General features: G+C 37.1%; 4 protein-coding genes across 5 annotated transcripts in view; 1 reads left to right on the forward strand and 3 right to left on the reverse strand.

Moving 5' to 3' along the window:
• Positions 1 to 19,998: 19,998 nt before the first annotated feature.
• LOC130939675 (uncharacterized) lies at positions 19,999 to 20,925 on the forward strand. The gene has a single exon (XM_057867765.1). The coding sequence runs from the start codon at positions 19,999 to 20,001 to the stop codon at positions 20,923 to 20,925; it is 927 nt and encodes a 308-aa protein (XP_057723748.1).
• Positions 20,926 to 21,400: 475 nt separating this feature from the next.
• LOC130940462 (calmodulin-binding receptor-like cytoplasmic kinase 2) lies at positions 21,401 to 25,073 on the reverse strand. Of its 2 annotated transcripts, none has more exons than XM_057868593.1 (6): positions 24,770 to 25,073; positions 24,442 to 24,674; positions 24,012 to 24,174; positions 23,846 to 23,935; positions 23,380 to 23,624; positions 21,401 to 21,787 (listed from the first exon to the last, which is right to left on the reverse strand). In XM_057868593.1, exons 1-6 carry the CDS (start codon positions 24,969 to 24,971, stop codon positions 21,449 to 21,451), a joined length of 1,272 nt encoding a protein of 423 aa, XP_057724576.1. In that variant the 5' UTR covers positions 24,972 to 25,073; the 3' UTR covers positions 21,401 to 21,448. The 2 variants fall into 2 exon arrangements, with proteins under 2 accessions (XP_057724576.1, XP_057724575.1); XM_057868592.1 differs by having other exon boundaries at positions 23,380 to 23,675; positions 24,770 to 25,070.
• An 11,611-nt stretch (positions 25,074 to 36,684) lies between these two features.
• Positions 36,685 to 37,309, reverse strand: LOC130940374 (histone H4). Its single transcript, XM_057868487.1, has one exon. It carries the CDS (start codon positions 37,196 to 37,198, stop codon positions 36,887 to 36,889), a length of 312 nt encoding a protein of 103 aa, XP_057724470.1. The 5' UTR covers positions 37,199 to 37,309; the 3' UTR covers positions 36,685 to 36,886.
• A 33,061-nt stretch (positions 37,310 to 70,370) lies between these two features.
• The window catches only part of LOC130941290 (probable anion transporter 4, chloroplastic), a 4,547-nt gene continuing 2,828 nt past the window's right edge, over positions 70,371 to 72,089 (reverse strand). Inside the window, exons 6-9 of the mRNA XM_057869735.1 lie at positions 71,956 to 72,089; positions 71,833 to 71,866; positions 70,833 to 71,012; positions 70,371 to 70,685 (exon numbers count right to left, since the gene is read on the reverse strand). The exon at positions 71,956 to 72,089 is cut by the window's right edge and continues 4 nt beyond it. Of these exons, the coding sequence (XP_057725718.1) occupies positions 70,678 to 70,685; positions 70,833 to 71,012; positions 71,833 to 71,866; positions 71,956 to 72,089 (356 nt within the window). The 3' untranslated portion in view covers positions 70,371 to 70,677. The remainder of the gene's footprint in view (positions 70,686 to 70,832; positions 71,013 to 71,832; positions 71,867 to 71,955) is intronic.

A 72,089-nucleotide genomic window follows, 5' to 3' on the forward strand; every position in this document is an offset into this window, starting at 1 on the left:
ATTGTTGTTATTAGAGAATGTGAAAATGAGCAGAGACGAAATAGTGGATTTGCACCTTATGGGTTGAATTTGTGTCCTTGGATCTGTTTCTCCTGTAGTGATGTGGTTGCACCGGATCAATTGGTTTCTAGTTCTTCTCCATTTGATATATTCTGCTATTGTTGTTAGTGCCTCTGTTGTAACAACACGCATGTTTCAGAGAGAGAGAGAGAGAGAGAGAGTAATGTGATGATGATGCGGATGTTGATAAGGATAATTTGGAATTTTTAAGTGATTTTTTAGTATTTGAATAATTTTGTTGTGCATAATCCATATTTTATGGGTGCAAATGATAATTTTCTTCTTCTATTGGTAGATGTGTTAGCATTTTCAACTTTTGTTGGTAGAAATAATAGTTTACTCTAAATTTATTAAGTAGTCTCCTCTCCCGAATCATTTTTTATTAATCTTTTTTTCTTTTGGAAAATCTTTTTACAAAATTTTTTTAGGCTAGTATTATAGTGCAAAAATAAAAAAACATATACACATAAAGAATAGGATTTTTTATTTATATAAATAAATTAAATATATTAATTACCGATTTTTGTAATTTGTAGAGTTTTTACGAAAATGCGTAACATATCACATTTCGTTTACAGAGTAAACGAATTGAACTTACGCGTATTTTGTTTACAGTCGACACGACACATGTGTATTTTGTTTGCACTGCAAACGAAATACGCGTAAGTTCAATTCGTTTACTTTGTAAACGAAATACATGTAACAGTAATTCGTTTACTGTGTAAATGAAATACAATAGGACAAACTTGAAGCAACTATAAAAGGGTGTGCAACCCATTGTATTCACAATAAGTTCACCTATTCTGCCTAAACATTTTCCAAACCATTCATAATGTCTACTAGTAGTGTATATTTAGTTATGTGTGTGTGTATCCCAATTGCATAATGAGGAACAAGGATAACGGGGTCATGTTTGAGTGTGAGAATCCAGTGTTGCTACGCACACAGCGAGTTGCCTCGTTGTCGGAGTTGAAGAGTCTGATATTGAGGCACCTCGATCAAAGTGGGAGTAAAAAGATTGGGAGGATAGGGTATAGAATGCTAACTCCGATGGGGAATGCAGTATTTCGATTTCATCTATTTTGGCTGCGCGGCGACGATCATGTGCGGCTAATGTTTGACATTCATGGCAAAATCATGTGTGAACAAGTGATCGAGCTCTCCGCAGAGGTTGGTGACATTGGTGGCGGTGGATCTGGGCAGTCGGACTTTGTGCAGGATGATTGGCCCCACGCACCTCCCCGTATCCATGTTGCCCGCCCAGTTTCGGAGATGGACGTTGACGGCGAGGAATCTGATGACGATTATGTTGCGGACAGCAACGAGAGCAATTCTTCTATAGATGATGACGAGAAGGAGCTTGTGCCCGAGACTTCAGTGCAGGTACCACGCCATTATCTTTTGCCTGCCCCGAGTAAACGCTCGACCAACTCCCAAGCCCCAGTGTGGTAGTGGGCCTGGAAGTCACGAAAGCAACCACCAACAAGATCACCATCTGCGCGCAATCCGAAATGGTAGGCGACGTCCTGCAGTGTGATCGTACACTCACCTCATGGCATGTGGAATGTGTGAGTCTCCAGTCGCTAGCGCTCTACGAATGTTGTGATCATGGCGTTGTCGAACAAGAAGTCTCTCAGTGGGACGGCATCTCCGAAACCAGCCTCCCTCAAGTATGGGAGAATGGCATCGGGTGGTGGAACTCTGTGGCTAACTCTCCGGGGCAGAAGTTAGGGGTGCACAGACCCGAACCGGCCCGGCGACCCGGCCCGGCCCCGAAGGAATTTGGGCCGCGAAGACCCGGACCCGAAGTGACCCGGGGTGGACCCGGGAAAAGAAAGTGAAATCAAAAGGGGAAGTGAAGCCGGGACCGGGCCATGGCTCGGGTCACCCGGACCCGGCCCGGTGGCCCGGCCAAATAAACAATACACACACAAATGCTGAAACGCGTTACTGGGCTAGGGCAACACGCATTCACACTTCACAGTTCACAGCCTCGCCCTCGTGCCTCCTTCTCCTTCAGCAGCTCATGCTCAGCGCCTCAGCCCTCAGCCATTGAGGCTCACTCCGGCACTCCCCACGCCCCACTCCGGCTCTGGCAGTCGCCACTCCCCACGGCGCAGGCAGATTTGGTGACCCTGCCCTCATCTTCTCTCCCCACGGCCCACTCCAACTCTCGCGGCACACAACACGCAGTCGCCGGCTCCTCCCTTTCTCATCTCGTCACAACCCTCCGTGTTTCACGCCGTCACCGCCGAAGCTCTTCGTTCGACGGACGACAGTGACGACGTACGGTGCTGCCCTGCTTCTCGGCGACGTTGCTCTGCTCTGCTAGTCCTGCTTCCTCTGTTCTGCTCTCTTCTCCGGTCTTCTTTTCAGGTCTTCTGCTCAGGTAAGTAATTAATTTTATTATGTCATTAATATTTTGATTAAGGATTAGGATTTTTGATAAACAGAATTTGTGAATTTTGGTTGTAGGTGTTCATTTTCATTATTAGAACTCTGATTAGGTGTGTGTGGCTGTTGATGCGTGATTGTGTGTTTAACTTATTTTTTGTAAGGGGTTTGAGAGAAAGGAGAGGTATGGGAAGCTTGAGAATTGGTAAAGGTGGCTCGATCTGGCCGGTTTTGTGAGGCTGCCTTTGAGAGACAATGATAAGTTGCATGCTAAGGAGGTTTTGCACAAGTTGTAGATGAACCTGGATCTTTGAAGATTTGAACAATTTTTGTTTGGGTATTATATGCTTTTTATTATATTCAGTTTTGGTCTGCACTTCTACATTTCAACCCTAAATTGGGTGTTGTCGCAGACAATAACCATTTGAGGATTAAACAGTTTATTTCTTGTTGGTTGTTTAAATTTCGTTACTCTAGTTTCTTCTTTTTTATGCATATCCTGTACTGTTATGAGCACTACATGAGAGGATTTATTCCAATAATGTATGATAATCATGATTTGCGTCCTAAGCAGGACTTAATTTTGCAACATCCTGAAGTTGGAAAGATTGAACTTTGAAATCCACATATTAATGCAGTAATTACATGAAATCTTTTGTCTGAATTACTGAATTGGGATCTTTTGGTAAAGGTGGCTCGATCTGTAATTATGTATATCATTGTTCATTTGTTATTGATTCCAACTATTTATTACTCTTCTTATTATTAGATTGCTTGTAACTGTAAATGGATGTGGGATAGTTTAGTGCAGCACCTAAAATTTCTCATGCAACATATCTAGCATTGTTATTTTTTTTAATTATTATTTCAAATGGAAACATGTACATCTATTTCTATTTCTATTATTATTTGACTATTTGTTTAGTTGATGGCTTGATCATTACTTTACTTGTATGTAAGCCATTTTATAGAGTATTATAAACTAACTTTGGTTCTGGCCCCAGATTGGGGGTGGTGCTCTGATTAAAAGTACTTTACCAAATCTCACTTTCTAACTTCCCTAGCAAGATCGAACATACATATATTAATAACGTTAAAGATATGGAGCATCTATAAGCATTGCTCATTATTATGTTAACAAAGCTAGCCTGTCATGGGCCTCCACACTCTCTATATATTACATAACTAATTACTTTCTAGCTACAAATTCTGTCTTCACTTACAAATTGTCTCATAATTGACTCAATTCTTTTGCAGTTGATAATTAGTTACTGATTTTCTGGGTTTACTGATTTTGTACTGATTTCTAAATTTTTACTTGTGTTTACTGTATATTTACTGATTTGTTTTTTCATGTTTTATTATAAGATACTGTATATTTCTGATTTGCTGATTATTGTTGAATTTGTTCTTGATTTTGTTTGTTTAGCCAGTTTAGGTAACGAACAATGGAAGGAGGAGATAATTGCATTCCTTCAGAATTTATGGAGGAGAATAAAACAATGGAAATTGAAGCTGAAAATGTTGCTGATCCTGCAATTGATGCTGCCACAACTCCTGCTGAACCAGAAGCTATTGAAGAAAATTCTGGTGAAAAAATGGAGAATCCAAAAGCTGCTCGAACAAGGGGAAAGAAATCGTATGTTTGGCAGCATTTTACTCAACTTCCGTTAACTGAGACAAAGGGACTGCACCAAGCTAAATGTAATCATTGTCAGAAAAAATACGGTTGTCATCCTACTAAACATGGCACAAATTCTCTAAATAAACATTTAAAGAGTGCTCATAAGTGGATATTTACAAAAGCGGGGAAGAAGGGTACACTTCATGGGTACATGCCCAAAATTGAAGAAGAGGATCTATGCAATGCTTTTAAGGGTTATAACTTAGAAGATTGTAAGAAGTCTGTAGCTGAGTTTGTTGTACTTGATGAAATGCCGTTTAAAGTGGTCGAGGGGATTGGGTTTCGTAGGATGTTAAATCGATTTGAGCCAAGATTTACGGTACCATCTAGGATGACAGTCTCAAGAGATTGCTTTCAACTTTATTTAGATGAGAAGAAAAGGCTAAAAGAATGGTTGGCAAAGTCATGTGCTCGGGTTTGTTTGACAACAGATTGCTGGACATCAAATCAAAACTATACTTATATGAGCTTGACTGCACATTTTGTTGATGAAGAATGGGTGTTACAAAAGAGAATTATAAATTTCTGTCAAATTGAGAACCACAAGGGTGACACTGTTGGAAGAGAAATCGAGAAATGCTTGAGAGAGTGGGGAATTGAAAAGGTCTTCACAATCATAGTGGATAATGCAACTTCGAATGATGGAGCAATTACTTATCTTCAAAGGAAATTAGGTGCAAGAGGTGGGTTAGTGTGTGGAGGAAAGTATATGCATGTGAGATGCTGTGCTCATGTTCTTAATTTGGTAGTAAATGAAGGAATTAAAGAGCAACACACTTCAATTGAAAGCATTAGAAATGCTGTAAGGTATGTTAGGTCCTCTCCTCAAAGGACTAAAAAATTTAAAGATTGCATTGAGGCTGAATTAATTGAATCTAAAAGTCTTGTGTGCTTGGATGTTCCAACTAGGTGGAATTCTACCTATCTAATGTTGGAATATGCCGAGAAATTTGAAAAAGCTTTTGATAGACTTTATGATCAAGAACCTGATTTTGTTAGATGGTTTGGAGAGGATAGTGGGGGAAAAAAGAAGATTGGTCCACCTACACCCCTAGATTGGCAACATGCTAGGTTATTCATGGATTTCTTGAGAGTTTTCTATGAGATAACTTTGACTTTCTCATCTTCCTTGCATGTTACATCTAACATATGTTTTCATGAAATTGCATCTGTTGCTTCTCAATTAACATCTTGGAGCCACAATCAATCTGATTTGTTAGGAAGTATGGCATGCTCTATGAAACATAAATATGATAAATATTGGGGACCGGTTGATAAATTTAATCCATTGTTACTTGTTGCTGTTGTATTGGATCCTCGGTACAAACTAGATTATCTCTGTTGGTGTTTGGAGGATGTCTATGACAAGGAAGTATCTACTAGCATGACTGGTGTTGTTAAACTCACATTAGATACATTGCATAAGTTTTATGAAAAAGAGGTTGTCGATGATAAACGAAGGGATGATGGTGGAGATTCATCTAGTATTGTATTGGATGACAATATTAAAATCTCAGCTGGTGCCAAGGGCGTTTCTGAAAATCGAGTGAATATGTGGAAAAAACAAAAAGAGAGAAGGCTAATGCAGATAGCAAGTCAGATGTGGAGAGATATTTGGCCGAGGATACTGTGGAAGATGAAAATTTTAATATATTGACTTGGTGGAAAGTGAATGCTTCAAAATACAGGATTCTTTCTCTCATAGCCCGCGACATCTTGGGTATTCCGGTTTCAACTGTTGCTTCTGAATCATGCTTCAGCACCGGTGGACGTGTGCTTGATGTCTTTCGTAGCTCTTTGTCACCATTAATGGCTGAAGCTTTGATATGCACTCAAAGTTGGTTGTGCCCTTCTAAACAAGACGTTGGAGATCAAGAGTTTGATCAATTTGATAACAGTCAGAAGATTGTTGAAGGTACATTTATGATATCTTTATTATTTGTGACTTATTTATTTCAAGTAATAATCATTTATATGAAAAATGAGTTACTTTATATGTTTTGTAGGTTTCACTAATGCATCCACATCACAAGGAACAAGTTGACAACATTAATGGCTATTGATAGAGGATGATTATTCTTATGTATTGTAAACCTTAACATTTTATTTGTATTGACTTAAATATTATTGTGTTATTTGTATTGACTTTAGACTAATGCATATTATTATGTTATTTGTATTGACTTAAATATTTAGTGTTATTAGACAATATTAGTATTGGACTATTGATTGTGATGATGCTTTGGTATTGATTGTGATTATGTTTTAATTTTGAAGAAGGGTTGGTTATGGCCCGGTTTTCACCCGGTTTTCACCCGGTTTAATTGTGGCCCGAAAGGCTGTTGGTTTCATCGGGTCTAGGGCCGGGTCCGGGTCTAATAAATAGACCCGGTCTATATTTCGGGCCGGGTCTGGGTCACCTAAAACCCGGCTTCACCCGGCCCATGTGCACCCCTAGCAGAAGTAGTCGTCCCAACTGGTAAACAAACACAGAGAAAAAAAAATTAAAAGACATTCATGATCAAATGTTATCTACAACCCTATTACGCTATAAAACAAAATAATACCTAATTGACAGGTATGATAAATGTTTTCACATTACATGCAGGCCTCTCGGTCATGTTATTTTAAACTTAATATATAAAAATTTAATATATTCTTGCATATATAATATGTTATTTAATGAAAAAATAATTACATTTATTAAATGGGACATAACTTAATTTAATGTGTTCGTGTACTTAGTTTAAATTTCGGTGACATAAATTACATTGGTAAAAGGTTTTTTATTTTAACATACATAATATCATGCAATAAAGTAGTGTACACCAACCGATTCCCTAACTCAAAGTTCCTCTAACATTCTACAAATACGTTCAACCTACTTACAACTACATATTGCTATAACTAGAATCTATTTAGGCACTACTTCTACAATCAACTACGTATAGGGCTAACATGGCAACTTGTCTCAAGTACTATAAAAATAAACAATAAAATAAACAACAACACCAACCTCAAAGTCTTCTGCCCAGCGACATGCCATGTGGCGTTCATCTTGTTAATGTCCGTATCGTCCGCCATAATGTTCAACTGAGTCGCCGGTTTGGTCAAATAAGGATAAAATGGATAAAAAAAAGTAAGGTAAACAGTAAATTTTGACTTCTTCCCATACTGTGAACGAAACTCCTTAAATAGGTGTCACTGAGCCTATTTCGTTTACAGAATAAACGAATTGAACTGGTATAAACGAAATAGGGGCATTGCAGAACACGTGTGCACACGTCATAAAACCGCCCATTTTTAATCTTATTTTGTTTACTGTGTAAACAAAATATGCGTAAATTCAATTCGTTTATTCTGTAAACGAAATGTGACATATTACGCATTTTTGTAAAAACGCTACAAATTATAGAAATTAGTAATTAATATATTTAATTTATTTATATAAATAAAAAATCCTAAAGAATATAGTGTATTATTTTGCCGATTGACATTTTTTACTCTGAGTAAAATTTAAATGTTAAACATTTACTATTGTTGTTAATAAGCTATTACGTTGATAATATTATTATGTCCAGTTATAAATGACTATTAAGGTTTATCGACGGCTTAGTCATTTATAATCTTAAACCTTGAAAAAAATAAAACATTTTCAATTTTTGCGACGTTTTTGTGGTTTATCGATAGGCTGTCGGTAATTTTTGTTATACTTAATTTGGGTATGTAATAGTGAGGTAGCTAAAAAGTAATTGCATAAATATGTTGTGTCAATCTAATTAAAAGGTTTAATTATTCTATAGTTTTATTAAATTTATAATTAATTTTTTATATTTTTTTAATTGAGTTTTTATACTGTTTTTAATTTTATAATTAAATTATTTTTATTATAATATTAAAAAATATAAAAATCTAATTAAAAATTTAGTAAAACTATATATAAAAACTAACAAAATAATTAAATTTTAATTAAGGTGGTAATTGTTTATACCACGACCCAAATAATGTGAATCATGGCCAAAAATGAGTTATCCTACCCACAACAAACCTACCTGAACTAAAGAAGATTGGTCCAGAATTACAGAGGCGCTTAAAAGACGTAGGTCAACTAACTCGACTTACATGGAAAAAGATACCACAATTCGGTTTGGACAGCAAGTTAATGCTCTCCTTCTGCTACGTCAATTATCACCCAGATAAAAAAATTTACAAAACGTAGGCTAATTCGCCATATTATAAGGAGGAAATCACCCATTACTTAAGTATAAAGATTCAGTAAAGTGATGGTCAGTCACTCTATTAAACTCAAATATTTTTCAATTTCAATATATTTATACCTGCCTAAAATTCTTACTAAATCATGTCCACTATCACTATTTTAGAGCTAACGTGAAACGATCTTAGATATCCACACCATTATCTCCAACCTCATCCATTAAGCCCATTATTCATAAGTCCGTTTCAAGTATGTCTTAGAACAATAATTAATTAGGATGATTATGTTTATTTGATTAGAAATGTTGGCTTTGTGTACAAGTTAGGAAAGAATTATATTTTGAAGAGTAAATTATCAAAATTATTCTCGATTTATAAAAATATTGACAAAATTAACCTCTAATTTTGATAACAATAAAATTATTTTTAAAATATTTTAAAATGCTATAAAAATATCTAACCATAAAAGGAGGTATTTTTTATTAATGAAAATGATTGATGTGGAAATGTTATTCAAATTTAGATGTAATAATATACTTTAAATATAACTACTTTGGGTTGACTTAATGGTTAATTTACTAATCCGTTTAAGTAAGTGTAGGGATTCGAATTTTGTCTAATACATATAACAATTTATTGGTCAATAATAAATCTTTAGATAGTGTTCAAATTCACAATGGATTAATCCTTGAGAAACTTTTGGGGGCTAGCAACTTTTAGTATTTTTGGCTAAATTGTCATTTTACTAATTTATGTGTGTAAATTCTGAAAAATATGAGTATAAACTGTATTGATTCATAAATACAAACTGTATTAATTCATATATGTAAAATTCTAATAAATATAGGTATAAATTATATACTTCTTATATATAAGTGTTCATACCCTGACTCAATGATAAGGCCCAGGACCCAACGAAAGGCCCAATCCAAAGGATTGAACCTCGCCCTATACCGACCTTCTTCCTACGAAGTCGGTTCTCACCACGACTTACCCCAAAGAAGTCAGGGACGAAGATAAGCTGGCAGATAAATACTCATTCAAATGAGTAACTGCCCCAAAAATCTCTCTACCCACTTCCAGAAGCCATATCGTAACCTCCTTAAGATAAAGGGACGATTATACACCCTGAAAAGTGGAACTACTCCAACGGTGGTTATTGGTTCACCACTATAAATACACTGACATCCCTCAGGTATCTCTAAATCCCAATACTCTCTAGACCTGCTTGCACCCTTGCTGACTTAAGCGTCGGAGTGTCTTTGCAGGTACCACCCCCATTCACTCGTACTCACAGGTCGGACGGAAGCCCAGAAGCACGATTCTCTTCAAAGGTTTCTCTCCACTAACGATTGGGCCAACCTAACGAGTCAAGTCCATTACCTCCGGTTACCCAACGTAACATTGGCGCGTTGCCGGGGAACCGAGAGATCAACCAATAATGGCGGACAACTCACCAGAAGATGGACATACAACGTCTGATTCCGAGCAAGAAAATCCAGATATCGGAAACAATGACGCAGACCTGACCCTTCATCAAGGAACCAGCGACCAGCATAAAGAAGGCACCTCTGGGCTCAAAAACCCAAAGGCAAATTGGAGCAACTGGAACAGAAATTAGAATGACAACGAGAGGCAGAGCGAAACCTCAGGGAGGAAATAGAACGACGAAAAGAGTTGGAAGAAAAACTCACAAAGCTTGAATCCTCCCTTAAAGGCCAAAACTCCCGCGGCAATCGAGAAGAGTCGCCCTTGGGAGGAGAGGACCCGTTCAGTGAGGACATAATGAGGGCGAAGGTTCCAAGAAACTTCAAAAGCCCTGATATGAACCTCTATGACGGAATCACAGACCCAAAGCATCATTTAAGCAATTTCAAAAGTCGGATGTATCTGGCTGATGCTTCTGATCCAACACGTTGCAAGGCTTTTCCGACCACCCTGTCAAAAGCGGCGATGAAGTGGTTCGATAGCCTCCCTCCAAAGTCGGTTACCAGCTTTGAGGACCTCTCAAGAAAATTTCTGATGCGATTCTCCATCCAGAAGGATAAAGTAAAACACGCACCGAGCCTCCTGGGAGTTAAACAGGAGGTCGGGAAACCTCTGCATGATTACATGGAAAGGTTCAACAAAGCGTGTTTGGAAATTCAAGATCTGCCCACAGAGACAGTTATCATGGGATTAGTAAATGGACTTAGGGAAAGACCCTTCTCACAGTCCATATCAAAAAGGCACCCGACCTCTTTGAGTGATGTACAGGAGAGAGCGAAAAAGTACATCAACATGGAGAAAAATGCCAGACTGAGAGAGTCGAGTTGGCGACCTGGGCACCCTCCCTCGATAAAAGAGAGGGAGAGGGAGCCCAAGAAGAAAGAAGACCTCGGTCTCGACAGACCCAGGAAGTATCACTCTTATACTCCTCTAAAGGTCTCTATAGTGGACGTATACAGAGAAATTTGCAATACTGAAAGGCTGCCGCCTCCCAGGCCCATTAAAAATAAAAAAGGGGAGAGTCGCAGCGATTACTGCGAGTACCATAAAATATATGGTCACTCAACAAACGACTGCTATAACCTCAAAAATGTGATAGAAAAGCTGACCAGAGAAGGCCGACTTGACAGATATCTCATGGAAAGGTCAGACAATCATGGGAAGAGAAAGCGAGATGACGCGGATAGAAGAGACCCACCACCGCAGACTCCGGAGAGACATATACATATGATCTCAGGTGGATTCGCGGGAGGGGGACTCACCAAGTCCTCTCGCAAGAGACACCTCAAGCAAGTCTACCAGGTCGGGAGTGAATCGCCCGACCTTCCTACCATCTCATTTACAAAGGAGGATAGGCAAGGAGTAATCCCTGGACACGACGATCCAGTGGTGATAACCATGATCCTAGCAAATGCCTATCTCCACAGAACTCTAGTAGATCAAGGAAGCTCGGTGGACATCCTTTTCAAACCCGCGTTTGACAAGCTAGGGTTAGATGAGAGGGAGCTAAGAGCCTACCCCGACACCTTATACGGGCTAGGCGACACGCCAATAAAGTCATTGGGATTCTTACCCCTTCATACTACCTTTGGAAAGGGGGAAAAATCGAAAACTCTGAGTATAGACTTCATAGTCATCGACGTGGGGTCAGCATATAATGCCCTAATCGGAAGAGCTACCCTAAATCGACTCAGAGCAATGGTATCCACCCCCCATCTCTGCATGAAATTTCCGACAACAGCGGGGGTAGCAACGGTACGGGGAGACCAGAAATTGGCAAGAAGGTGCTACAATGAAAGCCTGAACCTGAGGGGAAAAGGCAAAGAGGTTCACACCATAGAGCTCGGCGGTGCAAGGGCCAAAGAAGAGTTGCGACCACAGCCAGGAGGAAAAACTGAGGAAATACAGGTCGGCAAAGAGGAGGGGAAAAATACCAACATAGGAGCCAACCTAGGGGAAACCCTGAAGCAAGGGTTGACTAAGCTCCTAAGAGACAATTCTGACCTCTTTGCCTGGAAAGCCTCCGACATGCCTGGGATAGATCCCGAGCTTATGTCCCACAAGCTCTCGATGTATCCAGGATCCCGACCTGTACAACAGCGAAGGTGCAAGCTCGGCCTGGAACGAGCCCTAGTGGTGGAGGAGCAAGTACAGGCACTCCTAGAAGCCGGCTTCATCAGAGAAGTTAAATATTCAACATGGATAGCAAATGTAGTGCTAGTCAAGAAGCAAAACAGCCAATGGAGGATGCGCGTCGACTACACCGACTTAAATAAGGCGTGTCCCAAGGACCCTTATCCACTCCCAAGTATTGATACTCTAGTAGACTCTAGCTCGGGGTATCAATACTTGTCGTTCATGGATGCCTACTCGGGATATAATCAAATCCCTATGTATGAGCCAGACCAAGAGAAAACATCGTTCATCACGCCCCGAGCAAATTTCTGCTACGTGGTCATGCCATTTGGATTAAAAAATGCAGGGGCCACATACCAAAGGCTGATGAACAAGGTGTTCGCCCCCCACCTCGGGAGTTTAATGGAAATCTACGTAGACGACATGCTAGTAAAAACTAAGGAAGAAGCTGACCTCTTGACAGACCTCTCGCAAGTCTTCGACACCATAAGGTTACACGGGGATGAGGCTAAATCCCGCAAAGTGTACCTTCGCAGTGGAGGCCGGAAAATTCCTAGGGTTTATGCTGACGCAAAGAGGGATTGAAGCGAATCCCGATAAGTGTCAAGCTATACTGGAAATGAAGAGACCGACTTGCTTAAGGGAGGTTCAACAACTAAATGGCCAACTTGCAGCCCTCTCCAGGTTCTTAGCAGGATCAATATTAAAATTCCTTCCACTGTTCTCTTTATTAAGAAAGGGATGTCAGTTTGAATAGACTCCAGAATGTGAAGGAGCGTTCCAAGAGTTCAAAAGGTTCTTGAGCCAACCTCCAATCCTAACCCGATCTCTAGTTGGGGAAGATCTCGTCCTATATCTGTCCGTAGTAGACAAAGCTATCGCATCAGCCTTGATAAGGGAGGACGAGGTCGGACAACATCCAGTGTACTTCATCAGCAAAGTTCTACAAGGCCCCGAACTAAGGTACCACAAATGGGAGAAATTTGCTTACTCCCTAGTAATAGCCTCATGGAGGCTACGGCCTTACTTTCAAGCTCATACGATAAGAGTCCGAACGAACTAACCCATGAAGCAAATCCTCCAAAAGACGGATGTTGCAGGGAGAAGGGTTCAATGGGCAATAGAGCTCTCCGAGTTCGACTTGAAGTATGAAACTCGGACAGCAATCAAAGCCCAATGCCTCACCGACTTCATAGCAGAATACGCAGGAGATCAAGAGGAAAAGCCAACTGCATGGGAACTTTATGTAGATGGATTCTCAAACAAGACAGGAAGCGGAGCAGGCATAATACTGGCTGACGAAAGGGGAACCCAAATAGAGGTATCCCTCAAATTTGAATTCCCAGCTTCAAATAATCAGGCAGAATATGAAGCCCTGATTGTAGGATTGAAGCTGGCAGAAGAAGTCGGTGCAACAAAAGTGATGATATACAGTGACTCTCAAGTGATGACCTCCCAGATAAATGGAGAGTATCAGGCTAAAGACCCGAACATGAAAAGATACTTGGAAAGAACTCTGGAGTACCTCGGGCACTTTGCGGAAACCGAGGTTAAGCACATAACCCGGGATCTCAATAGCAGAGCAGACGCCCTCTCCAAGTTAGCAAGTACCAAGCTAGGAGGGAATAATAGAAGCTTGATCCAGGAAACTATCCAAGAACCCTCTGTGGTAAAAGTAGAGGACAAACGAGATGTCCTTGAGGTAACTGGGCTAAACCTCGGATGGATGAATCCCTTGGTCGAATACCTAAAATTCGACATCCTCCCCAAAGAGGAAAAAGAGATTAAGAAAATCCGGAGGGAAGCACAACATTACACTCTGGTGAAAAATATCCTTTATAAAAGAGGAATATCAACGCCATTGTTGAAGTGCGTACCGACCTCAAAGACCACTGAAGTACTAGAGGAGGTTCATAATGGGATCTGCGGAAACCATCTCGGAGCCAGGTCGCTAGTTAGGAAAGTAATCCGAGTTGGATTCTACTGGCCGACCTTGCAGAAAGATGCCACAGAATTTGTGAAAAAGTGTCAACCATGCCAAATGCATGCAAATTTTCACGTGGCTCCCCCCGAGGAACTCATTAGTATAACTTCTCCATGGCCCTTCGCAAAGTGGGGAATGGATTTGTTAGGTTCTTTTCCCCAGGTGCCAGGACAAGTCAAATACTTAATCGTGGGAATAGATTACTTCACAAAGTGGATAGAAGCAGAACCATTAGCCACCATCACAGCCCAAAGAAGTCGGAGGTTCCTCTACAAAAATATCATCACAAGGTATGGAATACCTTATTCCATTACTACAGATAACGGAACCCAGTTCACCGACTCCACCTTTAGAAACCTAGTGGCCAGTATGAAGATCAAACACCAGTTCACCTCGGTGAAACATCCCCAAGCAAATGGACAAGCCGAGGCAGCCAACAAAGTCATATTGGCAGGGCTAAAGAAAAGACTACAAGATGCAAAAGGAGCCTGGACAGAGGAGCTCCCCCAAGTGTTGTGGGCTTACCGGACGACACCACAATCTGCCACTGGAGAAATGCCCTTCCGACTTGTCTATGGTGTAGAACCTATGATACCGGTGGAAATCAGTGAACAAAGCCCAAGGGTGATCCTCCATGATGAAATCGGGAACATACAGGGGCACAAAGAGGAACTTGATTTGCTCCCCGAAGTCCGAGAGTAAGCCCAGATAAGAGAAGCAGCATTGAAACAAAGGATGACTATCAGGTACAACAAAAAAGTCATTCGAAGGAGCTTCGCCGCAGACTACTTGGTCTTAATCAGAAATGACATAGGAGTCAACAAGTCTGGGGAAGGAAAGCTCGCCGCTAATTGGAAGGGACCATACAAGATTAGGGAAGTCCTAGGAAAAGGCTATTATAAGGTGATCGACCTAAACGGCACCGAGTTACCAAGGTCGTGGCATGCTTGTAACATGAAAAGGTACTATAGTTAAATGCGAACTCTACTCTCTGATGTACTCTTTTTCCAACTTCACGATTTTTTCCCAAAAATCAAAGGGTTTTTTCTGAAGAAGGGTTTTTAACGAGGCATCACAGTAGAAACTAAGGGGGAATAGATTATTAAAAACCCTTAGTAGCAGTAAGGTACCTTCCCAAATAAATAAAGATCTTTTACAATATCTCTTATAAATTCCTTCTCGTCTGTTTTTCTTTCTACGAAACGCACCGACTTAAGCTCGACAAAGCGTGAAAATCCCATGAACCGACCTAGATGGTCGTCAGGATAAAACGACGAGGTACAAGTCGGTGTAAAGAGGTTATAAAGGTTGATCATGAGAAACTCGGAGACACTCCGATTCATAAGTCAAGATGAAAAACCGAGTAGGAGAAAAAATGCATCGCGAAAATAACCTAAGTCATAGGAACTCAATGAATCAAAAAATTGAGTATAAGGAATACCAAAAAAAGATCGAAAAACCTATTAAAAAGCCAAAGCTAAAGGTTGTCCTAAGCCCTTAAAACAAAAAGGCTCAAAAGGGACAGACAGCCTAGAAAAAGGTTTTCAAAAGATCAAAGGGGTTTTTCAAAAACGCCAAAATCAGAAAAGCATGCACACCAAAAGGTAACTAAAACCCTTATCCAAAAAAGGGTATTTTTTGTTAAACCCTTATCCAAAAAGGGTATTTCTAAGTATTTTTTGTTTACGGCCTTAAGAAGCAAAGGAAAATGTCAACCAAGTCACCACCACAAACATAAAAAAAGAGTTTAAAAAAGAGGGGACCCACAGGCCGGGCCCCCATATAGCCAACAAATTTTTTAGAGAACATCACCACCAGAGTCGGGAAGAGTAGTCGGAGCGCCATCAGGACCAGGGAGAGAAGTGTCCATAGGAGACGGAGAGGAGGTTCTGTGAGACCTTGAGGAACTCGGAACATCCTTTGGACGAGGAGGGGACCCAATGATTCTCTGCCCCCGAGTCTTCAAATCTAACTCAGAGACAATCTCGGGAGCAGGAGGAGAAACTATGGCACCATCAATGACGACCTTGTCAGGATCCAAAGGAGAGAGATCCAGGTCGGGAGCAAGGACTCCGACCTGCTCCTTAAAAATCCTCCAGGCCTCCTCGGATCCTTCAGCAATAGAGTCCTCCAACTCGGCGTAAGCATTCCGAGAATTCAAAAAGTCCTTTCTCACCTCCACGAGGTCCTTGAACAAGCTCGAATAACTCTCCTGCGCCTTCTTCCTCAAGCCCTCCTCCATACTACATTGGGCTTGTAACTTGCTCTCCTTCTCCCGAAAGCCATCCCTCTCCTCCTTCAACTTAGCGACCTCCTCCTTCAACTCCTTCTCATGTTTCTGATATATGAGAAGACTTTCCTCCAACTCTTCAACCCTCGAGGTTGAACCCAGAGAGCTAAGAGGAGTCTTCTAAAAAATATCAAGAAACTTGGTGCACAACGCCACCGCCCTGATATTCTCCTGAGCCAGAATGGTGAGGTGGTTACGGATAGAAACATCATCCATACCTATACGGGTATGAGGATAGATGTATTTTCGGATAAATGCAGGAGCATCCACCTTAGCCTCACCTTCAAAAGAAGAGCTAGACTCTAAAGTCTTACGCTTCTTCTTCTCTAGCTCAGGAGAAGGTCGGGGGGAGAGGCCGGCTGAGAAGAAGCCGAGGAGGAAATGACGATGGGTTGAGAAGGAGTCCCCAAACTTCGGGAAGAAGGGGGAGGAGGAGGAAGAGGAGAGCTAGTTACTCTGGCGCCGCCAGCCCTGGCACGGGACCTCGCCTTGGCCTTCTGGACTCTCTGGTAAGATTCACTGGAATTCTTCTTCGCCATCTCTGTAAAAAAACAATTAGTAACCAAAAAAGTCAGACAAGTCGACAAAAACAAGTCGCAAGTCAGAAACAAAGCAAAAAAATAAAAGCTACCTAGTTGTGTCTGGACAAAGGTCGGCAACCCCTGGAGAAATTTTTTGGTATCCAGATATGGGGCCCTCCCCCACACTTCTCGGAGGAACCCCACAATGGCTGCCTCCACTTCATCTAGATCGTCCAAACTATATTTCTCACAGGGGGAAGCCTCTAGCCAGTACAGAGGAAAGCGAGGGGAAGAACTCTCGTCTAAGAAGAAGGGGTGGTGACCCTCTACGGCTTGTACTTTGAAGAAATAATTTTTGAAGTCATGAAATGATTCATCAAAAAGGGTGAAAATTCTCCAACCTTGTATAGCTCGGAAAGACACCCATTGTTGCTTGTTATTTTGCCCACTGAAGGGCTTAGTCATATGAAAGAGAAAAAAGAAAATTCTTAAGGACGTCGAGAAGTCTAAAGCGTGGCTAATAAACTGGTAGATTTTCAGAAAACCCCAGGAATTGGGGTGAAATTGGGTAGGAGCAACTCGGCAGTGACGTAAGACAGCAATTTCAAAGTCAGAAAATGGAAGAAAAACACCCAAACGGGTAACCATGCTCTCATACATGTAGAAGAAATGAGGAGCCGCCTCAGTAGCCCTCCCGAAGCAAACCCGGTCTTCCGGACCTGGGACCAGCAATTCATACTTCGGCTCATCCTCCTCAGAAGTACAAATTCTGTGGTGAGTGCGAAGGTTGGTAATAAATTCGGTATCAACCAAAGGTTCCTCTCCTAAAACAGTGACATCGACCCACTGAGCAAGAATTTCTATGGAAGACATTTTTCTTTTCCTAAAAAGGATTAGCAAAACCTACAAAGGAAAAAAGAAAAAGATCAAGAACATGGTCTCTAAGGGGGCATGGAATCAAACAGAAGCCTACAGAGTAAACTCCTCTCTCTAAAAAAGTAAAAGCATGCAAACAGAAGCATTTCATAAAAGAGAAGAGGAGAAAGGACTAACCTTTGTCTGGAAGCAAGATAGAGGAAGATGAAAGCCTTCAAACAAAGAATGCCCCACGAACAGATGAGAAGAAAATTTGAAAAAATCACAGAAACGAAACAACGAAAGAGAGAAAAAGTATTTATAAACACGTTAGGGGCATAATGGTAAAAACAGAAGCAGTCATTAAGGGGTGCACCGTTACCAAGGTAATTAATCCCTACGCGAACCTCTAATGGACGCGACGTTTGATTAGACGTAACTGTGAAAATCAAAAGCCACGAAAAGTCACGTCGGTTCCCAATGATCACGTCGGTTCCCCCCAGGTCGGCTACGACCCCGAGTAGAATACTCGAACCCAAGTCTTAAAAGAAATTGGGCTTGAGTAGGGGCACTGTTCATACCATGACCCAGTGATAAGGCCCAGGACCCAACGAAAGGCCCAATCCAAAGGATTGAGCCTCGCCTTATACCGACCTTCTCCCTACGAAGTCGGTTCTCACCACGACTTACCCCAAAGAAGTCGGGGACGAAGATTAGCTGGCAGATAAATACTCATTTAAATGAGTAACTGCCCCTAAAATCTCTCTACCCACTTCCAGAAGCCATATCGTAACCTCCCTAAGATAAAGGGACGGTTATACACCCTGAAAAGTGGAACTACTCCAACGGTGGTTATTGGTTCACCACTATAAATACACTGACATCCCTCAGGTATCTCTAAGTCCCAATACTCTTTAGACCTGCTTGCACCCTTGTTGACTTAAGCGTTGGAGTGTCTTTGCAAGTACCACCCCCATTCACTCGTACTCACAAGTCGGACGGAAGCCCAGAAGCACGATTCTCTTCGAAGGTTTCTCTCCACTAATGATTGGGCCAACCTAACGAGTTAAGCCCATTACCTCCGATTACCCAACGTAACAATAAGATATCTGTAAATATAGATACAAATTATTATCGACTAAGTATTAATAAAAAATAATAATATTTACTAACGATATAGTATTATTCATAATTCTTAATCTATTGGAATGAAAGATATAGTAAAAAATAAAAATATATATACTTTGAAAATTTTTCATTGTCCATATCTAATATGTATTTAATCTTATTAGTGCGATAATTCACTTGCTTTTATCCACCTATCTTTCTCACACTATGAGAAAAAATGAATGTCAATTTTATTTTGAACCTTTTCTTGGAAGTCACATATTGATAAAAGGATATGGTTTAATTTCTATGATATTTATAAGTACGAGATATTTGTAGCTTATAAATCTAATTTTTGACTTCATCCAATGCTAAGTATTATAGCCCGCAAACTTCATATGCTTATAATATTAAAGATGAATTACATGTCACATATCTATTAAAGATCTATACTTCTGTATTATATCTAGAACTATATATATATATTAAAAATATAAAAGAAAATTGATATACAAATTTTCTTTTTCAAAATAACTTCATCGTATATAATCTATAAACAAATATTTTGTTAAATCTAAGAGTTGAATCTACCATCTTTTCATTTTAGTATAACATATTTGATTTTAGTTAAGAGTAATAATGCTACACATCCAAAAACCAAGTATAAGCAAAATCTAGGCATGTCCTTATTTTGTCCATATTAATTTTAATTGAATCAATAGCATCTATAATCTATAATTCTAACAAACTACCTTTGGACCTGGTAATTTTGGTGAACTAATATTCCTTATTTACTCCACTTTAACAGTTGTAAGAAGTTCTTTAGAAAGGTGGTTTATGCGCTTCTGTTCCTAATCTTTCGGACACACCTTCCCAGCCTCACACGATGGAGACTTTTTCTCCTAAGAAAAAAAAACGAAAACAACCAATCTTCTTCTCTCCCCATTTCCCCTTCTTTGCCCCAAAAAGAAAAAATGACTAACAAACACGATCATCATCACCAACATTGTCGCCTCAACTTCAAAGTCCTTTCATGAAATTTCTGCATGTTTGTTAGTGCTGAATAATTAACCCCCATTACAAAACAAATAAATCTTGTAATACGTTGATCCTCATTGGAAAAGAAAATCGCATCATTCATTCTTCGCAAAGGGGTGATGTGAAAACTAAGAAAAACAAAGAAAGAAGGATCTTGATGCACAAAACAAATAAAGATACGGCAGTCTTAGCCTTGTTTTGAAGCCAAAAGGAGAGAAGAAACACAATGGCTTTCCGTTCCTTTAGGGCGCAATCGGTTTCGAATCAAGGATCATACCCATCGGAGAAGATATCAGAAGAGCCATTACCAAGCAAAGTGGCACAGAGCACCGTAACATGCTTCTACCAAACCAATGTGGCAGGGTATTGGCGAAACATATCTATCTTGTGGTGCAAGAATCTCATGAACCATTCCTTACACATCACCGTCGATAGCCCCGGCGGTGACGCGCATTTCGGCTGCAAGATCGACGTCAAGCCATGGCATTTTTGGAGCAAGAAAGGCTACAAGACTTTCGACGTGGAAGGCCGTTCCGTCGAGGTCTACTGGGACCTCCGGTCGGCAAAATTCTCCGGCAGCCCCGAACCGAACAGCGATTACTACGTTGCGTTGATTTCCGAAGACGAGGTGGTTTTGTTGTTGGGAGACTACAAGAAGAAGGCATACAAGAGGACGAAGTCGCGGCCGGCGCTGGTGGAGGCAATGCTGCTTGTCAAGAAAGAGAATGTGTTTGCCCGGAAAAGTTTCGCCACCAAGGCGAGGTTCGATGAGAAGAGGAAAGACAGCGAAATCGTCGTCGACAGCTCCACCGGCGGTCCTAACGACCCCGAGATGTGGATCAGCATCGACGGCATCGTGCTCATCCACGTCAAGAATTTACAATGGAAATTTAGAGGCAATCAGACGGTTATGGTTAACAAGCAGCCCATTCAGGTTTTTTGGGACGTTCATGATTGGTTGTTCTGTGGTGCTGCTGCTGGGCCTGGGCTTTTTATATTCAAGCCCGGCCCACCCGAGGCGGAGAGCGAGAAAGAAGGAAGCGCTGTTGAAGGTTGTGAGGGTAGTGATGATGGGAGTGTTGGGTATTATTCAACTCTCAATATTGCTACCTTTGAGTTCTGTCTTGTTCTATGTGCCTATAAAATTGAGTAATAGAGAGAGGGGAAGAGGGAGAGAGAGGGAGAGTGCCAATTAAAGAATGTAAATTTAATTAGTTTGTATTTATTGAGTTTATTCCGATGGATATAACTATTTTTATTGTTTGTTGCAAATTAAAAGCCCTTTTTTCTTTTAATCAAGCTACATGGTAATATATTTGTGTTCTCCCTTGTTCTGTGCTTGAAATCATTTTAGGCGATAGATAAGGTTCCCATCAAAAAGATTGCTGTGTTTCTTCTTGGTTGATTCCAATCTCCCCAAAGAACCAACATACTATATATCACATCTGAGAATCAAATTTAAGAAGGAAAAAAAAATGAAAAAATGATTTATTTCTGTAAAATGGCAACAATGTGCTTTTTATAAAAGAATAAGTTCATCTAACACACCTCTCTTAGAATGTTAAAATTCTTTTCACCGATGAAAAACCTGATTACCAATCAATAGATACAGATAAGACACATAGCATCCACCATAACAAAGTGTGGAAATATATTTAACAATCAATGAACAAATCTTATGAATGAATTTGGTTAGGTGCAGAAGCAAATTTATTGCTCTCATCATCCTCAATACCAAATACCGTTTGCAAATTCTTTCCTCTTTGAGGAAAATTTTCAGATTGGTGAGAAGGAAGAGGAGGAACATTAGAAGTGGCTTCATCTCTAAAGCTTTTCCTGATTCCCCATAGAACCTCTGCACAACTCTTCATTGATGGCCGCAATTCCCGCGACGGTGCAAGGCATTGGAAGGCTAGTTTTAGAACCTTCTTCACTGCCTTGTTAGAGGCCGGGCTTCTTCGCATTCTTGGGTCCATTGCAAACACAGCATCCCCTTGTTTCAGCATCTTCATTGCCTGCATTAACCAAATTATATCTTACTAGGCAACTCATTTTCTTTGGAGTGTATGTTCTACCAATTTTGTTGTCATACCAAATATAAAATGGATTAAACTAGCTATTTGATCTTTCAAAGATACATGTAATATTGTAATAACAACATTTTGATCTTTGAAAGATTTGTGAATTTCGATATCAGGTTAGTCTTTGAAAATATAGGTTAATAGCCATCTGCAGATTTTTTTTTTTTTTACATTGATTTAACCCTTGAAATATGCATATGACCTCATTTTAATTTGGTTTTGTACATGCAAGATCAGACAAATTTATGGATTTACAGAAAATAAAGGACTAAATTGATGTTACATGTATTTTTTAAGAGAGAGACTTATTCAAATATGTATCCTTTTTAGGAATTAAATTAATGTTACAAATATTTCTGAACCTAACTTAAGTCAATCTTAAAATATAATAGAACTATATAATAAAATAGATTACTTAATGGCAATTATGATGGTGTCTAAAAAGTAGTGTCTAATTTATTAAAAAAAAATTAAAATTAATATTTAATTTAAAAAATATATAAATAAATAATTTTTTAATATTTAAAATTTATTATAAAAAATAAATTAGACAAAAATTGAATACCAAATAATAGATAGTATAGAATTCACCTTACTTAATTATCTATCTGCATAACTAATTCACTTTGCAAACCAACTAAAACCATAGCACTGCAGAAACATGATCAAAAGGTGCATCCATTTAGCAAGGAATACTTGTGGCAAATCCTTTATGAATTATAAAATTGGAAATGCAAATGTGGTTATATCCTTCTTGAGTAATTCAATATGTTCAATAACAATGTGCATGCTTTGAATAACTTGATAATGCAAACAAATGGTTCTCTTTCTTCTAAGTTCTGGCTGAGTTATAGTTTACTTCCACATGAAGTAATTAAGGCAATAGTAATAAGGTTTAATTATTTTGTTGGTTCTTATAATTTAACCAAATTTTTAATTAGGTCTCTCTATTTTTTTTTAATTGGATTCTTAGACTGTTTTTAATCTTGTAATTAGATTCTTTTTATATCAAAAATGTTAAAATTAACCGAATATTTCTCTTAAAATACATGCTGTAAAAAATTTAGCTACCCTTTTAATTATGAATACCTTTAATTTGTAAAGAAATATTCAGTTGAGGAGTGTTAGGGGCCAACAAATTTTGTTATTTGTAGCCATCAATTAGTCATCGTTGGTATTTTTACTAGTATGAGATTTTATCCAATAGTGTAGGATTTACTCACTTTTCTTTTGTCAGTTAAGTGTTGGCCAAATTTTAATAAAAGTGCTGATCTCCTAGATTTTCTCTTATTTAGTTAACTCTAATATTTTTTATATTAGAAAAGACTAAATTATAAAATTAAAAGTTGTGTAGAGACTAAATTAAAAGAAAAAAAATATAAGGATCTAACTGAAAATTTGGTAAAACTATAAAGAACAATGGAGTAATTAAAGCTAGTAATAATTATCTGCAAGAATGCTTTTGAATACTTAGAAATTTTGAAGGGTGACATTGATGAAACAGAAGGAATACTTGATATACTTACCCATCTGATTGTGACTCTCTCTTGGAGGGGTCTGTTGGGCTCGATGGGATGCCGTCCTGTCATCATTTCGACGAGCAAAACGCCGAACGAATAAACGTCGCTCTTATCAGTGAGTTGGTATGTTCTCAGGTACTCAGGATCCATGTAGCCAGCAGTTCCTTTAACTTGAGTTGAAATATGAGTTGCTGAAGGGTCATCAGACAAGCGTGCAAAACCAAAGTCTGCCACTTTGGCCCTTAAGTTCTCTGTGATTAGAATGTTTGATGCTTTTATGTCTCTATGAATAATTGGATTATCTGTCAATCAAACAATATCTCAGGTACTTACTTCCATGTTGCCTGCTTTCACTTTTATATTCATACCAGGAGATAAAATACACAAGTAATTTGAATTTTAGACATAAATTTGTTTAGACTACTTTAGAGAATAAGAAAACATAAAAAAAAAAACAACACAATATTTCTACCTGTGTACATGTGAAGGTAAGTGATTGCGTGAGCCACATCAATTGCTACGTCTAGACGCTCAGCAATTTCTAGTCCATCCCCTTGAGTACCTGCATTGTTCATTCATTAATTTCACATCAACAAAGTGGTGGTTATAAGATCAATGTATTTGAACACAAGACTTACCATCTAGATGATCGCGAAGGGTCCCATTACTAACATACTCAACAACAATAATCTTCTCTTCTCCAAGCTCCAAATATCCATATAGCCTCACAAGATTCCGATGCTCAATCTTTGACAAGGTGTATATTTCATTCTTGAACTCGTACAAGTGTTTCGGTCCGTCCTATGAACAAACTCACTTAGTTTTCTTGTTAGAGATATAACTATTTATGTGTCTCCTCTTATTAGTTTAAGTTTTTTGAAAAAGTAATTTTATGACATGATATTAAAATTCCTGTACCGAAAAGTCTAAAGTTTGATTCTTGTTATATACCACTCTTCTTATCGGCTTAAACTTTTGGGAGGAATGGTTTCAACAAAAATTGTAAGAATCAAAGAATTTTCAGAGAATGGAAATAGCAGAAAGCAGGAGAATGACATGATCATGTACCTTCTTGGCGCGCTTCACGGCAACAAGAGTTCCGTCGTTAAGCTTACCTTTGTAAACTGTTCCAAATCCACCTTCTCCTATCTGATTCTCCGAGGAGAATCTTGACGTTGACTTGTAGATTTCTTCAAAGGTGAAGTTTCCAATCTCAAGTTGCCCACTTGCAGTTCTAGATGATGATGCATAGGAGTTAGAAAATTTCCATTTTGATGAACTTTTGGATGAGTCAATTGAAGCTGCAAAAATCGAAAGAATTCAACATGATGAAGCACAAAACCAAAGCTAAAAATTTTCATTTATTTTATTGTTTTTTTATTCATAATAGACTTACATGATACTCCTCTGACTTTTGATATGTTGTTTCTTTCATCAACTTTTGAGGGTGTTTTTCTTTTGCTTCCGGAGAGGAACAATGCAAAAACAGCTCTGAAAGCAGACTTGAAAGATTTCAAGAAAGAACGATCATTCTCTTTTCTTTGGCTATATTGATTATGCAAACTTTTATTGATGCTGCTTGAAGGTGATTTCTTCATTGGATGCTGCTATTGCCAAAGATCTTCAAGATCCAAATCATTTCTTTGTTTCTGTCTTAGTTGAAAAGGGAGGTAGATATGCCTTCATTTAATTTGATTGTAACTAGTTATACTAATTTATTTCTACTCAGACCAATTCTTGAAACATTGAATTTTTTTGAATAGTCCAATGAAAATGAAGTGCCTGCAGATGTGGTAGTTAATTTTATCAAGTTAGCATTTGAATATTAATTAATTAAAACTTAGTTTGATAAAATTTTTATTTTTTAAAAGTAGTTTATAAAAGTTAATTTTTAAAAATTAATTTTTTAAAAGCTGTAGTATGTGTTTGATAAATTAAATTAAAAATAGTTTTTAATAAGTGTCAGCAACAACAAGTATGTTTGATAAAATAATTTTTAAAATTTAAAAATATTATAATAGACATTAATATAAGAATTAAATTTAAATATTAATTAATATACGAAATTATATTGAACTTTAATTTTGATAAACACAAGTTAATTTAAAAAAAAAATTATGTATTTTTTAAAACACTCTTAATTTTTAAAATTTACAAACATAAATATAAGCATATAAATTTTTTATTTATCAAATATAAAATAAAATATTTATACTTTCAAAAAATACAAATATTTTTAAAAAATTTTTTATAAAAGCAAGGTTAAGTAATTAATAATGTAATTACAAGTAAACATGCTGCCAGGTCATGGGATCGGCAACCAAATCAGAAAATTAAACCTGGTCAATGGCTCTATTTTCCTTTTCAATTTTATTTTTAACTTAGTTTTTATCAGCTGGTTTTTAGTTTTATCACCCTGTTGGTACTAAGTCAATGGCTTATTGGAGTTGGACACTTGAAACTAGGCTTAGCCTTAGTCCCTTTTCTCACTACGTGGCTTCTTGGCCTACATGGAAGTGGCTAAATTGGAATCTAGAAGGATTTTAAAATTTACTAACTTTATTATCTCAGTATAATAGAAATAATTCATCTATATATTTATTATATATAACAATATATATATAAAGAGAGAAAGAGAGAAGTTGTTGCGTATCATTTACTGACTATATTCCTATTTATATACTATTAAAACTCACTTTTTTAAATTTCATTAAATTTACTTCATCTTAAAAACTTGAACCTTTTATCATAAAAAAGTTAAGTAACCCATATAAAAAAGAAAGTTTACAAGTCATTAAATGATGAACATTTATTCTTATCACAATACTTTTTTTTAGATGTCTATTTAGGATTATATTTTATTAAAATTTTACTAAAAAAATTCAATGTCAAAATACTTTAGTGAACAAAAAAGAATATAATATCCTTTGTAACGAGAACTAACTCATTAAAAATCTTGTTAAGAAAAATCCAATAGAAAAAAAAACTTAACAAAGAAAAAAAGAGTACAATATTTTCCTCTTGTCGACATTATTTAATATCTCGAAATCGGTGCATCCTAATTTGATGCACCAATCTTTCAAAGGAGGATTTTGAAAGTGACTTTGTAAATAAATCTGTCATATTATCGCTTGAGCGGATCTGTTGGACATCAACTGTTTTTTAGTTTTGAAAGACATGAGTGAAGAAGAATTTTTGAGAAATATGCTTTGTTCTATCATATTTGATGTATCCACCCTTAAGTTGTGCAATGCATGTTGTATTATCTTCAAACAGAACAGTTGGAACTATTTTTCTATCAGTCAACCCACATAATGATAGTATATATTGGATTAAATTCCTGAACCAAAAACACTCACAACTTGCTTCATGTATCGCTAGTATTTCAACATGATTAGGTTTCCTGTTTGAGATCTTTCTTTGTGTGAATCAGACAACTACCCTGTATCTGCAAAGCCAACTAATTGTGACTTAGATTCATATGGATAAAACATTCTCATATCAACTGTTTCATAAAAATATCGAAAGATTTGTTTGATTTCATTCCAATGTCTTCTAGTTGGAGAAAAACTATACCTGATAAACCCCGTTTTTGGGGTTTATCTTGTGTTGAATTTAGAGCATTTTGTTAACCTTTTCTCACATTTATTCAATAAAATAGCATAGTTTCATGATTGTCTCCCAATTTGTGCTTAAATGTGAAAATATGCTTTTGGACCCTTGATTTGATAATTTTAATCTTCCTTTGATTCTACTAGATGCCTTGATGTGTTTGCTAGTGATTTCAGATTGAAAAGGGGTAGAAATGGATCAAAGAAGTGAATAAAATGTATGTAAAGTGGAGAAATTATGAAAAGTCAAAGATTTGGGATACGCCCATGGACGCGCGCGCGCGCATTAGATGCATACGCGCAGATCGCGCAAAACCCCATGGACGCGTACGCGTGCTGTACGCATACGCGTCGGTGTTGGCACGTAATTTTTAAGTGAAATCGTGCCCAGCAAATTCACTGAAGTTGTGGGACTCAGTCTGAACCAACTTTGGCGCCCAAATGCTTAAAAGGACCAAGGATTGAAGGGGAAGGCACCATTCATCACATGAGGACTTGAGATCTAGTTTGAGAGTTAGTTTTCTAGAGAGAGAAGCTCTCTCTTCTCTCTAGAATTAGGATTAGGTTTAGTTTAGAATTTCTTAGATCTAGGTTTTAATCTTTGCTTTCATCTATTTCTACCTTTTAATTTTATGTTGCTACATCTTGTTCTCCTATTCTCTTGTTGCGATTCCTCTATTTTGTTTCCTACACTTTGTAAGTTGACCTACTCTTGTTCTTCTTATTTTCTTTTAATGCAATTTGAGGTAATTCATGTTAATTGTGTTTTCCTTGATTGTTGTTATTAATCCTTTGCAATTAATTGGTGTTAGAATTCATTCTTATTGTCAATTTACTATGCTTTCTTTTTGTGCCTTCTAAGTGTTTGATAAAATGTTTGGAAGGATGTTAGAGTAGAATTTTATGTTCTTTACTTGAGATGGTAATTTAGGAACTCTTGAGTTACTAATGCCCAAGTGATTGATGAGTGGTAGCCATTGACTCTAGCTCTCATTAATTCAATTAGTGAATGGTTAGGACCTATGGACTTGGATTGATATAGCTCATATGATTCTCCTTTACTAGTTAGAGGATGACTTAATGGGATTGATCCTTGCAATTATCATAATGTGATTAGTGATAAGGATAGAGATCCTTGACCACCAAACCTTGCCAAGACCGCTTTATCATTTGATTTTTCCTTGCCATTTACTCTTCATGTTTCTCATCCAAAACCCCAAAATATACAAGTCATAACCAATAACAAGAACACTACCTTGCAATTCTTTTGAGAAGATGACCCGAGATTTGAATGCTTCGGTTATTAATTTTAGGAGTTTGTTACTTGTGACAACCAAATGTTTGTATGAAAGGATTATTGTTGGTTTAGAAACTATACTTGCAACGAGATTTCATTAGTGAAATTCTATACCACACAAAAGTTCGATCATCAAAATGGCGCCGTTGCCGGGGGTATTGCAATTGTGTGCCTTGTTATTGGTTATTGTATATATGTGAATATTGTGAATATGTTTGTCTTTTGCTTGTTTGTTAGTCTTTGGTAGTTTTTAGGACTTTGTTAGTTTTGTTTTTGCTTTCACTATGAATTCTCATCCTTTTGGTTTTGAGTTTGGGTCAAATTGTGTTGTAGAAAATGTGAAACTCAATGACAACATGCATCAAGGATGGAACAATCAAGGTTGGGAGGAGCCACAAGCTTATGGACAACCTTCTTAACCTCCTCCGGTCTCATATAGGTATAACTCCAATCCTAATGCATATCAATCTAAGAGATGTGGTAGTTCTTGTTGTACGTGTCACTAACCACGTGCCTATAGACCACCTCATCAACATGATCTTCAACCATACTCATAAGCCCCTTTTGACCAAATACCTTCCTATTATCAATCTTATCCTTATGACCATTATGAGCAAGAACCTTTAGAACCACCACAACCCTATCATGATTACTACCAAGATTCACCTCAATACACACCATCTCCATGCCCTTATCAAGAGGAACCACCTTTCTACTATGAAACCTTTTTTTCAACGTGATGAACCCTCCTATCCACCCCAAGCCCCAATAGACAATTCTCTCACTTTGCTACTTCAAGGACAAGAGGCCATGCAAAGGAATGCATTAGAGTTTGTGACTAATTTGATCGAGGTAGTGCACACTTTAGCCTACCAATACTTGAACACTCAAGGTACTTTCGTGGCCACATGTGAAAGATCAAAAGAAGAGCAAAGCATGAAGGAGAGATTAGAAGCTCCGGTGGAGAGTGAGGAGTTAGATTTTGTATTGGAACAATTGGAGGAAGCCATGCTTATTGAAGAAGAGAAAGAAGTGGTTGAAGATTTAGGAGATACGAAACCACTATGGGAATCTCAAGAACCTCTCTCCAAGAAGCTTGATATTGATGTTGAGGAGGGTATACAACCTCCAAAGTATACCATAGTTGGAGATTTTGAAGAGGGTAATCAAGAGAAAGACTCCATCATTGATGAATTCCTATCCAAAATGGAATCCTCTCCCATGAAATTTGAAGTTGAAGTCATTGAAGACAACTCTACATCAAGCAACATTGATGACCTTGTTGAAGACTCTTCCAATGAATGTGAAGCCGATGTTGAAGTAGATTTCACACAACTTTCAAAGTTTGACTTGATTGATGAGGAGGAGGATCTGGAAGAAGTCAACAAGCAAGAAGAATTTGAAAAACGTTGTCAAGAGGTGAAAATAACTAAAGAAGAGGATAAGAGAGTAGACATCGCATTGTCTAAGTATGAGGAAGTCACCCTTCCTAAGTCACCATTCAACACAACATTTAAGTGGGTAAAATTCTTATCCTGAAACTTTACTTTCTCACTTGAATATGGTTTGATTGAAAATGATGGGCAACTTAGAGCTCTTTGTAGAACTAAGAGTAAGAACGAGTTGTGTAGTGGTTGGAAGTTTGGTATTAGCCTCATTGAGGTCAAGCTTTCAAGACATAGGGACCATGATTGGAAGATTGCCACATTGTGTGGGTCTAGAAAGAAAATTTGGTGTGCTAAAGAGAATTCTATGTGTCACATTTTGATGCGATAAGGCAAGACAATTGAAACATATATCGCACATTCGAATATTCTCAAATAAGAAATATTTGACTGCTGACCAAAAGCTAATTGCAGAAGAGAGAATTTGTGGTAACTTATTGGCCTTAAGAGAATAAATGCTACAACATGTAAAATAGCATGTCCTAAGCAGAGGTTGGGAGATTTGTTCTCATAAGTAAGGGTCTAACAATCAATTGGAGCTGTTTAATAAGAGACTCTACTAGTCTATTTTGTGTATGAACATGAGCTAGTGAATGTTTAACACTTATACTATTGGCCATACAATTAGCATCGAAAGCTTAAGAGGTGAATTCACCAGGATTATCAAGAAGAATTGTTTTGATTGGATTTTCTGAAAACTATACTTTTAATCGAATAATTTGAACAAGTAATCTCGCAAACGCCAGATTGCGAGACGACAATAATCACACATGTGACCAATTCGAAGATGCGTCTAATAGGATTATAAAATATCTAAAAGATGAACATGGTGGATGAATAGGTCCACATATATCACCTTGAATCATTTCTAAGAATTCAAGAGACTCAAATTCAATCTTTACTAGTGATGGCCTTAAAATTAGCTTTTCCTGAGACATGTAGCACAACAAAATTCACTAAATTTAATAATCTTCTTAGTTCTTTAGTGAATGTCCATGGAAATTTTTCAATAATTTTTCACATCATGGTTGTGTCAGGATGACCCAATCGATCATGCCAAATTATGAATTTATTTGGGCTAGTAAATTTCTGGTTTATAATGTATGTGATTCAATTGCACTGATTTTAGTATAATATAACCCAAATGAAAGTGAAGGTAACTTTTTTAGTATAACCTTTTTATTTGAATCATGAGTTGTGATATATAAGTATTCATGATTTTCCTCATTTATGGTTTGAATATAATATCGATTTAGACGAATATCTTTAAAACTCAACAAGTTTCTTAGAGACTTAATAAATAATAATGCATTATTTATTATGAATTTTGTTCTCCCAGGAAATAAAATTATAGTTCTTTCGAAGCATTCTAACATTAACGGAGGCAATAATGGTATTAACACATTCTTCTTTTCATATATATCACTTTTAAGAATTGTATACAAACTTGGATTATCCACAAGGCAAACATCTTCATTATATGTCTTTGTCATTTTCTTCAAAGATAAATAATAATAATAATAATAATAATAATAATAATAATAATAATAATAAGTAAAAATACATACACAGTAAAATTTTATTCCTGATTAGAATTATTTTTCTAAAAGAGATTGTACATAATATTATATACTAAAAATTTTACCATCATCATCATCATCATCATCATCATAGAAGTTGACACATTTAGTGATTTTAAAATTCTTAAACTTAAATGTTAATATTTTATTAAACATTATTTATATATATCATACTTAAAATTTAAATACATAAAAAATAAAGGTTAACAAGAAGTTTCTTCCATTATTTATTTACATAAGTACTTAAAAAACTCAAATATTAAATTTTTTCGTCATTGATTAAATAACCAATATTTCCTTTAAATTTCTCAAAAAAATAAGATACTTCATAATGAGTGGTGTAATTTTTAGTAACAACCTCTGAAACAAAATTTGTCTCCTTTCTTTTGTCATCCTTTTTCAAAGATGCTTGATAAAGATCAACTAAGTGTCTTGGGGTATGACAAATACGTAACCAGTGACCCTTTCTACCACAACGGAAATATTTATCCTCTGTTGATTTATTTTACCCATTATTTCTTTTTTTATCCCACTTCTAGTGAGATCCTTTTTTGTGAACATAATTTTTCTTCCTTCTATAATTTTTCTTCTTACTAAAACCTTGATATTTACCTCTTTTGGAATTAAAATTTGCCACATTTGCTTTAGAAAATAGGACGGTGCCAACTGGACGCACTTCATGATTTCTTAAAAGTCGTTCAACAACAAGAAGGCAAGAACTTAGTTCAAAATACTTTTTAAATTTTTTTCTCGATACTGCTGCTACAGAAGCACATTCGAGGCATGGAAGAAAATTTTTTTTAACATGTCATTATCAGTTATCTTTTCTCCACATAATTTTATTTGTGAGGTAATTCAGAACATTGTTGAATTGTATTTATTTATGGATTTAAAATTTTGTAGACGCAAGTGTGTCCACTCATATCGGGTTTGAGAAAGTATCACTGTCTTTTGATTATTATACATTTCTTCAAGATTCTTCCACAGATCTGCAAGATCTTTCAATGTGAGATATTCATTTTTCAATTCTTCGTCAAGATGACGACGAAGGAAGATCATGGTTTTGGCTTTATCCTTCTAGGATGCTTGATTTTTAGCCTTAATGGTATCTTCATGATCCATCGAATCAAGATGAATTCCAGCATCCAATATACATGATAAATAGTTGTTTTTAGATATATCAAGAGCATTAAATTTAAGATGAAAAAACTTTGACATAATAAAAATTTATTACTTGAATCTTCTTAAATTTTGATCACAGTTTCGTACTAATAACGTGTTGTAAAATAAATAAATAAAAAAATAAATATAAAATAAAAAAGTATAAATAGAGAATTCTAATATTAATATGCATCAATATTATTATCTCAATATAATAAAAATGATTCATATTTATATTTATTAATATATGTAGCAGCGTATATAAAAAGAGAAAGAAGGAGAAAAAAAAGAGCATTTTATATTATTGTTGTATATCATTTGCTCAAACTATACTCTATATATATATATATATATATATATATATATATATATATATATATGTTTAAAATTTATTTTTTTAAATTTCATTAAATTTACTTTACTTTTGAGAACTTGAATTTTTTATTGTAGAAAAATTAAGCTGCTCATATAAAAAAGAAACTTACAAGTCATTAAACAATGCACATCTATCCTTATCACAATAAAAAAAAAAATATTTTTCATTTAGCTAGTCTAGTATTACAATTGTCCAATTACAACTTAGAGGGTTAGACTAGTAAGAAATTATGTGTCTTCACAAGCTTTTTTATTATAAATTAACCGGATATTGTGACTTTGATTTTGATGATGGTTATTCTTGTTTTTAAGATATTTTATACAAGAATGCAATAGATAAACTATGTATAATAGTAGTATTATTAAAATAGAAGTGATAATATTATTTTAAAAATTAATATAAATATTTAGTGAATTTAACTAAAACATGTCATAAGAGTATTGGTTAAAGGAGTGAGTAAAAAAAATATTGTAATCCTTCTTAATATATTTAATGTATAAAAAACATAAAAAAATTATTAAATTTATGTATACTTTTTTTATTGAAACACATTTACTTATACTATTATTATTTTTAATTATATTAAGTATACATTAAAATTAATTACTAAAAAATAGTTATTAGTATAAAATATATATTAGAATATAAATATACATTAAAAATAAATTAATTAATATATATTTATACATAAATATATTAGTAATTAATTTTAGCGGTTAATTTTAATGTATAAATAATATTTTTGTATTAATTTAACAAAATTCATACGCGATTATATATTACTATGTGTTCATATTATGACCCAAATAAAGCTAATCCAACTTTCTAAAAGATTCATAAAATTTTACCAAATCTAATAAAATTAATCCAAAAAACTATATAGATTAATTTATCCAATTTATTCGGAGTATAATTCGTATCTGCTCTAACTTATATAATAAGTAAGACATTGTTATCCACTACTTTATAACAATGTGAAATAACTTTTTAAAAAAAAAATTTATTCACTACTATAAATGGAGAAATATAAAAATGTTAACCAAATTATTATTTATTTTTATAAATATTTTATTAAATTTAAATATTTTTTAATTTTAATTTATTTAAATTTGTCTAAAATTTTTATTAATTTAAACATTAGAATCTCTTATAAAAATTTTCTATTACCGTCTCGAAACTCACACAAAAAAAACTTTCAAAATTCTCATCACCATCTCTGATGTATTTATTTTCAAGTTCAAATTACCTTAAATCCGTTTTAGGTACATCTCGTGGCGCTGTGAAAATAAAATAAATCAACTTTTTCGCTTATTAGGCATCAATAATAAGCAGTCAACTTTTTTGTTTGATAGAAAAATATTAACAAATCTTGATTCCTTCCTAATCTTGTCAATAGAAAGACCCGTTTGACCATTTCCATTCATTGGTAAAATCTTCGAGAAACCAGCATATACAATTCAAGGAACTTTTGATTCATGAAAATTGAGAAGACAGCAAAAAATGCTCTGTATTTTACAATTTTGGAGGCTGAACATGACTAATGGTCACGAGCCTATACAAATACTAATCTTATAAATAATGTTGTAAATAGGGACACCTTTAAATTATTATTTTCCTCCAATGTTTATATGGCTGTATAGTTCTTTTTTTTACTGATATTATTTTTAATTTGATATAATTTTAAATGCTTTATAGTTTTTATGCATATTTTAAAATGCATGCTAGATGTTATTTTATTCGTTCAAAAATAATGTTATTTATCTGGTTTATAATATAAATTAAATGTGTTTTCTTATTAAATTTATATTATAATCGAAATAAGTAATAAAATATAAATTTGTAAATATTATCTAAATTTTATATATACAAAATTTAAATTATTTATTAAAAAATCCAATTATTTTTCATTATTTATAGTACATTATAATCTTGCTCATAAAAATACTTTCGAAGAAAACCTAGAGGTGAACACGGGTAGCGTATATTCAATTATATGTTTGAATCTAAACCGAACCAATTAAATTGGTTCTGTAATCAATAGGTAATTGGATTCAATCCGAACCAAACTGATGGTCTTTGTTAGTGATTAGTTCAGGTATCGATTCTGGAAGTGCAAAACCTGAATCAACCCGTGAACCCAATTATATATTAATTAAATAAAATATATATATATATATATATATATATATATATATATATATATATATATATATATATATATATATATGACTTTTTCATTAGACAAAGATTATTCATTATTAATATATTTGGATTTTAATGAGTTTAGTTTTTAATGTATTTGGTATTTAACATGTTTGGATTATTTCTATTGATGTTACATGTTTATTATACTTGTTGAATTTTTAAAATAAAAATTGTTTTTTTTATGAATTTCAAAGTCATCGGGTATTCAATTACCCGAACCGAATTAATCCGTTCTTAATCGGTTTGGTTTGGTTCGGATATATATACAAAAAAAAAATGCCAATCAAACCAATTATATTTTGATCGATTCGGTTCTAATTTTACCATAAATCCAAACTAAATCGATCCGTGTCCACCCCTAAGAAAACCATTTTAATTAAGACCATTTTGACGATATTTTTGGGAAACGAAAAATGATTGGAAATAACTACATGGAATCGAATATAGTAACTTTGAAGGGTAAAAACAATGCTAAATATAAAATATAACTATAAAGTATAACCCAAAAAAAAAAAAAGAAACACATTCATATTCATGCATACAGCATACACGTACTATAAGTTGTTGGTAATCCAACTAAGTTTATCAGTAATCCATAATTAAATTGAAGATGTTTAGAATATTTAATTCTGTAAGTTTAGTTTAAGTAGAGGCAATGCCAGATATATAAATAAATTTGTTATCATTGATCAAGTTGCTAAATAATTTTAAAAATTCTAATATAATAATTCATATTTTTAAGAGCAGTACAAATTAAATTCATCAATAATAATAAGAATAAGAAATTTATAGTTGATATATTTAATAAGCCAAAACATATTTAATTACTTCCTGCTATAAGTTGCTAATTACTAATTAGGAATGAGGTTCGGTTGAGTGAAATTCGGAAGAGATTAGAACCTAACCCATTAAATTGTAATTAAATCGATTTGGATCGGATTAAGCATTTTTTTAGAGCAAATTTGAATCAAAACATGACTTTTGGGTTGGATTGGTTTGGTAATCAAACCATTCCTTCGTCAATATTAGTCATTAGATACTAAATTTGTATAAATTTGTATATGATATAATTTTTAAGTGAAATTTATAACGTTGAAATGGTTGTTATTGAAAATTAAAACGATTGTTTATAACTAACATTATTGTTATTGTGGAAAGAAAATTACGATAAAATCATATTATACTGTCATTGAGATGGTTTATGGTTATATAAGTGAATGATCTGGTTAACTTTTAAAATTCAAATAAGTTCGTTGTTTGCTCACAAGTACAGTAGTAATAGTGAAGATCACATTGCATCTAATCCCATCGATAAGCATCATATTCATTAGTACCCAGCACATCATCATATTCATTAGTACCCAGCACATCCTTAGACGGCTAAACGAAGACATTCGACCAAAATTAGAATACATTTAAATGTACATCTCTTCACAGTTCTTGTAAAACTAATTATAGTACTCATAAACTAAGTCATATTATACGCCATCTTTAAGACTGTTACCAATACTTGTTAGATTAAAAAAAATAGAAAATCATCAACAAGTAGATAATAATAAATAAGAATTGAACAAGCTAGTGGTGGCTACTACATTAGAAATATCAAAATCATGTATGAACAATAAACAGCCAAAAGTTTAAGAAAGAAATTCAATTCAAGTAAACTTGAACTATTCAATTCAAACTACAAATTTCTTCACGGGAACAAAATAAAATACAAACCAAAATACAAATTTCCTTCCAACTTTTTCTTAAAAAAGCACAAGTCTATTACATGCCCAATTTTCAAAATCCTTCCAATATCTACCAATCTTTCCAAAATCCAAACTTTAGAAACCTCAGCCTCCAAACCCATAGAGAGTCCTTCCCTGCCTCTTCAGAGCGTAAACAACATCCATGGCCGTCACCGTCTTCCTCCTTGCATGCTCCGTATATGTCACCGCATCACGAATCACGTTCTCCAGAAAGATCTTAAGAACACCACGAGTCTCTTCATAGATCAAACCACTGATTCGTTTCACGCCACCTCTTCTCGCAAGCCTCCGAATCGCAGGCTTCGTGATTCCCTGAATGTTATCGCGGAGAACCTTACGATGCCTCTTGGCTCCTCCTTTTCCCAATCCCTTGCCACCCTTTCCGCGACCTGACATTTTCTCGGGGAAATTTAAAGGAATTTCTTAGAATTCCAAAGTGTGATTTGGGAATTAGGGTTAGGGTTTTGAATAAAAATTGATGGTTTGATAAGTGGTGGGAAAACGAAGAGGGTGTGTTGGTATTTATTAGGAGCGGGAAGTGTTTTTTTTATGAATGCGGGTGTGGATCTTGAGATTGATGGTTGCCGTTGGATCAAGATGCGATTGAACGGATAGAGATAACGATCCGTGGCTCGTTAAGTGAGATGTTCTTGAACGTCGATTTATTAGTTTGGACGGTCAGATTCATTTATGAAAGTAGATTTGCGGATTATGCACCTTTAGCGTCTTGGTAACGGTGTTACTTTCAATGTAATTTCACAAATGCTGGATGCCTATTTAGAATTTAAAATCGGAGTCTCTAAATTTTATATTTTTATTTTAAAAAATAAAGCAAAATCTTTTATTATTAAATTTTTTTATATTTTTTTGTCCAATTTATAAAATAAATAGTAATAAATTATACTTTATTTTTTAAAATAAAATTTAAAATTTAAAAGATCTAAATTTTTAATATTTAATATTTATTTAATATTTACTATTGACTACTATTTCTTTAGTTTTTGCTTTGTATCTGGGAGTGGCAATAAACGGCCAAAAGTAAATTTTTGTTCAACTCGATTTTATCTCGTCTTACAATTATTCATATAAAATTTATCTTGTCTTTATCTATGGATAGTACGAAAAACTAAATTTTAATTTGTTTCGTGTAGATATCTTTCTGTTTTTACCAGTCTCATTTTTATTAGTCAATGTAATTATTAAATTTAACAAATAAAATTAAATTTTAAAAATTTATATAATTATAATTATATATATAATATAAATTAAATTAAAAATTATAAAAATAATATAATATTAAACAATATTTATAATTTTATTAATTTTTTACATATATATAAATATGGAGAGGATATTCTCTAAACTAGATTTTACCTTATCCAAGATTTTGTCCTACTCAAAAATCGTCCTACACTGAATTAGGTAGTTATCTGCTCTAATCGAATAGAACAGAATAAATAAGACACACTAAATTATTGTCTCTTACCATGATTTAGATTTGAGTAGCATGAATGGATAAATCATGTTAAAAACACATAGATTTAGTATCATACAAAAAAAAAATTATTTAGTTTAACTTATATCATGATAGATCGTATGTTTTTAGCATGATTTATCCATTTTTACTGTTTAAACCTAAATAATGATTAAAAACAATGATTTAGTGTGACTTATCTTCTTTACAAAATTGCTGTAATTTTTCTGTGTATTATAAAAAAATATAAAATATACCCTAAATCTACTATTTATATAATAAAAAATAAGACAAATTTGCAATGAGAATTTTTTAAGAACATTTGAGTAGAATTATATTCCAAATGTTTTAGTAACGTAAATTATCTAAAAATACATATAGTTTAAATTTTTATTATGTGTTAAAGTAAAGATAAACTATTAAAATTATCCGTTAACAAAAATAAATTCAAAAAATATAAGTAACAGATAAGTTTCTAAAAAATATGAAATATAAAATTATCTTTTTTATAGATACGATGGCTCTTCATCTTTGGCAAAGGAATTGTAACCAAGATTTGAGAGAACATTTGTATAAATAATTAGAAAAAAAATTATATATATATATATATATATATATATATATATATATAATTAGAGCAAAATTAAATTATTAAATTTCTTTTTATCTTTTACAAAACTTTTTGTTATTGATAAAAAATTTACAAAAATAATTAATTTAATGTAAAATTATTAAATTTTAAGAATGAAAGAAAAACATATTTTTTTAATTATAAAAATTGCATAAATATTATATGTTTTATATAATTAATTTTATTACATTTTAAATTTTTTTTAAAAAAATTATTTATCGTTTATATTTTGAGATATATTTTTATCAATAACACAAACTTTAAATATTATTTTAATAAAAATAAAGTATTATTTTAATTCTCAACGTTTAGACTAAATTTTAATTTAATTCCTAATGTTTTAAATGTCATATTTTTTCTCAAAAAATTTTAAACAAATTCAATGTTGTTCTAAGGGCAAAAAACAGAAATAAACCAATGGAGCAAGAAAATTACGTGAATCAGCCAAACTGAAAATTCTTCACGAATCAGCCAAAGGACAATTCTATGTAATTCGAACCAGGTTGGTTCGAACTCCATAATCACATAATTCGAACCTAGTTGGTTCGAACTCCATGCATTATAATTCGAACCTGGTTGGTTCGAATTATCCCTATGTGCCAACTCGATTCGAATTACTCACAAATTGCATCAAATAGTAATTCAAACCAGGCTGGTTCGAATTACTAAGCATGGGATCCTAAGTAATGGAAGTGTTTTGTTACCAGATTTTTAAACGAAATGTCTGTTGAATGGACACGGCAATAAATAAATCTACCATTTAAATTAATACGTGATGCGGAAATTAAATAATATCAAAACGCAAAGTAAAGATGTTTTCATAGTAAATGATAGACGATAAAGCAATAAGTAACACAGACATACATCAACTGATAAATACATAGACGAAGATAGGTAACATACAACATGGCACACAAATCATCTAAATAGGTGCGACCCCGTGAAGCAACGACGTGGTACTCGTGTCATCTGACCTTTCCGGATAAGGGGCACCTCCTCCTCGTCCTGCGAGGCTGCCTGTGTAGGCGTCCTAGGCTGGACATGTAACGGTCAGGATGAAGACGGCCCGGCAACTGAATGTGACCCAACAGTATGTGCTGAAGCTGGGGTACCACCCAAAGCGAAGTAGTCAGGAGGAGGCACGAAGGGAGGCTCATTAAGATCGACATCTAACGGTCCCTGTGTCCCCGTCGTCTGACTCCGGCTACGGGCAGCTGATAAACCCCATTTTGAGGGTTTATCTTGTGTTGATTTCAGGGGTTTTATCAATGATTCCACACACTTTCTATATGAAAATACAAGATTTTGTGTTCCTTTCCTAGTTTTTCCCCATGGATGAAAACATGCTTATTTTGCACTAAAATAGATACATTTCTAATCTTCTCTTGATGTCATTCGATGCCGTGACCTATGTGTTAAGTGGTTTCAGAATATAGGGCAGGGATGGACCGGAAGAGAGAAGGAGGACGGGTGCAAAGGAAGGGAGCATGAGAATTGAGCCTTGAAAATCTCAGCATGGGCGCGTGCGCGCACTTGACGCGTCCGCGTGGATAGAGCAACTAGAAGTCGAAGCCAAGAGCCAAGCCACGAGCCGGCTTGCGTAGCGGCTAAGCTATGATCTTCAGTGGCGCGCACGCGTACATCACGCCTCCGCGCACATTATAAGATGCTTCGGTGGCGCGCGCGCGTACCTTGCGCGTGCGCGCCGATGTTCGAATGTGATTTTTTAAGAAGCCACGTGACTTAGGCGTGGAGGTAGTTGGGAATCCCATTTTGGGGAAATGCCTTGGCGGGAAAAGCTTAAGAAGACCAAAGGAACAAGGGTTAAGGACTTTTAGTTCATTTTTCTAGATTTTAGATATTTTGAGGGATAGTTAGTTACACTCTTGGAGAGGAGAGAGAGATTCCAAGCTCTCACTAGGGGTCATCTTCATCCAATTTCTGAATTTTCAATCACTCTTTGGTGAGATCCATTGCAATTCTCACTTCACTTTGTTCATGTCATAGATCTTCTTCTCCAATTTCAAGTAGTGTTTGTAATTGCTCAATTCTCATAGATCTAGAATTCAACTTTGTAGTTTTGGATTTTACCAATTCCTTGAGGATTTGATTTTCATTGTTGTTCTTTGATAATTGTTGTTAGTTCCTTGTGTTGCAATACTTTTAATTCTATTTTTCTTCTCATTTTTACTATGACTCTTATTCTTGCTCATCAAATGTTTGATAAAATGTCAACACTAGTTATGGAGTAGAAATTTCTTACTTGGCATAGGGTTTGGGCCATTAGAAGAAGTTGAATAGTTGTGTCAATTGTTGATTTGGAATTAGGGATTGCTAATTGACTTGGAGTGCACTAAAGCTAGATTCTCATGAGGTGAAGCTAGGACTTGTGACTCAAGTTGATTATTCTCATTTAACTTTCCTCTATACCTAGGGGTTGACTACATGAAGCAAGGCCTAATTGTTGTCATCATTAAAGGAACTATAAGGATAGAATTTCTAATGCCAACCCTAAGCCAAGTCTTTTAATGATTGATTGTTTATTTCCTATTATTTTGCTAAAACCTTCGAAGAATCCTAACAAGGCTTTCTAATCAATAAGATGCACACTTTGGCAATTCCAAGGGAGGACGACTCGGGAGACTAGTACTCTCGGTTATAGATTGTAGGATTGTTTGGTACGAAATTTAAGTGTCGATTAGACTATACTCACGATCATATTCATCATTGAATTCTAAATCGGCATGCTAAATTTCGTTTATCAAAATGGCGCCGTTGCCGGGGATTTTGCTTAGTGTGCCATGTTATTATTTGGAATAAGTGTGTATATATGTACATAGTTGCATTTCATTGTAAATTGTTCAAGTGACTAACCCCTCATCGTTACCATGAATCTCATTTTCCCTTCATTGCATGACGCGTTCACAACCGAATCCGAGCTTAGTCCCCTTTGATCCGGAAATAGAACGAACTTTGTTTCATATTAGACAAGCTCGGAGGCGGCTAAAGTTCGGGAAAGGTGAAGAGGTTTTCACCACCTCAACCACCTTACTAAAAGTGAACATTGAACCGTCACTCAAGGAAGGCATTAGTCATACTTCCATCAATATCACTAACAACTCTTCTTTTGTTTTAGGTACTAATACCATGGATGCTCCGAGGAGAGTTACCATCAAGGAAGCGGGTGCACCGGATTATGTCCTTCAACCCCTTCATGTAACTCACCCCAACTTGAATGCAAACTTTGACTTGAAGACTGCTTTGATCAACCTCCTACCTAAGTTTCACGGGCTTCCCGCACAAGACCCTATTCGACATCTCAAGGACTTTCATCGTATATGCTCAACTACTAAACGGGAAGGATCCGATGAAGTTGCTATATGGTTGTTTGCTTTCCCTTTCTCTCTTGAGGACAAGGCTAAAGAATGGTTTTACACTCTATCTAGTGAAGTCACCTCCGATTGGGACTTACTTAGAAGAAGATTCTTGGATAAATTCTTGCCCCCAGAGAAGATGGATAGGCTAAGGAAGGAAATGTCTTGTATTGTGCAAGGTGAGACGGAACCACTATACGAGTATTGGGAACGGTTTCGCAAGCTACTAGACGCATGCCCTAATCACATGATTGACACTCAAGTATTGCTTGGATACATATGTCAAGGGATGCGAGAGCAAGATAGAACTCTCTTGGACACTTCTAGCAATGGTTCTTTGTCCAAATATAAAACAGCGGAGGAGGCATGGCAACTTATCATTGACTTAGCCGAATCCAATCAACATATGAGACGAAGAGTCAACCGCCCAAGAACCGTGAATGAGGTATCAACTAGTAGTGAAACCACCGCTCTAACTCAATCCTTGAGCGAGATGACATCCATCTTAAGGTAACTCCAATTGAACCAACAACAACCACAACAACCTCAATCATACCAACAACACTCTCCACCACCTCAACAACACAACCAACAATTGGTTCCTCAAAAAGTGTGTGGCATTTGTTCTTGCTACTCCCACTACACGGATGAGTGCCCGAGCCTTCAAGAAGATAACACCTTGGCGGCTACCCATAATTTCTATGACCGCCCTAATCAAGGGTACTACCAAGGCGGTAATCCTAACCAAGGGCACCCTTATCAAGGAGGAAGCTACAATCAAGGGAGTGGATACCATAATCAAAATTGGAGAGACAATCATCAACAAGGGAATAGGGACAACAACAACAATGGAGGAGGTCAAAGATGGAGCAACAACTCACAAAATTTCTCACAAAACTGACCATACAACTCAAAAAATCAACCATACAACCAACAAAACCCACAAAGAAACTACCAAACATACCAACCACCACATCAAAGACCACCACCCAACCAATCACAAACTCTTCAACTCACATATGCAACCAACCTCTCCAACCAAGAAGAAACACTCCGGACCATTATCCAAGGCCAAAAGGAACTACAAAACACACTTGCTTCCGGTCTCACTGGCCTCACCTCTACACTACAAGCTCTTCTTGCACGCATGGATACACCATCAAATCCCACTCCTCAACCCCCAATCCAAAGCGTCATTCCCTCTCAACCTCAACCAAATCCTAAGGGGGGCATCAATGCCATCACCCTTAGATCCGGAACACAACTAAAAGAGAAGGAAGCAAAGGACTCAAATCCCATCATAACCGCCCAAGAGGAGAAGAGAATAGATATAGAAGAGGTAGTGGAAGAGGAGACACCACAAGTCATAGTTGAGGATGAAGCCCAACCAACAAAGGAGACCCCTAAGGCCAAGAGAACCTTGGAAGAAGAAATTGCTCAACCACTCCCATTTCCAACACTTGCAAAGAAAGCTAGAAAGCGCATAGAACTCGACCCCAAAATGGTAGAAATGTTCAAGAAAGTTGAGGTAACCATCCCCCTTCTTTGATGCTATCCATCAAGTTCCTAGATATGCAAAATTCCTTAAAGATCTATGCATGAACAAGGATAGAATTCTTGAATTGGAAACCATCCCATTGGGGAGTTCTATTTCCGCTTTAATGGGAGCATTGCCCGAGAAGTGTGATGATCCGGGCCCTTGTATGGTCACTTGCACCGTTAATGGAGTTCAATTTATAGATTGTATGTGTGACCTCGGAGCATGTGTCAGCATCATGCCGCTCTCCGTCTACCTGGTATTGAAGTTGCCACCACTAAAAAGGTCGACGGCAAGATTTGTCCTAGCGGATAAAAGCATAATAACCGTGACGGGTGTTGCGGAAGACGTATTGGTGAATATCAAAGGGTTGGTGTTTCCGATTGACTTCTATGTCCTTGAAATGCCATCAAGCGAGACCGAAAGAGCATCATCTATCCTACTTGGAAGACCATTTTTGAGAACTTCTAGATTTAAGCTAGATGCCTACTCGGGGACCTACTCATTTGAAATAGATGGGAGAATTGTAAGTTTTAGCCTAGAAGAAGTAATGAAGCACCCACCGGAGAATCACTCTCTATTTCGGTGTGACCCAATTGACAACATGGTTGCCGAAGTGCACCTTGCAAAGTTAGATGAGAAGTACATGGTTGAAGAAGCAAATGAAGGTCCAAGCAAACTAAACACTACACACCATACAAACCATCCGGAAACTCAAACTTCAAAGAATGATAAAAAGATGGAATTGAAGCCACTACCACCCCACTTAAGGTACTCATATCTTGATGAAGCCCAAAAGCTCCCCGTGATAATTGCAAAAGAGTTAACCCCTCAACAATAAGAAAAATTACTAGATGTATTGAGGAAAAACAAAAGGGCAATTGGGTGGAGTTTGGCGGATTTAGTGGGAATAAGCCCCCAAGTATGCGAGCACCGCATATTTCTTGAAGAAGGAGCAAGACCGGTCCGACAACCTCAAAGGAGACTTAATCCAACCATTCTTGAGGTAGTGAAAAAAGAAGTCACTAAGCTACTTGAAGCGGACATCATCTATCCTATCTCGGATAGAGAGTGGGTAAGCCCGGTCCAAGTAGTGCCAAAAAAGTCTGGGGTGACAACAATCAAAAACTGAAAGTGGTGAACTTATAGCAACAAGAGTGCAAAATTCTTGGAGAGTATGCATAGACTACCGAAGGTTGAATGCGGCCACAAGAAAAGATCACTTCCCACTACCATTCATTGATCAAATGCTTGATCGATTAGCCGGTAAATCATATTATTGCTTTCTTAATGGTTACTCCGGTTACTTCCAAATTCACATTGCTCTAGAGGACCAAGAAAAAATCACATTTACTTGCCCCTTTGGAACGTATGCTTACAAGCGTATGCCATTTGGCCTATGCAATGCACCGGCACTTTAGTGTGTACGGTGATTCATTTGAGCATTGCTTAGGTAACCTTGAAAAAGTCTTAGAGAGATGCACCAAAACAAACCTTGTTCTAAATTTTGAAAAATGTCATTTCATGGTCAAACAAGGCATTGTTTTGGGACACATAGTTTCAAAAGAAGGCATCTCCGTAGATCCGGCAAAAATAAATGTCATATCTAGTTTACTGATGAGCGGATAATTTGTATACTTTTTGGCATTGTTTTTAGTATGTTTTTGATATGATATAGTTAGTTTTTAGTATATTTTTATTAGTTTTTAATTAAAATTCACTTTTCTGGACTTTACTATGAGTTTGTGTGTTTTTCTGTGATTTCAGGTATTTTCTGGCTGAAATTGAGGGACCTGAGCAAAAATCTGATCCTGAGACCAAAAAGGACTGCAGATGCTGTTGGATTCTGACCTCCCTGCATTCGAAGCGGATTTTCTGGAGCTACAGAAGCCCAATTGGCGCGCTCTCAACAGCGTTGGAAAGTAGACATCCTGGACTTTCCAGCAATATATAATAGTCCATACTTTGCCCAAGATTTGATGGCCCAAACCGGCGTTCAAAGTCACCTCAAGGAATTCCAGCGTTAAACGCTGGAACTGGCACCCAAATGGGAGTTAAACGCCCAAACTGGCACCAAAGCTGGCGTTTAACTCCAAGAAGAGTCTCTACACGAAAATTGCTTCATTGCTCAGCCCAAGCACACACCAAGTGGGCCCGGAAGAGGATTTTTATGTCATTTACTCATTTCTGTACACCCTAGGCTACTAGTTTCTTATAAGTAGGACCTTTTACTATTGTATAAAAAAAGAATCTTTTGATCACTTTTAGATCTCTAGATCATCTTTGGACATTCTAGTTCTTGGATCATTGGGAGGCTGGCCATTCGGCCATGCCTAGACCTTATGCTTATGTATTTTCAACGGTGGAGTTTCTACACACCATAGATTAAGGTGTGGAGCTCTGCTGTACCTCGAGTATTAATGCAATTACTATTGTTCTTCCATTCAATTCCACTTGTTCTTTTACCAAGATATCACTTGTTCTTCAACATGATGAAGGTGATGATTGACGCCCATCACCATTCTCACCCATGAACAAGGTGACTGACAACCATTCTTGTTCTACAAGCATCTGAGGCTTAGTGAATATCTCTTGGATTTCTGATTGCACGATGCATGGTTGATCGCCTGACAACCGAGTGCTCGCCTGACAAACGAGCCAGCCATTCCGTGAGATCAGAGTCTTCGTGGTATAGGCAAGAACTGATGGCAGCATTCAAGAGAATCCGGAAGGTCTAACCTTGTCTGTGGTATTCTGAGTAGGATTCAATGATTGAATGACTGTGACGTGCTTCAAACCTGTAACCTACTGGGCGTTAGTGACAGACGCAAAAGAGTTATTCTATTCCGGTAGGGGAGGGAACCAAACCGGTGATTGGCAGCACTGTGACAGAGTGTGTGCATTAGCTTTCACTGCGAGGATGGGAGGTAGCTGCTGACAACAGTGAGACCCTATACGAGCTTGCCATGGAAAGGAGTAAGAAGGATTGGATGAAGGCAGTAGGAAAGCAGAGAGACGGAAGGGAAGGCATCTTCATACACTTGTCTGAAGCTCTTACACCAATGATATACATAAGTATCACTATCTTTATCTTTTATGTTATTTTCGTTCATCACCATATATATCTGAGTTTGCCTGACTAAGATTTACAAGATGACCATAGCTTGCTTCAATACTAACAATCTCCGTGGGATCGACCCTTACTCACGTAAGGTTTATTACTTGGACGACCCAGTGCACTTGCTGGTTAGTTGTGCGAAGTTGTGTAATGCCATGGTATTGGGCTACCAAGTTTTTGGAGCCATTACCAGGGATTATGAGAGTTGTGAAAAAGTATAGTTCACAATTTCGCGCACCAAGTTTTTGGCGCCGTTGCCGGGGATTGTTCTAGTTTTGAGCAAGCCTTTGGTAACATCAGTGCCAAGATCCGGCAACAACATCAAATTTTTGGTGTTATTGCCCGGGATTGTTCAGGCTGGACAACTGACGGTTCATCTTGTTGCTTAGATTAGGTATTTTTTTTCGAAATTCTTGAAGGTGAATTCTAGAGTTTCATGATGATTTGTTGAAATCTGGCTGGCTGAGAAGCCATGTCTAATCTGATTGGACCGAGGTTTCAACTTATCACCACAAGAGCTTGTTGATTTCGTATCAATCTTGCTTTTGGAGCAGTGATTTGCTAAGGCTTGGCTGACCTTTGGTCATGTCTAGTGTTTTGGACCGAAGCTTTCTTTGGAAGCGTGGCTGGCTGTGAAGCCATGTCTAATTCCTGGACCGGAGTCTTAGACTAGCATTGCACTGATTCCTGGAATTCTCATTAAGAATTTTGATACCTTCTTTTTCCACTTAATTTTCGAAAAATACAAAAAAATTTACAAAATCATAAAAACCAAAAATATTTGATGCTTCATGCTTAAGTCTAGTGTCTCATCTTAAGTTTGGTGTCAATTGCATGCATTCATTCATGTGTCTTAAGGATCCTCAAGTAATTCTTGATGATTTTTGTGTTCTGATCTTTGAACTCTATTGACTTGAAGTATTTTGTGTGTCTCATATGCATTCTCATATTGTTAGTGTCAGTAGTATACAAACTGCTAAGTTTGGTGTCTTGCATGCATTGTTATTTGATTCTTGTTGCATTTTGATTATTAAAAATCCAAAAAATATTTCTAATTTGTGTCTTTTCAAGTCAATGATACAAAGAATTGAAGATTCAGAACATACTGCAGAGGAATTATACAGAAAAAGCTGAGCATTCAAAAATGCCCAGTGAAGAAGGCAGACTGGCGTTTAAACGCCAGCCAGGGTACCTGGTTGGGCGTTTAACGCCCAAAAAGGTAGCATTTTGGGCGTTAAACGCCAGAATGTATACCATTCTGGGCGTTTAACGCCAGGATGGTGCTAGGGGGAAGATTTTGTTTTCAAATCAATTTTTTTCAAGTTTTCAAAGTTTTTCAAAACCAAATCTTTTTCAAATCATATCTTCTCAATCAAATGTTTTCAAAATCAATTTCTTTCTTTTTTCAAAGATACTTACTAACAATTAATGATTTGATTGAACATTTTTTGCCTTTTCTATTAAGAAAGGTTTTATGTTTGAATCATATCTTTTCTTGTTAGGCAAGTCATTAATTTTTAAAGTCATATCTTTTCAAATTGTTTTCAAATCATATCTTTTAAAATTGTTTTCAAATCATATCTTCTCAATCACATCTTTTTAAAACCATAACTTTTCAATTAAATCTTTTTAACCTCATCTTTTTCAAAATAGTTTCAATCAAATCTTTTTGACTTCTAATTTTAAAAATCTTTTTCAAAAATCACTTGATTTCTTTTCCACTTTCAGTTTTCGAAAATTATCAACATCTTTTTGATTGAATTTTCGAAAATCCTCTTCCCTCCTTCTCACATCCTTCTATTTATGGAGTACCACTCCTTCTAAATGCACAATTCGAACCTTATCTAATTAAAGTTCGAATTCTCTTCCCCTTCTTCTTTCTATTTCTCTTTTCCTCTGACACTTCAAGGAATCTCTATACTGTGACATAGAGGATTCCATATTTTCTTTTTCTCTTCTCTTTCATATGAGCAGGAGCAGAGACAAAGGCATTCTTGTTGAAGCTGACCCTGAACCCGAAAGGACCTTGAAGAGAAAGCTAAAAGAAGCCAAAGCACAACTCTCTTTAGAGGACCTGACCGAATTCTTCAAAGAAGAAGAAGACATGGCAGCCGAAAACAACAATAATGCAAACAATGCAAGGAAAGTGCTGGGTGACTTTACTGCACCTACTCCTGATTTTTATGGGAGAAGCATCTCTATCCCTGCCATTGGAGCAAACAACTTTGAGCTTAAGCCTCAATTAGTTTCTCTAATGCAACAGAATTGCAAGTTCCATGGACTTCCAATGGAAGATCCTCATCAGTTTTTAGCTGAATTCTTGCAAATCTGTGACACAGTCAAGACTAATGGGGTTAACCCTGAGGTCTACAGACTGATGCTATTCCCTTTTGCTGTAAGAGACAGAGCTAGAATATGGTTGGATTCTCAACCTAAGGAAAGCCTGGACTCTTGGGAAAAGCTAGTCAATGCCTTCTTGGCAAAGTTCTTTCCACCACAAAGATGGAGTAAGCTTAGAGTGGAAGTCCAAACCTTCAGACAGAGGGATGGAGAATCCCTCTATGAAGCTTGGGAAAGATACAAACAATTAATCAGAAGATGTCCTTCAGACATGCTTTCTGAATGGAGCATCATAGGTATTTTCTATGATGGTCTCTCTGAACTATCTAAGATGTCCTTGGATAGCTCTGCTGGAGGATCTCTTCATCTGAAGAAGACGCCTGCAGAAGCTCAAGAATTGATTGAAATGGTTGCAAATAACCAATTCATGTACACTTCTGAAAGGAATCCTGTGAACAATGGGACTAGTCAGAAGAAAGGAGTTCTTGAGATTGACACTCTGAATGCCATATTGGCTCAGAACAAGATATTGACTCAACAAGTCAATTTGATTTCTCAGAGTCTGTCTGGAATGCAAAATGCACCAAATAGTACTAAGGATGCTTCATCTGAGGAAGAAGCTTATGATCCTGAGAACCCTTCCATGGAAGAGGTGAATTACCTAGGAGAACCCTATGGAAACACCTATAATTCTTCATGGAGAAATCACCCAAATCTCTCATGGAAGAATCAAGAGAGACCTCAACAAGGTTTCAATAACAATAATGGTGGAAGAAACAGGTTTAGCAATAGCAAGCCTTTTCCATCATCTTCTCAGCAACAGACAGAGAGTTCTAAGCAGAATACTTCTGACTTAGCAACCATGGTCTCTGATCTAATAAAGACCACTCAAAGTTTCATGAATGAAACAAGGTCCTCCATCAGAAATTTGGAAGGACAAGTGGGTCAGCTGAGCAAGAAAGTTACTGAACTCCCTCCTAGCACTCTCCCAAGTAATACAGAAGAAAATCCAAAAGGAGAGTGCAAAGCCATAGACATGGCCGAATATGGAGAGGAAAGAGAGGAGGAGGACGCCACTGAGGAAGACCTCAGTGGGCGTGTACCAATCTCCTCTGAGTTCCTCAATGAGGAACAATGGGAATCTGAGGCTCAAAATGAGACCATAGAGATTCCATTGGACTTACTTCTGCCATTCATGAGCTCTGATGAGTATTCTTCCTCTGAAAAGGATGAGTATGTTACTGAAGAGCAAGTTGCTAAATACCTTGGAGCAATCATGAAACTAAATGACAAGTTATTTGGAAATGAGACTTGGGAGGATGAACCTCCCTTGCTCACCAAAGAACTGGATGACTTGTCTAGGCAGAAACTGCCTCAAAAGAGGCAGGATCCTGGGAAGTTTTCTATACCTTGTACCATAGGCACCATGACCTTCAAGAAGGCCTTGTGTGACTTAGGGTCAAGTGTGAACCTCATGCCCCTCTCTGTAATGGAGAAATTAGGGATCTTAGAGGTGCAAGCTGCAAGAATCTCATTAGAAATGGCAGACAACTCAAGAAAACAAGCTCATGGACTTGTAGAGAATGTTTTGGTGAAGATAGAAGACCATTACATCCCTACTGATTTCATAGTCCTAGAGACTGGGAAGTGCATGGATGAATCCATCATCCTTGGCAGACCCTTCCTAGCCACAGCAAAGGCTGTGATTGATGTTGATAGAGGAGAGTTGATCATTCAAGTGAATAGACAATCCTTGGTGTTTAAGGCCCAAGGACATCCCTCTATCATCATGGAGAGGAAGCATGAAGAGTTTCTCTCAAGACAGAGCCAAGCAGAGCCCCCACAGTCAAACTCTAAGTTTGGTGTTGGGAGGCTACAACCAAACTCTAAGTTTGGTGTTGAAACCCCACATTCAAACTCTAAGTTTGGTGTTGGGAGGTTTCAACACGGTTCTGAGCATTTCTGAGGCTCCATGAGAGTCCTCTGTCAAGCTAATGACATTAAAGAAGCGCTTATTGGGAGGCAACCCAATGTTTTATAATTAATTATTTTCTTTTGTTATTTTATCTTTTTTGTAGGTTGATGATCATAAGAAGTCACAAAAACAATAAAAAAAGCAAAAACAGAATGAAAAACAGGAAGAAAAACAGCACACCCTGGAGGAGAAGAAACTGGCGTTCAAACGCCAGTAATGCTAGCTGTTGGGCGTTTAACGCCCAGTCTGGCACCATTCTGGGCGTTTAACGCCAGAAAGGGGCACCAGACTGGCGTTAAACGCCAGTAAAGGGCAAGAACCTGGCGTTAAACGCCAGGAATGGGCACCAGCCCGGCGTTTAACGCCAGAAATGGCTCAAAACGTGATTTTGAGCAACATTTGGTGCAGGGATGACTTTTCCTTGACACTACAGGATCTGTGGACCCCACAGGACCCTACCATCACTCTCTCTCTTCTTCCCCCATTCACCAATCACCTCAACACCTCTTCCCCAAAAACCTCTCACCTATCAAATCCCATCTTTCTCTTCACCACTCACATCCATCCTTCATAAACCCCACCAACCTCACCCTTCAAATTCAAACCACTTTCCCTCCCAAACCCACCCATAATGGCCGAACCTTTACCCCCCTCTCTCCTATAAATACCCTTCTTCAACTCTTCATTTTCACACAACCTAAACACCCTTTCTTCCCCCTTCTTGGCCGAATACACCACCATCTCCCTCTTCCTCATTTCTTCTTCTTCTACTCTCTTCTTTCTTCTTTTGCTCGAGGACGAGCAAACATTTTAAGTTTGGTGTGGTAAAAGCGTTGCTTTTTGTTTTTCCATAACCATTTATGGCATCCAAGGCCGGAGAAACCTCTAAAAAGAGGAAAGGGAAGGCAAAAGCTTCCACCTCCGAGTCATGGGAGATGGATAGATTCCTCTCAAGGGTGCATCAAGACCACTTCTATGAAGTTGTGGCCTTGAAGAAGGTGATCTCCGAGGTCCCCTTTTCACTCAAAAGGGTGAATATCCGGAGATCCGCCATGAGATCCGAAGAAGAGGTTGGGAAGTTCTTACCAACCCCATTCAACAAGTCGGAATCTTGATGGTTCAAGAGTTCTATGCCAATGCATGGATCACAAAGAACCATGACCAAAGTGTGAACCCGAATCCAAAGAATTATCTCACTATGGTTCGGGGAAAATACTTGGATTTTAGTCCGGAGAGTGTGAGGGTGGCGTTCAACTTGCCTATGATGCAAGGAGATGAGCATCCTTACACTAGAAGGGTCAACTTTGATCAAAGGTTGGACCAAGTCCTCACAGTCATATGTGAAGAGGGCGCACAATGGAAGCAAGATTCAAGAGGAAAGCCGGTCCAATTGAGAAGGCATGACCTCAAGCCCGTGGCTAGAGGATGGTTAGAGTTCATACAACGCTCAATCATCCCCACTAGCAACCGGTCCGAAGTTACCATAGACCGGGCCATCATGATCCATAGTATCATGATTGGAGAAGAAATAGAGGTTCATGAGGTTATAGCCCAAGAACTCTATAAGGTGGCGGACAAGACCTCCACCTTGGCAAGGTTAGCATTTCCTCATCTCATTTGTCACCTCTGTTATTCAGTTGGAGTTGACATAGAGGGAGACATTCCCATTGATGAGGACAAGCCCATCACCAAGAAAAGGATGGAGTACACAAGAGATCTCACTCATCATGAGATCCCTGAGATTCCTCAAGGGATGAATTTTCCTCCACAAAACTATTGGGAGCAACTAAACACCTCCCTAGGAGAACTAAGTTCCAACATGGGACAACTGAGGGTGGAGCATCAAGAACACTCCATCATCCTTCATGAAATTAGAGAAGATCAAAGAATCATGAGGGAGGAGCAACAAAGACAAGGAAGAGACATTGAGGAGCTCAAGCACTCCATAGGATCTTCAAGAGCAAGAAAGAGCCGCCATCACTAAGGTGGACCCGTTCTTTGATTTCCTTGTTATTGTTCTTCTGTTTTTCGAATTTTAATGCTTATGTTTATCCATGTTTGTGTCTTATGATCATTAGTGTCTTAGTGTCTATGCCTTAAAGTTATGAATGTCCTATGAATCCATCACCTTTCTTCAATAAAAACGTGCCTGATTGATAAAAGAAAGAATTGCATGAATTTTGAATTTTATAATAGTTTAATTATTTTGATGTGGTGGCAATATTTTTGTTCTCTGAATGTATGCTTAAACAGTGCATATGTCTTTTGAATTTGTGGTTCATGAATGTTGGCTCTTGAAAGAATGATGAAAAAGGAGACATGTTACTGAGGATCTGAAAAATCAATAAAATGATTCTTGAAGCAAGAAAAAGCAGTGAATACAAAAAAAAGGAAGAAAGCAAGCGAAAAAAAAAACCGAAGAAAAAAAAAAGAAGAAAGAAAAAAAAAGAAAAGAATAAAGTTGTGATCCAAGGCAATAAGAGTGTGCTTAAGAACCCTGGACACCTCTAATTGGGGACTTTAGCAAAGCTGAGTCACAATCTGAAAAGGTTCACCCAATTATGTGTCTGTGGCATGTATGTATCCGGTGGTAATACTGGAAGACAGAGTGCTTTGGGCCACAGCCAAGACTCAATAAATAGCTATGTTCAAGAATCATCATACTTTACTAAGAGAATCATTAACACTATCTGGATTCTAAGTTCCTAAAGAAGCCAACCATTCTGGATTTCAAAGGATAGAGTGAGATGCCAAAACTGTTCGGAGGCAAAAAGTTAAAAGCCCCGCTCATCTGATTAATACTGATCTTCACAGATGTTTTTGGAATTCATTGCATATTCTCCTCTTTTTATCTTATTTGATTTTCAGTTGCTTGAGGACAAGCAACAATTTAAGTTTGGTGTTGTGATGAGCGGATAATTTGTATACTTTTTGGCATTGTTTTTAGTATGTTTTTGATATGATATAGTTAGTTTTTAGTATATTTTTATTAGTTTTTAATTAAAATTCACTTTTCTGGACTTTACTATGAGTTTGTGTGTTTTTCTGTGATTTCAGGTATTTTCTGGCTGAAATTGAGGGACCTGAGCAAAAATCTGATCCTGAGACCAAAAAGGACTGCAGATGCTGTTGGATTCTGACCTCCCTGCATTCGAAGCGGATTTTCTGGAGCTACAGAAGCCCAATTGGCGCGCTCTCAACGGCGTTGGAAAGTAGACATCCTGGACTTTCCAGCAATATATAATAGTCCATACTTTGCCTAAGATTTGATGGCCCAAACCGGCGTTCAAAGTCACCTCAAGGAATTCCAGCGTTAAACGCTGGAACTGGCACCCAAATGGGAGTTAAACGCCCAAACTGGCACCAAAGCTGGCGTTTAACTCCAAGAAGAGTCTCTACACGAAAATTGCTTCATTGCTCAGCCCAAGCACACACCAAGTGGGCCCGGAAGAGGATTTTTATGTCATTTACTCATTTCTGTACACCCTAGGCTACTAGTTTCTTATAAGTAGGACCTTTTACTATTGTATAAAAAAAGAATCTTTTGATCACTTTTAGATCTCTAGATCATCTTTGGACATTCTAGTTCTTGGATCATTGGGAGGCTGGCCATTCGGCCATGCCTAGACCTTATGCTTATGTATTTTCAACGGTGGAGTTTCTACACACCATAGATTAAGGTGTGGAGCTCTGCTGTACCTCGAGTATTAATGCAATTACTATTGTTCTTCCATTCAATTCCACTTGTTCTTTTACCAAGATATCACTTGTTCTTCAACATGATGAAGGTGATGATTGACGCCCATCACCATTCTCACCCATGAACAAGGTGACTGACAACCATTCTTGTTCTACAAGCATCTGAGGCTTAGTGAATATCTCTTGGATTTCTGATTGCACGATGCATGGTTGATCGCCTGACAACCGAGTGCTCGCCTGACAAACGAGCCAGCCATTCCGTGAGATCAGAGTCTTCGTGGTATAGGCAAGAACTGATGGCAGCATTCAAGAGAATCCGGAAGGTCTAACCTTGTCTGTGGTATTCTGAGTAGGATTCAATGATTGAATGACTGTGACGTGCTTCAAACCTGTAACCTACTGGGCGTTAGTGACAGACGCAAAAGAGTTATTCTATTCCGGTAGGGGAGGGAACTAAACCGGTGATTGGCAGCACTGTGACAGAGTGTGTGCATTAGCTTTCACTGCGAGGATGGGAGGTAGCTGCTGACAACAGTGAGACCCTATACGAGCTTGCCATGGAAAGGAGTAAGAAGGATTGGATGAAGGCAGTAGGAAAGCAGAGAGACGGAAGGGAAGGCATCTTCATACACTTGTCTGAAGCTCTTACACCAATGATATACATAAGTATCACTATCTTTATCTTTTATGTTATTTTCGTTCATCACCATATATATCTGAGTTTGCCTGACTAAGATTTACAAGATGACCATAGCTTGCTTCAATACTAACAATCTCCGTGGGATCGACCCTTACTCACGTAAGGTTTATTACTTGGACGACCCAGTGCACTTGCTGGTTAGTTGTGCGAAGTTGTGTAATGCCATGGTATTGGGCTACCAAGTTTTTGGAGCCATTACCAGGGATTATGAGAGTTGTGAAAAAGTATAGTTCACAATTTCGCGCACCATTTACCTTACCCCTCCTCCGAGAGGGAAGTCCGCTCTTTTCTTGGACATGCAGGATTCTACCGGAGATTCATCAAAGACTTTAGCAAGGTGGCCTTACCTCTCTCTCGACTACTACAAAAGGACAATGAATTTGAGCTGAGCAAGGAATGTATGGAAGCATATGACAAACTTAAAGTAGCATTGACACAAGCTCCTATTGTGCGAGGACCAAATTGGACTCAACCATTTGAAATCATGTGTGATGCTTTGAATTATGCGATAGGAGCCGCGTTAGAACAACGCGAGGGTAAGATTCTCTATGTCATAGCTTATGCTTTCAAAACACTAGACGGAGCCCAATCCAACTACACTACTACCGAAAAGGAACTCCTAGCTATTGTTTTTGCTTTGGACAAGTTCCGAGCCTATCTTCTTGGTTCCAAGGTTGTAGTGTACTCGGATCACGCGGTACTAAAGTATTTGTTGGCCAAAAAGGAATCAAAACCGAGATTAATTCGTTGGGTGCTTTTGTTACAAGAATTTGACTTGGAGATCAAGGATAGGAGTGGTTCCCAAAACCTAGTGGCGGACCATCTAAGTCGCCTCGAACACACAAAAGGCGACACCACTCCTATCAATGACTCCTTTCCTTTAGATGCTTTGCACGCAATCTCAGAAGTAGTTCCTTGGTATGCCCCAATAGCAAACTACTTGGTTTCACGCACTTTCCCTCCCAATCTCAACAAACACCAAAAGGATAAGCTGAAAAGCGAATCCAAATACTATGTTTGGGACGATCCCTATTTGTGGAGGTGTGGAGCGGACCAAATAGTACGACGGTGCATACCTCAAACCGAATTCCAAGCAATCTTGGACGCTTGCCATGCTTCCGAAGGAGGTGGCCACTACGGCCCCCAAAGAACGGCAAGAAAGGTCCTTGATTGCGGATTTTGGTGGCCAACCCTTCTCAAAGATTCTTCTCTCCATTGCAAATCTTGTCCCCAATGCATTCGGTTTGGAAATATTTCTAAAAAGGACGAAATCCCCCAACAAAATATGCTTTTTTGTGAAATCTTTGATGTATGGGGAATCGACTTCATGGGACCATTTCCAAATTCCAATGGCTTTCTCTACATCTTGTTAGCCGTCGATTATGTGTCAAAATGGGTGGAGGCAATCCCCACCTGAACGGATGACGCTCATGTTGTTTATTCTTTTGTGAGGAATAATATCATTTGTCGCTTTGGCTCCCCAAGAGCAATCATAAGTGACCAAGGATCCCACTTTTGCAACAAAAAAATGGACGGCCTCATGAGAAAGTATGGCATCATACACAAAGTTGCCACAGCTTACCACCCTCAGACAAATGGCCAAGCCAAAGTTTCTAACTGGGAAATCAAACATGTACTGGAAAGGATTGTGAAGCCGAATCGGAAGGACTGGAGCACTAAACTCTCCGATGCACTTTGGGCTTATCGAACGGCTTACAAGACACCCATTGGCATGAGCCCCTTTAGGCTTGTATATGGTAAAGCATGCCACTTACCGGTAGAAATCGAACACACAGCTTATTGGGCCATAAAGGAATGTAATATGAGCTTGGGTGGAGCTGGAGTAGAGAGAAAGCTTCAATTAGCGGAATTGGAATGCTTAAGATTAGAAGCTTATGACAACTCTAGACTTTACAAGGAAAAGATGAAAGCCATCCATGACAAGAACATTAGGAGAAGGGAATTCCGACCCGGTGAACTAGTCCTTCTTTACAACTCAAGGTTGAGATTACTACCCGAAAAGCTTAGATCAAGGTGGGATGGACCCTACCAAGTGGAGAAAGTAGAACCTTATGGGGTCTACCACTTGCGCCACCCATCAAGTCCGGACATTTTCAAGGTAAATGGGCACCGTCTCAAATTGTATCATGGTGAGCAAAGAAAGAACTCCAAGGAATTTGAAGTGTTCCTCTTGAGGGATGCACCTTTTGAACAAGAACTTTGAGCTATTGAAAGTCCAACTTAAGGACGGTAAACAAAAGTGCTAGGTGGAAGACACCCCACCATGGTAAGATCTTCCTTTGTACATAGCCATTGCATCATTCTTTGATTGACACTTGCTTAACACTTGACTTCATGATTGTTAGCTAGATTTCAATTCTAATTCTGCTTCATTTGTTAAGTTCATTGGTAGTTTATCAAGTTAAAACACCCTTCTATAGTGCTTAAGTGGCTGTTTGGGGGGTTGGAATGCTGTAAGTAGTGCAAAAACATGCAAACTCTTGAAAAGGCACCCTTCTGCGCGTGCGCGCACCTGGCGCGTGCGCGCCCTTGAGGCATTTGACGACCACCCACGCGGACGCGCACCGTGCGCGGACGCGTGGGTTGCGAAAAACACCCCTCCATATATTTTCCCGAGAGTTAAGCCCACACCATGCCAGCACCGTGCCCAAGGCATAGGCCACTTACGCGTGCGCGCACATGGCGCGTACGCGCGCTTGGGCGAAATCTGCAGATCGACGCGCTAGCGTACCGTGCGCGTCCGCGTCGTTCACCCTTTTGAACTCCTGGTACATATTCCAGAGAGTTAGGCCACACTCGGGCCCGCACTAAGCCACCGGCCCAGAATCTCTGCCGCGTGCGCGCACCTGGCGCGCACGCGTCCATATGCTAGCAACGCGAGGTGCGCGCGCGCGCCTAGGCCGCGCACGCGCCCCTTGTTTTGCACCCATCTCTAGGCCACTCCACAGAGAGTTAGGCCCACCCCAAGCCCATCTCATGCCTGGGGCATAACCACGTTGACGCGTGCGCGCACCGTGCGCGCGCGCCAACAGCCCTGCAGCCAACTTCTGGTACCTCATCCAGAGAGTTGTGCCACCTCTATGCCACCCCTGTGCTGCCAGCCCAAGTGCATGGGCGCGTGCGCGCAACGTACGCGCGCGCGCCCCCACTCCACCTCGTTCCCTTGCGCGAGCGCGCACCGTGCGCGCACGCGCGGGTGATCGACGCCAACTTAAGAGGGAGCATACTTGCCCCCTTCATTCTCCTTCTCCTTTCCCTCTTCTTCTCACTCTCTCTACTACCCATACACCTACTACCATTTCTTCTTCCAGTCAACCACGTCCTACCACCTACCTCTGGTGGCCCCACATTACCCCTCCACTCTCCATCACTCCACTCTACTACTTCTTCTTCCATATCCTCTTCCATCTCTCAAGGTACTATACTAAGCTACCCTCTTACTCCACCTATCTCTTTTGATTCTTAATCATTTAGTTTCATTTTCTTTTAGGTAGCCTCTTTTCTTTTCTCCTCCCTCTTCCTAGCTACTTCTTTAGGGTGTTTTTATTTTTTTTTTCAATTTAACTCTTCATAGGCATTTGGGTCTCAACTTCTCTTGCATTGGTAGATGAGATGTGTTGCTTGATTTTCTTACAACCACTGTGCAATGTAGTCATTAATAATGGATTGTGGAATGTTACATTGCTTTCACCTTCATCTAATCACATACTACAAGAAGGATGCATGCCAAGTGTTCGACGAAAGGCATACTTGAGTTTTGAGCTCATTTTGACTAAATTGCCTCACAACTAATCACTTTTGCGTGCATCCCCACATTCTCCAATCCATTCACTCACCTTTTCTTAACTTGCTTCCCACTTTTTGGTCTTTAAGGGTGTATGCTTCTCATGCTTCTTACTTGCATGCTTAATCTACCCTTGCACCACATGCAAATGATTTGCCTTGCTCTTCACATGTTATCTTAGTACATGTTGCAGCTGTCATGTAATAATGATACCCATATTCTACGGTATAACTTTGCATTGCATAATCGCATTTAATTACGCTTCTTTGGGTTTGATGTTATCCCCTTTCTTTGCTATCACAGGATGATCATCAAAAAGAACAAAGGGAAAGCCCCGAAGAAGCCAGCTTCCAATAAAGCGCGCCAAAAACTAACGGCCAAGCCACTCTTAAGGAAGGCTAAGGGCCCCGTTGATGTTCTAGAGAAGGACAACCCTCCAAAGGATTCAAATAAGTTCCCCAACCGCTACTGCGAACTTATTTACTCAAGAATGATTGAAAGGAATTATCACCCGGAACCCCTTCTAGTCCTACCGGCTCACCTCACTCCGATTGTGATGCCACACATTGACCGGAGGCAATGGAGGTTCCTCTTGAGGTAACCAAAGGAGGCCAATCTCTCATGGGTGGTGGAATTCTACTCCAACTACCACTCACCCCTTCTCACATCAATATTTGTGCGCCGAAAGCAAGTGTCAGTCACAGTGGAAACCATCCGAGAAGTCCTTGGGATTGGGCCGTTGACGGATGGATATGATGCCTACCAAGAAGTCTTGGCTACATGCAACGACTGTGCGTTCGATTGGAGCGCGATCCTCCGCGTAATTGCTTTACCCGACGCATATTGGATTCGGGAGACCATAAAGCAAAGACCAAAGGGTTTAGATGTCCGCCACCTCACTCAAGAAGCCACGACATGGGCCCAAATTCTAGCTCACTACGTGCTCCCAAGCACCCATGGGTCATCCATTACCGCCGAGCTTGCCTTATTGATATGGTGCATCTTAACCGAGAAGTCGGTCGACATTTCGCATGCCATTTGCCAATCCATGGGGCGCATTCATGCCAAGGGAAATCTACCGTTCCCCGCTATGGTGACCGAATTAGTTGCAAAGGCCGGCGTCAACCGAGAGGCTAAGGATAGGAGAACCTCAATTCCGGTCGAAGGCGATGTTATTCCGACCAAGAGGTGCCTCAAGCCCCCGAAATTCACCAAGGACATTGGACTACCCACACCAACTCGCAACACTACCACATCATCTACACCACAAAAATCAGCCACCCAACGCCTTGAAGACCTTCACAAGAAGTTGGACCGTTATGAGCGGCGTAACCAACGCCGATATGCTCATGTAAAGAAACTTCTAAGCGTAGTCATCCCACCTATGGAGGAACCAGATATCTCCACATCCACCGCAACTTCAAGCGGAGATAGCGATGACATTGGAGATGAGGGACACTCGGGACTCGACCACCCATTGCGCCTAACCTATAGCACGGAGGACCGTGCTAAGTTTTAAGTGTGGGGAGGTCGGCCGACCGATCTTCGTAGGTAATATCCGAATAAATTCTTGTTCCCTGGACTCCTTTGTAATTAGGATAGGTTGCATGATTAGGTCTTAGTTGACACCATTCGCATGATAAGTTTACTTGGTTGGAATAATGAAACTCTTTCTTAGGAAACCAATACTTTGGGGCAACCGTGGCATTGCCAATTTTAAATACTTTGATGCCAAATTTGCATGAAGAATTATATTTCGGAACACGGATTTTGAGTTAAGAACACAAGCTAGTGAGTTTTGAGCCTAATTGCGTGGTTACATCTTATAACCACTCATTTTTCCTTCTTGTGTGCATTATTCTCTTTCTATGATTGTAACCCTTGATTTGTTTGATTCTTTGTGTCCATTATTCTGTGTATTCATGCATTTATATGATTGAGGCCATCATTTCATTAGCTCACTTACCCAAATGGCCTTACCTTTTATCTTCCTTTGTTAGCCAAATTTGAGCCTGCGATTAACCCACTTTGTTCTTAATTTAGCACATTACAAGCCGTAAAGCGAAAAACAATAAATGTCCTTAATTTGGATCTTTGATTAAGCTTAGGCAAGTGTGTGTGAGTATCATTCAAGTGTGGGAACCTTGGGACATTGGGTGAATAAAAGGGTAGTTTTGTATTTTTATTAAAATTATTGGAAATTGGGTACATGCTCATGTATTGATCAATTGCAAAACCTTATGCATTGATGCTCTTGTATATAGGAAGAAAGAAAAAAAACAAAAGAAAAAGAAAAGAAAAAAAAAGAGAAAAAAAATATAGAAAAAGAAAAAAAAAGGGAGAAAAAGAAAGAAATAGAAAAGGGGACAAAATGCCCCAAAGTAATGCTCAAATAAAAGTCAATGCATATGTGTTGTGAAATGAAAAGGGAATGCATGAGTATGTGGAAAGGTGAAGAATGGGTAGTTAGGTTAGAACTTAATCGTATAGGATGTCATAGGTTAGGTGGGAAGTCTAAGCCTATCAAGATTCAAATTTCAAGCTCACTTGACCAAATATACATCCTACCTTAACCCTAGCCCCATTACAACCTAAAGAAAAGACCTCATGATAATTGTATGCATGCATTAAATAATTGTTGATTGTTAGAAGAAAAACAAATCTTGAAAAGCATGATTAGGGGAGAATTGAGTGAATCAACCCCAAACACCGAGCGACTAGAGTGCAAACACTTCCGGTGAGAGTTCGATGCTCAATTCCTTGATTCCCGGCTCTCACGAGCATTCCTCATGCAAAGTTTCATATATTGCATTTGATGCTTAAAAATTGGCAAGTCCTATACATTGACCACCATCGTGTCCCATGTGCTCGCATATATCATAGGAAGGTTGATTTGTTCCTAACCAAGTAGATAATAGCACTAGTCATAGTTGCATTCATATAAGTAGGTTGCACTTGATGAGTCTTATACTTTTGTGATCCCTCGGTCTTCTGTGTTTCTTTTGCACTTCTCTAAGCATGAGGACATGCTAGAATTTAAGTGTGGGGAGGTTGATAAACCCCATTTTGAGGGTTTATCTTGTGTTGATTTCAGGGGTTTTATCAATGATTCCACACACTTTCTATATGAAAATACAAGATTTTGTGTTCCTTTCCTAGTTTTGCCCCATGGATGAAAACATGCTTATTTTGTACTAAAATAGATACATTTCTAATCTTCTCTTGATGTCATTCGATGCCGTGACCTATGTGTTAAGTGGTTTCAGAATATAGGGCAGGGATAGACCGGAAGAGAGAAGGAGGACGGGTGCAAAGGAAGGGAGCATGAGAATTGAGCCTTGGAAATCTCAGCATGGGCGCGTGCGTGCACTTGACGCGTCCGCGTGGATAGAGCAACTAGAAGTCGAAGCCAAGAGCCAAGCCACGAGCCGGCTTACGTAGCGGCTAAGCTATGATCTTCAGTGGCGCGCACGCGTACATCACGCCTCCGCGCACATTACAAGATGCTTCGGTGGCGCGCGCGCGTACCTTGCGTGTGCGCGCCGATGTTCGAATGTGATTTTTTAAGAAGCCACGTGACTTAGGCGTGGAGGTAGTTGGGAATCCCATTTTGGGGAAATGCCTTGGCGGGAAAAGCTTAAGAAGACCAAAGGAACAAGGGTTAAGGACTTTTAGTTCATTTTTCTAGATTTTAGATATTTTGAGGGATAGTTAGTTACACTCTTGGATAGGAGAGAGAGATTCCAAGCTCTCACTAGGGGTCATCTTCATCCAATTTCTGAATTTTCAATCACTCTTTGGTGTGATCCATTACAATTCTCACTTCACTTTGTTCATGTCATAGATCTTCTTCTCCAATTTCAAGTAGTGTTTGTAATTGCTCAATTCTCATAGATCTAGAATTCAACTTTGTAGTTTTGGATTTTATCAATTCCTTGAGGATTTGATTTTCATTGTTGTTCTTTGATAATTGTTGTTAGTTCCTTGTGTTGCAATACTTTTAATTCTATTTTTCTTCTCATTTTTACTATGACTCTTATTCTTGCTCATCAAATGTTTGATAAAATGTCAACACTAGTTATGGAGTAGAAATTTCTTACTTGGCATAGGGTTTGGGCCATTAGAAGAAGTTTAATAGTTGTGTCAATTGTTGATTTGGAATTAGAGATTGCTAATTGACTTGGAGTGCACTAAAGCTAGATTCCCATGAGGTGAAGCTAGGACTTGTGACTCAAGTTGATTATTCTCATTTAACTTTCCTCTATACCTAGGGGTTGACTAAATGAAGCAAGGCCTAATTGTTGTCATCATTGAAGGAACTATAAGGATAGAATTTCTAATGCCAACCCTAAGCCAAGTCTTTTAATGATTGATTGTTTGTTTCCTATTATTTTGCTAAAACCTTCAAAGAATCCTAACAAGGCTTTCTAATCAATAAGATGCACACTTTGGCAATTCCAAGGGAGGACGACTCGGGAGACTAGTACTCTCGGTTATAGATTGTAGGTTTGTTTGGTACGAAATTTAAGTGTCGGTTAGACTATACTCACGATCATATTCATCATTGAATTCTAAATCGGCATGCTAAATTTCGTTTATCAGCAGCCTCATCCTCCTGCATGATGGCACTGATCTCATCGAGGAACTGTGGTCCACCAAAATCCGCATCAAGACCAACACCGGCAAGGAAGTCTGAGAACGTGCTGCCCGGACTCACCCATGGCGTACTCTCCTGAAGTGGCTGGTCGTCACCGGGAACACCGACGAAGTAATCTTGGAGCGGCCCCTCCCCAAGTCCAGCCTCATCATGGGCAGAGGGATCTCCGATAGCGTACCCCTCTCCACGCTGCCCGCCATGATGGGGACTAACAACCCCAACTGCAGCCCCTCCCCCACCGGCCACGTCACCAAGATCACCATCGTCGTGCCCCGCAACATGCGCCCTCCGTCTGCCTCCACGCCCTCGTCCTGGAGCGTGATCATGCACTCTCCGAAGGGCATATGGAAAGTGTGCGTCTCAGGACGCCACCGCTCCATGAAGGCACTGAGAAGGGGCTCATCTATCCGGAACCATCGGCCCAGCAGAGTGCTTTCGCCGTTGGTGTTCTTTCTAATCTCTACGCATTTTACTGCTCCACCGGAAATTCCCTCTGCCCCTCCATTTTAATTATAACAGTAACTGTCAGTATATGTAAACCCTAGAATATAACTAGAAATTGCCCCGCCATCTGCAAGTACGGCACATACCGCTCATCGAGTCGCATGCCCTGTTGCTGCCGCATGCTCCTGATGCATCTCTGTTGCTGGGCATTACATGGACCACATTAGTAGATCGACATAGAAAACCAATAAAAAAATTAAGTAATAACATAAACCACTTATCGAAACCATTAACACAATATACATATGAAACCAATATAACAAACCGCTTACACAGGCATATAGTAAACCACTAATAAAAACTACTAAATTGAACCGTCAAAAAAACTACTAGCTTAAACCGCTAACATAAACCGGATGCTATTCCACTATCGAAAATCACATGCAAATCCACTATCATAAACCGCACATAAAACCACTAATATAAACCGCTAACTAAAACCACATACAAACCTCTAAAAAAACCACTTGCAATACCACTACGATAAACCACTAACATAAACCGCCACTAAAACCACATGCAAAACCACTAACTTAGATAAACTGATCGCAAAGAAGTGTTCTATCTACTAACCTCGTCGTTGATCACCCCGGCTATATAAGCGACTCCGTCCAACCGATATAGCCTTGCCGGATCGTTTCCCATCTGCATACTTTTCTGTTTGTGTCTTTGTCGGATGGAATCTGGGTCATTTTCTCTGGGATTTGGGTGGGGTATGGGGATGGAGAAGTTGTTCGAATGAGGGTGATTCGAACTCCTTATATAGCCGATAACTTAGTAATTCGAACCAGCCTGGTTCGAATTACTATTTGATGCAATTTGTGAGTAATTTGAACCAACTCGGTTCGAATTACTAGGGGTGTGGCACACAGGGGTAATTCGAACCAACCATGTTCGAATTATAATGCATGGAGTTCGAACCAACTAGGTTCGAATTATGTGATTATGGAGTTCGAACCAACCTGGTTCAAATTACATAGAATTGTCCTTTGGCTGATTCGTAAAAAAAAAATTTCAATTTGGCTGATTCACGTAATTTTCTTGCCCCATTGGCTTATTTCCGTTTTTTTGCTCTTGTTCTAATGTTAAATTTACATAAATAATTAAGTTATATCTTTTTTCTTGTATTAGAGAAATATAACTAAAACTTTTTCTTAAAAGTTTCTCTTCTCAATTGTTTTTTGTAAAAAAAATTCAAATCTTATCAATCAATTATCAATGTTCCAGAATCAAAGGAAAAATTTTTACATTGGTCATCATTAACGGATCAATTTTACTTACATATTGAAATTAAATGTTATTAACTCTTAAACATACTAATTATTTGTGTAAAATTCAACGGTGGAACAATATTAAATTTATTTAAAATTTTTTAAAACTAAAATAGAATATTTAAAATGTTAAGTATCAAATTAGGACTTAGTTCAGACTTTAAGATTAAAATAATATTTTAATTTTTTTAATAATTTGTGCTAAACTAAGTATTTAAAATTTTTTATTAATTGTAATGTTTAATACACGTCCTACTAAACTTTAGTTCATTTAGTAAAGCTTATGTATCATTAATTTTGGATAAGTCACACAATCAAATCATTTGAGAATTAAAATTATACTAATATTCTAAAATGAATTGACTTATATTGTTGTCCTAAAGTAAATTTATATAAATTGAATCAACTAAATTTGATTTATACTTTTTTAATAGAATTGATTTATTTTATATGCTATATCGTAAACTGAATCTAATTAGTTCGATTTACTATTTCTACAACATATACATATAAATCAAATCTAATTGATTCAATTTAGTACTAATATAAATTATTGACATATCTTATTTTTAAGTTAATATAAAATTTAAAACATAAATCAACAAAAAATACCTTCTGTTTGAATTCAAATAAAATATAAAAGAAATTAAAATAAATAAGAATAGAAATCCAATTTTTTGTGTTTTAGTTTAAATATCAAAAAATTTACATTTTTATAAATTTATAAATGTAAATGGGACATTAAACAATTTCTAAAAATTCATTAAAAATCATTATTTGACTCATTAGCATCTAAAAAATTATTAGCAGGATTTTTGATATTGAAAAAATTAAATAGTCCTTAAAGGTGGTATAGGAATTAAAATTTGAATTTTTTTAGAATTAAAAGTAATAGATAGTGTACAATATATAATGACCAACTATATTTATACAATATGTAATTTAAAAAATAATTAAAATATTATATCAATTAAATTATCATTTAATTTGTGAAATTAAGTATAAAACTTATTGCTTCATCATTACTAAATCAAATCAATTAGAAATAATTAAAATACTATATCCAATTGATTCGATTTATATAGAGTAAAATTGGACATGCACCTAAATCATTTTATTTTAAAACATGTATAATATTAATTTCTATTTGATTTATTTATGTGATTTATCCATTAATTTTCGATTAAACAGGCTTATAGAAATACGCACTCTAAAATCTATAGTCAATTCGAGTAAATAATCAAATAATGATAATCAGAAATGTTTGGTACCAAAATAATTTAATCAACAACAACTAATATTTACCTTTTTTAATACTTGTTAATTGTTGCATTACCAATAATCAAATATCTATATGTAGTTTTTTATCCCTCAAAATTTTAAACATTCTAAAAAAAATACATTCTCCCCTTTGACTAGTTATCCAAAATATTTTATTCTAAAAAATAAAATAATAAATTGGTGTCATAAATAATTTTTCAAAATTTTAATGTAGTTGGATTTTTTTTAATGTTAAATTAGATAGAGAGAAGAAAGAGGAACTAAAATTTTCTGTATAGGTGGAAATTAAGATCTTTGACCTAATCACGTTATTTTACCATATTGATTATTGAATCCATTCAACAATTCAATGAAATTTAATTTTATAAAATTGATTTCCTAGTTAAACATAGGGGTGGCAATATATATGTATCCTACTCGTGGGTATCCAATTCGATTTTATTCAGTCGGGTAGGGTTGCCAATTCGATCCGTAGTGGGTAGGATAGGATACGAGTAGGATTTTTGTGTAGGTCGGCTAGGGTGCGGGTTGAGTCTCAACTCTACCCGACCAACTAGGAGTGAGCACGGGTCGATTTGGTTCAAATTTATGGTAAAATTAGAATCGAACCGATCAAAATGTAATTGGTTCAGTTTGGTTCGAATTTACGTTTTTTTTGTACATGTACCCGAACTAAACCAAACAAAACCGATTAAGAACGGATTGGTTTAATTCGGATAATTGGGTACCCAATGACTTTAAAATTTATAAAAAAAAAACCAATTTTTTATCTTAAAAATTCAACAAGTACAATAAACATGTAACACCAATAGAAATAATCTAAACATGTTAAACACCAAATACATTAAAAACTAAACTCATTAAAATCCAAACATATTAATAATGAATAATCATTGTCTAATGGAAAAGCTATATATATTTTTTTATTTAATTAATATATGATCGGGTTCTCGGGTTGGTTCGGGTTCCGCACCCCCCAAAACCGATACCCGAACCAATCACTAATAAAAACCATCAGTTTGGTTTGGGTTGGACCCGATTACCCGTTGGTTTCAGAACCAATTTAATTGGTTCGGTTCGAGTTCGGACGGGTAATCGGGTACCTGCTACCCGTGCTCACTCCTACGACCAATCCGTACTCTATATATGTATATATTGTATACTTATATAAAAATATGTTTTAAGTGAATATTGAATCAAAAACATCTCACTAAATGCAAAATATCCTTAGCCACTAAAAAAAAAATCATTAATTGATAATTTAATATTTTTTGTTTACATAAAAATCAATTCTATTTTAAATTATCATCAAGTTATATAATAAAATTGTTATCTTTTTTATAACTCACGGGTAGAGTCGAGTACTCGCGGATTAAGAGCGGATAGACTTAGGGTTACAATATTCTCAACCCGCAGGTAGGATTAGGGTTGGATTCAAACCTACCCTACTCTACTCATTGCCACCCCTAATTAAACACTTGTCACAATTCCAACTAGCCATATGGCTATCTATTACAATTCAGTTAATTGCAAAAAGACAAAAATTCTATTTATAAGATCACAACAAAAAAAATTCAATTTGATTCATAGATATAAGACATAAAAATCAAACTAAGCATGTTTAAAGTTCAATTACTAAAATCATTATGAATTATTCTCTGCATACAAGCGTTTTTTCCATACAAGTCTTTACAAGTCATTTATATTTACGAGTTTTGTACCATTATTGCACGTTCTTCTTCTTCTTCTTATTCGTTATCATCGTCATCAACACTAGTTCTTCCTTTTTCTCCTCCTTCTTTTTTCATTGAAATTTTTTTTCTTCCTTTTTTTTTTCTTTCTCCTCCATCATCAGTTATCTCGTTGTTAAAGATAATGAATAATTCAGGTTCAGATTGTCAATTGAACCATAACGAAATTGATTATTGTTTTGAATCCAATCAAGTGGTTGAGGTGTGGTTCAATTCAGAAGAAAAAAATGTAGCAGAAATATTTTTCTATATTTGCAACAAATTTGGGTGTAACACGAAGATATTTGGGTATATTTTTATTCTGATAAGTTCTGCATAATTGAAAACTCTTCCTTCTCCTCCTTCTCATCTTCTGCTGCTTTTTTTCTTATGTTTTACCTTCTCAAGTTTCTTCTTGTTTTATTCTCTTAACAAGAATAAAAACAAAAAAATCAAACAAAAAAGAAGAAAAAACATATAATGCTGCAAAAGTACTTAGAAGAGGATGAACTTACATTCATTTAAATAAAAAAAAGAAAGAAATAAGGAAAAAAAGAAGAAAAAAATGCAACATTAGAAGAAACATTTTTTTGTATTTGCAGCAAATTTGGGTGTAACACTAAGATATTTTGGTATATTTTTATTCTGATATGTTCTGCATAATTTAAAACTCTTCCTCTTCCTCCTTCTCATCTTCTGCTGTTTTTTTTTCTTTGTTTTACCTTCTCAAGTTTCTTCTTGTTTTACTCTCTTAACAAGAATAAAAACAAAAAAATCAAACAAATAAGAAACACATAATGCTGCAAAATTACTTGTAAGAGGATAAATTTACATTCATTTAACTAAAAGAAAGAAAGAAATAAGAAAAAAAAGAAGGAAAAAAATGCAACATTAAAAGAAATATTTTTCTGTATTTGCAACAAATTTGGGTGCAATACGAAGATATTTGGATGTATTTTTATTTTAATAAGTTCTGCATAATTCAAAACTCTTCTTCTTCCTCCTTCTCATCTTCTACTGCTTCTTCTTCTTCATCTTCTTACAACAACAGTAGTAAAAAAACGATGATGAAAATAAAACACGTGAAGAAAAAGTAGAAGAAACGCAAAAAGAAAGAAGAATAAGAAAGAGGAGGAGAAAGAGGAACGCAAAGCGTGCTATGAAAACCATTGAGTAGTGCTATGAAAACCATTGAGTAGCGCGCGTGTTGACACACTCGTATGTGTGAGCGTCCTTTTTGTTGGATTTAGTCCAACTTGTATGACTTGTAAATCAAAATAACTTGTATATATAACACTTGTCAATGATTATCGGATGAAAATTTACGCCTTAATGGAATTTACATTAAATAAACCCATAAATAAATAGCCCTGCTTATTAAATAAGAGATAGATACAATCTATGTTTTAGATTTTTTTTTTTTGATACAATCTATGTTTTAGATTTTTTTTAAAAAAAAAAAAATCCTTCAGTCAGTTATTATTAGAAAGATGTTTAGAAGCAAAGAAAAGGATACCCTGTTTAGCATATTTTCCACATCTGAGAAAACCTAGAACTCCAAATGCACCCAAAACAAATACCATCAAGGGTGACCAAAAACAAACTATACAATTATACATCAATGGTTATACGCCAGGTAATTGAAGAAGGTTAGAGTCTGTTTTACAGGAAAAGAACAACTTCACAATGTAACCATTTTTTCCATTCTTCATCTAATTTCCTTTTCATATACTACAAGAGATTGTTCTGTACAATGCAGCATACCGTTTCTGATACTCTTCAGCTAACTGTCAAGAGGGTTTGACATAAATTTCATCAGCATTTAATACAAGGAGACTTGGAAAGCTACAAAAAAGCAAATAATACTCTGCACCTAAAAAATTCAAATAAACTGAAATGTTGAAAGATAAATGCCGCCGTACATTTATACTCACCAGGATCATCAAAATTTACTCTCTCTGCAGTTGAGAAGAGGTAGTAGAAAAGAGCAGAAAGAAAATACAGAAGTGATGTAAGCCACAGAAATCCTGGGAAGGAACCAACTAGCTCAACAAAATAGCCAGCTCCAACTGTTCCAATTATAGCAGCCAATGTTGCAGCCGTATTTGAAATTCCTAGAACAAGGAATCAATAAGTTTTCTTTATGAGAGATCTTATTCTAGAATACGTAGACTGTTATTTTCTCATCTTTTATCAGATGTTGCACGTTATGTTACCCTATGTTTTTTCCCCCTCATATGCAGTAAGAACCAGGAAAGTAATGTTAAAAGGAAAATCCAGAAGTTTCATGTATTGTATATACCACATAAAATTTTGAGAGTGGGGGCAAAGATAAAGGTATTCGAATAAGAAGTTTCACATAATTGTTATCCTAGTATGTATGCAGTCAAATTTAATAAAATCTTGAGGGCAACAAGTGTATATATCCATATATTTCTAAACATGTTCTCAAATTTTAGTGAGGGTATATTCCCACAATATGCAATACATGGATCCAAGGGTATTCAACCATTGTATCTACCTTGGCTTAAGAAAATATGGGTGTGTTTGTGAATTGAGATTTTTAAAGGGAAAGGAAGTAAATATGAGCCCATTTTACTCATCAATGTTCAAACCCTTCCATCCTCCCCCTTCCTCCAAAACCTTAATCACAAACACAATCCAAGTGAAGGGAACTGATGGATGCTTTAGACTATGGTATCACAGCTTGGCAAATTCCATTCTTACTTTAAACATACAAGAGTAGCTCTTCAATTTAGTTCTGCCACTTGTTAAGCAATACTTGATTCTAGATCAGAGACCATAGCTACCAAATTACCCTTACCCATTTACCAAAACTAGATTGCACTAGATCCAATGTCATTAGATATGTGTTTCATAACACCAACGTGTATACAATCCCCATAAGCTTACGAGATAAAGATGAAATCATACCATGTAAAACGCCAGAATATTTTGGTGCAATCTCCTGTTATAATAAATAAAGTGAATGTTAAATGAGAACTCAATGATGTTTGACTGAATTTATTTATTTCTTATATGATTGAAATCAGATACCTGAAGGTTCACAAGAAAGCCAGAGTGACTGAAAGATTTCAGGCCAAAAGCTACAGTAAGCCAAGCAGCACCAACGGAGGGATTCTTTGCTGTTGCCAACCCGATGAGACAAACTCCAGGACCAACAAAACCAA

Source organism: Arachis stenosperma, chromosome 7, assembly GCF_014773155.1.
Source record: "Arachis stenosperma cultivar V10309 chromosome 7, arast.V10309.gnm1.PFL2, whole genome shotgun sequence".
NCBI classification, from domain to species: Eukaryota; Viridiplantae; Streptophyta; class Magnoliopsida; order Fabales; family Fabaceae; genus Arachis; species Arachis stenosperma.

Bases quoted from the DNA above. Each gene is read 5' to 3' on its own strand.
- LOC130939675 (XM_057867765.1), top strand. From the start codon at position 19,999: ATGGCTTTCCGTTCCTTTAGGGCGCAATCGGTTTCGAATCAAGGATCA.
- LOC130940462 (XM_057868592.1), bottom strand. From the start codon at position 24,971: ATGAAGAAATCACCTTCAAGCAGCATCAATAAAAGTTTGCATAATCAA. The intron at 24,675-24,769 runs GTAAGTCTATTA...CGATTTTTGCAG, and splicing joins AAAAGTCAGAGGAGTATCAT to CTTCAATTGACTCATCCAAA. The intron at 23,936-24,011 runs GTAAGTCTTGTG...TGAACAATGCAG, and splicing joins CCTTCGCGATCATCTAGATG to GTACTCAAGGGGATGGACTA.
- LOC130940374 (XM_057868487.1), bottom strand. From the start codon at position 37,198: ATGTCAGGTCGCGGAAAGGGTGGCAAGGGATTGGGAAAAGGAGGAGCC.